Source organism: Papaver somniferum, chromosome 5 (assembly GCF_003573695.1).
Source record: "Papaver somniferum cultivar HN1 chromosome 5, ASM357369v1, whole genome shotgun sequence".
NCBI classification, from domain to species: Eukaryota; Viridiplantae; Streptophyta; class Magnoliopsida; order Ranunculales; family Papaveraceae; genus Papaver; species Papaver somniferum.
In genome coordinates, this window is record NC_039362.1 from 143,340,156 (window position 1) to 143,412,244 (window position 72,089).

Here is a 72,089-nt window from a genome sequence, read left to right on the forward strand (position 1 = left end):
GAGATAGGAACGCTTGCGAGTTCGACTGAGCATTGCTCTAACACTCTTTGTAGAGCTTATGTTATTAAAACAAGAGAAAGTGTCTGTGGTTATTAAAATATGTCGGTTCATAGTGTATGGCTTAATATTGTACAACACAAAGAAGAAATGCGTGTGTATGTTACCCAGAATCGGAATCAATTATCTTATTCGGTTTCCGGTCCTAACAGTTTCAAATACGGTTTCTAAAATTAATGGACCCGATAAAAACATTAAAATCTCGTCGGGTCCGGATATTTATTGGGTCTTGTAACAACTATTTTCGTCACGTTGGCTTGAAACTAATAATTTTCGTCACGTTGGCTTGAAACTAATACGTCACGTTGGCTTGAAACTAATAATTTTCGTCACGTTGGCTTGTAACAACTATTTTCGTCACGTTGTCTTGAAACTAATAATTTTTTGTATAAAGTCAACATCAAGTCTATGTAAATATCCTAATCAAGATTAAATCTAAGAAAAAAAATGAAAAGTAAAAAAAGAATCTAAGCAGAACTTGACGAAATCTTTACATTTGAAGTAAAATTAATAAACAAAGAGACAAATATTCGGGTAGGATACCCATGAATAATACCCGTCAGGACCTGAAAGATTATGGGTTCCTAACGGAACCCGTCGGGTAGGGATATTTCTAATACGTGTAATTTTAGGACCCAAAAGCTTATCGGTTCCTAATGGTTTTACCCGTCGGATAGCGATGTTGCTAAAGGGTCCAATTTTAAGATCCGAAAATAGACCCCATTCATCCGAGTCCAATTCAGTTCTGGGTAATTGGATGTTCATGTGAGTCTATAAGAGTGTATCTCTTTTCCTTTGTCTGATTTGGAAAAATAAAGTTATTCCTTCTTATCTTCTTTCTCTAAGAGTTGTCTCCGTGCTAATTTGTATCGTATATTGTTACAATTGGTACTAGAGTACTCGATCTGAGTGTTCCTATGTAAAAATGGTTAATCAAAAGGATTTCGACGACCTAAGCAAAATGGTTAATACTCTATCAGAACGTCGGGATGATAACTTCAAATATTTGAACAAGAGGTTAGATGAAGCTCATAACACACTCTCCATATTTTTCGCTAGCACGGTTGGGAAGTTTGTTGGATTCGAAAATGAGAATGTATTCGGGTAAACAGAAACCAAGTGGTGGGGCTCTTGAAACCCCAACTGGATCTCAAAATCAATCATCAAATGGGGGTCATTCACCAGAAGGTAATCAATTTTCTCATCCTCATAAACCCAAGGTTGAATCTTTTAGATTCGATAAGAATAATCCCAGATCTTGGATTAGCAAATATATAAAAAAACGATACATATGATGGATGAGGAGATGGAAGTGATGACGACTTATCTATACTTAGATAGTAAGGATGATGTGTGGTATCAAGACTACCAGAAGGATAGAGAAGTAGTATTAGGGAGGAATTTTGTGTAGACATAAACTCCATATTTCAAGAATTAAAACATGGTGATGTTGTGTGTGAGTTTAATAATCTAAGTCAAGAGATGTAAACATCATATTTCCCAGAGGGTAATAACAAAATATCAATAAACATCAAGGAATCAGGCTCAACTAAAATAGTATATGTTGAAAGAGATGTAAAACTAACTACTTAAGACTTGAGCAACCACATCATTCATACCAATATCGATATGAGTTTACTCCTTGTAACTCTTAAGTTAGTTACCAGGATAAAAGATATACCGTTAGGTAAAAAAATGAGACACAGTCTCACTAGATGTATCACAGGATGATTCATAAAGGTTTGTTATGTGATTGTTTCTTATTTTTCTCTCATTTCTTCTAGTTCGTTTCCTCATAGAAGATTCTGGTCTTATTTCCTTTGTTAAAAGGAAATTTGATGAGCTCTCCCATTTCAATGACACTTGAACGCTCCTCACATAAATAGTTTTCCAAGGAAGAAAGTCTACGACCTCTTGAAATCCATTTCAAGAAATGAGAGTTACTAGGGACCCAAATCTTAGAGGTGAAACTTCCGGACATGCCTTCTTTATCAATTGGAAGTCTGATAATATGAGTGTTGTTGGACAATACAGAGTGCGGGTATATGGACTTATGTAAATCTCGAGATGATATTGTTTGAGGACAAAAACTGATTCTTCTGGTTTTGGTAAATTTGGGTGTATTGATGAGAAACGAATTCAAATCCTAAAAAAATGTACTGCGCAGGAGTACTTTTAGATTCGAGAGATAAATCTGTAAAACTCTGGCCTAAACCAAGAAATGGCCGTTCCAGATTCAATTCGGTCATAAAGTGAAGGAGAAGGGTTGATCTAAGAGAGGGAAGCGAAGAAGGTGTTGAGACCAGAATGTTGAATTACGAAGGTGTGTTTGTTTTATGACTTGTATCAGAATGTGGAACTGGCTTGCAGAATGTAAGCAATCAATTCTTGGTGTTTTCTGGATACTTGTGTTGATAACACTTGTGTTTTGTCGAAATAGGTTGAAATCCTATTTATACAAGTCATGTTCGAGCACACCCTGATCTCGCAGGAAGTTGAGGTGATTAAGCAGTGGAGAAGTGGAGTTGTGTAAAAAGTGGTGATCACCACGTTTCCATTATGAGGGAAAACTGGTCACGCCTTCACCCACTACCTGATTGTTGTTAACCGTCCGTTCTTCCCTGACACGTTCTCGTAATGGGCGCGTTGCACGCCGCACGCTGTAAACCGCCAGACCAATACCCCAGTGAGCATCCCCCAGTTTGTGATATGTTTGATGTCTCGAGTATTTTCGTGGAAAATATGCAACAGGCTGCTGAATGGGTCTTGTTTGCAAGACCTAGTTATTCTGACCAATCACGCGCAAGCTAGGTGGCGGGTTCATGTGTGAGTAGCTTCCAGGAGCTATCCATGTACATTAAAGATGTGGTGATCGGTCCCTATAGGAGAATGGTGGCTTGTAGCCATTTTGACATCCTATTGGTTGGACCAAATTAAATCTAAACCGTTTAAGTTGGCTAGCCAAGTTGGATGGCTGAGATGATTTGCATAAGTTTGTGCTAATTCATGAAATTTCGTAATCAGAAAATTCAGATGTGAGACCCCCACTAAAAACGTTGTAGAATTCTCATACGAACTCGGATTTTGACGATCCGCCCCCCATTCTGATCAGAAAGGAATTCCCTATCTTCTCTACGAGAGAATATTTAGGTTTTGAGCTCGGTTAGGAGGTGAAAACAGCCCGACATTAAAAACTCAGGAAGAATTCAGTCAGTTTTCAGCCATGGCCTAGCTCGCATTTTAAGCTGTATCGTTTAGCTAGTTACTACGATTGATATGATTTTTTAGTATGTTATGCTAGACATCCATAAAAAACTTTTGGCATGTAGGTCATACTAAATTTTTTTACCAAATGCTCCCAGTTGTTCGTCCAATCTTTGGGTGATCGATTGAAAACGCTGGGCGCTAGTTTGAGCAGGCTGATCGACTATGTGCAAAGGTGGGTTTCTAGTGAGCACGCTGATATCTTCGGGTCTGCCTGAAATTGAATCTAAGCCACTCGATTTGGCCGGTGAAGATGGATGGTTGTGATCGATTTGCGACTGTAGCGTGTTTCCACAGCACAACTTGGGGTTTCCAAAACAACGCGTTCACCCTATTTTGGGCGAGCGATTCAACGCACTCTTGGTTTTCCATGGGCAAGTAGATCGACCAAGGATGTAGTTGGGTCACTGGTGAACACGTCAGTACCCTTTTGATCATTCAAGGGAAGATCTAGACCGTCCAACTAGGCTAGCTAAGTTGGACAGATGTGATGAATTTGAGACCGTCATGGTCGGTCTTGGCTCGTTCGAGCTCATCAACAACGCGATCACCCTGTTTCTGGATGACGTTTGAGGGTGTTTCGGGTGAAATAAATGGATTCCGACCGGCTGAGATGTTAGTGGGCCCACCAGTGGTCACCATGATGATCGCCTAGTTTCTCTAAGAGTAAGCTAGGCTTATTGAATTGCATAGACAAATCGTGTGGCTGTGATCGTTTTTAAGACTGACATGGACAATCTAGATTTTCATTAAGGAATTTAAACGCGTCGATCGCGCTAACTTTTAATTAAAAAGTGTGTCGACACGCCGAACTATTTGTCAGATAGTGGTGTAGCCAATGTGAGTGTTTTCATGCAGGTCTCAATATTGACACTTAGGGAGGTTCATGCTACTCTGCTGCGAGTGAACATTAATCGTCATGTGATGCCAATATTGAGAGTTCGGCTGGGAACATAACATAGGAAAATACTAGGTAGGTCATGCATTAGTGAATAATGCTGGTGGAATATAAAATTCCTAGAATACTTGGGATTGTTGCTATATGCACCATTCTGAGTGAATTATATATATATATACAAATATATTGATTTGCTCAATACATCTGTGAGCGAAGAGGTTTATGCACTCACTACTTTTAAATGGATTTCGTTCCTTTGCAGGATGACAACGCATTAAATACAGGGTTTTACAATTTTTCCCCTGAACCGAAAACCACCGTCAACAGATATCTTTACATAAATCTTCAGATTCTCTGCGGAGTTAAGATCTATTGAAGTTGCCGACAGATTTTTTACTTCTTTAATTACAAAGGTAAGCTATTTTTTAAGGTTCATAATCTATTTCTTCCTACTAAAGTACTTCAATACAAGATGACCTCCTTTACCGCAGTGTGAAAAAACACGTGGATTATCAGAAAACATTATCGCTTCATGATCTCTACTCGAAGTACTTTTCGTTACTGGTTTTTTAATCAATCGTTTCTTACCAGCTTCCTTATCTAAGGTGGAATTCTTAATATCAGGAAATACCTTTGAAGATTCAAAGACAACATCAGGTTTTGAGAATTTTTCACTTATAAGAGAAGAATTATTCTTTTTAAAGAATTTAAACTATTCTCGAGCTAAGAGGAGATCAAACCCGATTTCTCTTTTTCAACATGGAGTTCACTCTTCTCTAATGAGTGAGTCTCAATTAGATGTTTCTCTCGTATCACGTCTTCCTTGACAGTATCTTCAAACTACTAACCTTTTCTCTGTACATGTTAGTTTCTTGAATGAGTCTTTTGATACCGTTATGAAATAATTAATAATGGAAAAGATATCACTATCTCTATCTAGAGACTGTTGAAGTTCATCAGTATACTGAGCCTTTTCTTTTTCAAGATTTCTGATTCTAGAAGCTTAAAAATCAATAATCTCAGCAGCCTTTTTTAAAAATCTGGTAAGCTCCAACTCAGATTCTGACAAGGAACCAATTAAGTTCTTGGGAGTTGTATCATCAGAACCCGACAACATAATCTTATCTCCTTTAGATTCGGAATAATCAACCAAGGAGTTATCCTTTGAGGTAAGTCTCAAACACTTAGCGTAATCAAAATCAATTGGAGCCATGTTGGCACGTGAATACAGATTCCTAGAGTGTTTCAAACACATACTTGTTAGGTCGTTCGTGTGTTTCCCTGCTCTGATACCAATTGAAAATGCGGGGATACCAAAATACACCACCAACTTTTTCTTAGGCACCTGTACGGACTAAACTCATATACAATTCAGAGAGTTACAACTTAATGAGTCTCAATTATGAATTATATGAAGAGTTTATATCTCCGACTCTCACAATAAATATCTATTTAGAACAAGTCCATGAACCTGATTATACCGTGAGAGTTCTTGAACGATTCCAAAGATCAACATCCAAGATCAATCAAGTCGTATCCAACAATTACGGTGGACGTATCTACCTTGATTGATTTACGTACAACCTGTGATATTTCAAACATAAAGATAAACGGGTAGCTAGCTCAGTTGGTGATCCCCGTTCCTCAAAGGTTGATGCGCTCCAGGAGATCGCAGGTTCGAGTCCCTGATGGCGCAATATTGCAGAATTTGACATGAAAGGTAGAGTTAGCTTGCTACCCCCCCTGCGACATAATAAACCTCCTTATCCGCTTCGTGTCCCTTAGTTGGTTCCTCGTGAGGCTCACTGGTAGGCTAGCACGACAGCCTGTTCAATTAATGTAGTAGTACGATGTTGGAGCTCAGTTTGTTGGGCTTCCAACTAATTTCTTGTAATACTCTTTATTAGAAAAATAAATAAATATTTGGTATTTACAAATTTAATGTAATTGTTAAGATAAAAAATATAGTGCGGGAAAAAAATGACACAGACACTAGAAATTTTGTTAACGAGGAAATTGCAAATGCAGAAAAACCCTGGGACCTTGTTCATATTTGAACACCAAACCGTATTAAGCCACTACAGACACTAGCCTGCAATCATAACTTCGGACTGGAATGTAGTTGAGACCGAGTCTACCGTAACAACGACTCAGTTACAGTCGCGGTCCTTACGCTTCTTGAATCTCGCAAGACTCCGCGCAATTGATTCCATTAGTTGGCGTCCCTTACAGCCTAAGAGTTGCTTCAACTCAATTGAAGAATTTAAACCAATCTTCCTCCCACAGATAACCTTATATGTGATTTCCTTTCTTATCAAATCTTAAGGTGAGATAGGAAATCGATTGCAAAAGAAAATGTCTAGCAAACCTCAAAATATGGTACTTACGACTCCGGAAGAGCAGCCTAGATTATTATTCACCTCACAATAATTCCTACTCTGATTTCAACAAAGAATCGTTCTCGAGGAATATACCTGTGGAATCACAAAGTCTGAGACAAAGAACTTTGCCATTTCTATCTATCTCGCCTCTTGGATCAACAAACAGTAGCAAGATCTGGATGCACGAACTATCAAGATAAAGGTAATTTGACCCGGCTTCATGAATACCTAGGTGAAGACTTTTTAGTCCCTAAACCTAAATTTTTTAAAAGGAGAGGACAACTCTAGTATACAACTAGGACACATAATAATAGTATCAAGGATTCGAAGATCCCAGTTTCTTGAGGTTCTCCTTATATAGACTTTCAGGGTCAAGATTGTTTTAGATTTAAGCTAAGGTAGCTTTGGAATCAAGCAATCAATAATCATTGTTAGATGAAAAACTTAACTTGAGATTAACATAACAGAATATACACTTTGGTTAGGATAAGGTGTAACCGTACCGTGTGCAGTGACTTATTCATGAAAGTTTAGCCGAAACTAGCCGGACGAACTGTAAGCTTAACCATTTTCATATAACACTTTAAGACTTTAATCTTGAGTCACAACCATAGGTTATAATGTGATCAGATATATCTAGATAGTGTATATATTTTTTAGAGAGTTGTTGAAATGCCGATTATCTCATAGAAATAATTCTGATGCATCTGAAAATATTCGATATGGTAAGTATATGTACCCACTATGTATACGTATTCATGTTCGTGAGTATTTTTGTCATAGTACGTGTATCGGGTTTGTCTACCCTTAAGACAAAAACGGGTTCAAGAGTCAACAGATCTTTTACAGTTTGCATATTGCGTATGCATACCATCCTGGTTCAGGAGTCACAAATCTTTTCCGTTTTGCATACTAGGTACGCGTACCATCCTGGTTCACGAATCAACACACTTTTAAAGGTGTACATACCAGGTATGCGTACCAAAAGTCGTTGCCGAAATATAGATACGCCGGTACAGTACTGGGTACATGTACTGCAGCTGCAGACCTATAACAGTTGTGCCAGTATGTGAACTTGTATGCATACTGTCATGTATCCAGATTTACAATAGTTTTTTATCTCTCTAATAATCAACTCGAAACATCCCCTAATAACATCAACGATACATATCACTGTTTTAGGCTATTTTCAAATGATTAAATCATGAATCATAATTTAGGTCACAAACAATAAATTGTTTTTAATCAAATTCATCAAGTATGAATAAATGTTCTTAAGCTTAGTCAATATATTCCGAGAATGATTGACATGATAAACTTGACTCGAGTTTCTTATGCATATAATGTCCTATTTAGTCATGCGACATTGTCATATAGATAGAAATGTGAAAACTTGAGTAATAGGTGGTTTCATCTCCACTTACCTTTTGTTGATGAAGTTCTTAAAAAGCTTCGGTTGATCTTGTCCTTCAACCGGTAGAACGCAATGATGTCTGGTGCTCAACTACATACTTCCATCCTAATCTGAGACTTGGATACATGTTGAGTCGAATTCAAGATATAGTTTTGATCAACTAAATTTGACAACAAGCTTGAGATACTGACACTTGTGAGTTTGACCGAGCAATGCTCTAATACTACTTATTTAAATCAATTTTAATTTTTTCTTAAAATCAACTTTACATCCACCAAGTCCCCGAGGATCAACTCGTACTTAACCTTTTTACAGATTCGACGTTGTATACTTGCAGTTAATACAATTGCAGGTACTGTTAAAGTCCTACCAGTACGCATACTGGGTAAATGTACCTCCCCATATTATAAAACTCATATCAAGAGGGTACACGTACCTACCTTGTAATCATAATTCATATTGTTCTGAAAACTCTCTTTAAACAATTTGAAGCATTCTCAATATCCATAGATAATAAATATCATTGGTTGCGCAATTTCCAAATGATCAATTTTAAACAAAAATTGTTCTTAACCAAGATTGTTTAGGATCTAAGAACATCAATGCTTGAATCATATTTCGAGAGATATCAAGACAAGCCTGGCTCGATATTTCTTTTTTGCAATACTATATATATCTACTAAAACCACACGACGTCTCATAAGATAAAATGGTAAATGTCATGAGTAAATAAAATGGTTCAGTTTATACATACCTCTTTTTTTGGTGAAGTTCTCACAAGTGTCTTCATTTGTTCATCCATCTTCAATCTCCGAGGGTTATTCCGTGATATTTGATACTCAAATACCATACTCTAATCCTAGCCCGATATTTGACTTTAGTAGTCTAGTAATCAAGATGTAGTTTTCTGCATCTAACATTGACAGCAAGCTTGAGATAACAAAACTTGCGAGTTCGACCTAGCAGTGTTGTAACATGAACCTTGATAGATTTGTTTTATTTACGTTGTGATAATTTTCTTCTGATATAAGGTCATTCGAACTAGTTCATGGATCAACGATTTTAGATCTTCTTTATTGAATCTAGATACGAAGATATGGCTTTTGAGAATCCATCGTTAACAGACACTGTGCCGTGCGTGATCGATCATTAGTGGATCAAGTTTTTCGTGCAGGTAATTTGAAGACTGGAGATTAAAGACTATAAGATTTTAATGTTTGTGATGACTTCGTTCATACTTGATTGACAAGGAACCGAAAAACTTGCTTATCTCATATAGACTTTTAAGCTTGTTGTATAGATCAACAATCTATCTTTGTATTAATTATCTTTGGGATCTACTTTGATAGTATTTAACTAAGATTGATTATTTTAGTAATCTTGATCTTAGTTGATCTAACCGAATAAAGGAGTTTATATTGATTAAATGGAAGAACCTTTATACTTAACGACATCTCTTGGTCATTTATTTGTCATTTACCGTTTGATCTGGAAGAACCTTTATATTGTTTAACTTGTTTGATCTGAAAGATCGATAAAACGGCTACTGAAATATATTAATCATTTACAGTTTCAGATTATGATCCAAATGAGTTGAGTTGGTGAAATCTTCATACCAGGTGAAGCAACTTATGATAGTGGTCTATATCTTGAGTTTCACATGCGTAGATTGGTTGTAGGCCCAGGGATACTAAAGAAACTGAGTAACTTGGAGTTAGATTACTTGGTTTCAACTGTATCAAGTTGTAGTAGTGGTTGTATAACATCTTAATTCTAAGAGTATTCAAAACTGGACTTGGTCCCGGGGTTTTTCCCGTTGCAGTTTTCCTTGTTAACAAAATTTTATGTGTCGTGTGATTTACTTTACTTATGCGTTTTATTACTTTGCCTTTATAATTCAACTAAATACACTTGTGCGTTAATCAAATACTTGGTTTGATCCCATAGTTTGGTTCAGTTTTGAACTTAATGCTATATACCAAGTATACATCTTGTTTAAGTAATATCCTTGACAATTCTTTTATGTATTAGATTACACAAAGTGTGTCTTGCATAGACCGAAAAGATTGTGGTATACTTGGTACCCTCATCATTTTATTAGAGGATCCCCTTGTCTCAGTTTCTAGGTTTATATGGAATAAAACAAGAAAAACCAGTTTTAGGTTTAAGTATGACATCAATGTATTGAATCTCGAATTTCGGTCGGGACCGAAACACCGGAATAACTTTATCTCAGTGAAATCTCGGAGTGACTTCTAAATAAAATTTTAAAATTTTAAACTTGTAACTATGTACACCGAGTTAGGCCGACACGATTCGAGTCAAGGTGAAAATCTGTTAAAAGCTCGGCGTGTTAGACCAAGTCAGGCCGAGAATCCCGCTAAAATCTCAAATTAGTTGTCGAGATTTCACATATTGTTTTGTGTGGATATCGAGACTGGGCATCCCGACAACGTAGTTGGGCGAGATTTGCTACTTTGGGTTAGACTAGCTAAGATTAAATTTAGTAGTCTTCAATTATTTAGAGAAGCCTCGTATATCGCAAGACTAATAGAGCAACCATATGGGCCGTGACCTCCGCCGCTGGATTTAAGAGAGGTGAGTTTTTTGAAATGCCATCATTGGTTCACATTTGATCCGTCAATTGGTTCACACTTACGTTATTTTGTTTTCTGAGCCTGACTCGACTGAATCTTAGAGTGTTTGTTTTCTCCTGACTCAACTGAATCTGACTCGTCTGGATCTGACTCAACATGTTTGTTTTTTGAGTCAGATCTGACTCATCTGACTCAAAAATATGGGTCAGTTGTCTGTTCCCATAAGTCAGGAAAATTTTATTGCTTGACTCAAATAAGTACGACTCAGGGGTTATGTCTGACTCAGATCGCAAGTCAGATCTGACTCAAAATAAAAAACAAATGATACGAGTCAGATCCAGATTATGAATTACCAAGAAACAAACACATTCTTACTCATCTAAATCCGACTCCAATGTGTTTGTTTTTGGCTCAGATCCGAGTTAAAAGATTAGATCCAAGTTAGATAGCGAGTAAGATCCAAACGGTTATCGTGCGGCTGTGCCAATCAGGGGCCGAGTTAGCCGAAAACAAACATACCGTCGGTGTTTTTGCCAGTCGGATGATCCTGCCTTTAGGTTGTCATCTCTATAGGCTCAACCCAATTTTGTCGAGTTCTCTCATTTTCCCGCCCTTATTTCATTTCCCCCTCACTAAAAACCCGAACTCCCAAAATTTGCAGAAGGGTAAAATCTCAGTCATGGATGATATTCCTCTTCCAGATGAACTCGAATGGCTGGAATCTAACAGTCTACTACCCGAAGAAGAAGAAGAAATATACGAAGAATACGAAGAAGAATTAGAGGTTGTTGTTCCTCAACAAAATCCATCGTCTTCATCTCGAGAAACTGGTATTACATCTTCATTGCAGAGCCAGATCAGCGACAATAACGAGAACAATAAGAAGAGACCATGGTCAAATTTGAAGGAAAACCCTAATAATACTAATAATAATAATGTTGATTATTTGGATGCGAAGCGGAATAAAGTCATCCCTCCTCCTCCTCCTCCCAGTAGACAAGGGGGAAAGGTTGGTGGAGGTGCTGAGATTGAGATGGAGGAGGAGGATTGGCTTCGTTATTCACCGCCTCCGCAGCCACCATCACCAGTGAAAGCGGCAGTACAGGAGAAATTTGTTTATCGATTCGCCTCAGAAATTGATGGGAATTGCATTCCGGTTACAGGACCTAGTGGGGATCGTGTTTATACCAAGATTATTTCGTACCAACAGAATGAAATGCTCAACAATGATCTCAAAAGATTAACTACCAGGACCAAAGGTAAACTACTAGGAACCTTCACCTTTATTTAGAATCTGTTCATACTTATTTTCTGTTGAAGACTAATCTCTTTTAGATATACAGCAGTAGATGTGGATTGTTCATTGACATCAGTATTTGAAATTTGTGTACCACAGGTCTAATTTCAGTCCCTGTTACTGTTCTTATGGAAAGACTGGAACAAGATGCTCTATCAAAGGTATATATCTTCCCTATTTCTGGAAATTGTTTGCGTGATGGGAAAATTTGTGTGGTTGTTGTGAATTTCTTGTTACTAGTGAAGAAGGCATCTGGGGTAAATACTATGCATACCAACACAAAATAAGAAATGTTTGCATTTTTGAAGTGATTTTGAGAAATACTATGCAAACATTTCCTGAGTAAATATGATCTGGGGTAAGGCACTGTCTTGGCATTTGTATAGGAACATGTCTACTGGTGAAGGTTCATCAATTCTTAACGAGCTTCTACTTAGTGGTTATCTTCTATCTCGTTGTTATTCCAGTTATATGTCATTCATGAAATTTTATTTCTTCCTCCTCAATTCCCAACTCTGGATATGGATGGGTACATCAACAGCTGAGTTTTGTTGAGCTTGGACCTGGTAGGCTGAGACTTTTGGTCATAGATGATCTGCTGTTAGTAGAGTAGTTTTGTTAAGACAGGAAAACACCGTAGCTAACGGTGTGTGACAGTGTACTCATAACGGGAGAAGAATTAAACATTTAATAAATGCGGAGCTTATGTATTACTGCGAGCCTAATGATGCATGCATTCCATTAATTGTGTCTCTAGTGAGTCCACTCCAACTGTAGATTCAGGCTTGTTTGTCTCATTTGTACTCGAGCTAGCCTCTTTGAGACCAATTTCCTTTTTTTGCACCAAGTCATGTTGCCCTTCATGTGAAATGAAGATATATTAACACACTCCTTGGTATATGAAAAGATTTAATTGTTAGTACTTCCTGAATAGCTGTCTAATATCTTGGATGCTTATACATATTGAGGCCTGAGAACTTTTCTTCTACTAATCACCCATGGTTAGGGGCTGTGTTGCATTGAAGGCTTTGCAGGACTCATCTGGATCATCCACTAATTTGATCGATAGCCCAAGTTCAGTGGTCACTGAACAGCTTTGGGTGAATAAATACGCTCCAAATTCATTTACAGATCTTTTGAGCGATGAACAGACAAATCGTGAGGTAGAAAAGTCATTAAATATTGCAAATGTTTAGCACAGACTCCTCATTTTTTTCATTTACTTTCCTTTTTTTGTACTTTAAAAAAATAAATAAAATCCTGGGACATTTATTCTAGTTATTACATTTTGCTTCTGTTTCAGGCTTAATTAACTTCAACAACTGATGCTAACTTCAGCTGGTTTCAGGTCCTCTTATGGTTGAAACAGTGGGATTCTTGCGTATTTGGATCTGAAATTAGGAGTACAACAGATGATGTTTTGACTGCTTTGAGACGGCATTCAACACTTGCTCACCACCAAAAGCTCTCTGGTACCAATCCAAATGGAAAGAACAGAACACCATATTCGACCAACAAATCTTACAAACGTCCAGACAGTTCGTATGGAGAAGAACAAAACATAAAAAGCATCCAAGAGTCGTGGAACAATAGGTTAACAGTTACTAGTCCGCCAGATCATAAGGTGAGTTGTATTTATGTTTCTACTTTTTTTATGTACTCTACAGTTTGTATCTGTTAACTCGTAAGTTGTAAGTTAGATGCTCAGGAGTTGAAACCTAAAGCATGTGATATTTCATACTTTCGATGATGATCTTGATAGTTCAGAGCGGTTCTCTTTCTGTTGTGATCCTTGATCTTCACAAGTCCCCGTGGTTGTATTTTGTATACTTCTTGTAGTTAATCCCCTAACAATTCGACTTCGTAGGTTTTGTTGCTCTGTGGTCCACCAGGGCTTGGAAAGACGACTCTTGCACATGTAGCTGCTAAGCATTGTGGTTACCGCGTTGTGGAGGTTTGTGCTTTCATTTTATGTTTCCAATTATGTTGTCTCTCATCTTTTTCTTGTCTACTTTGCTGGTCTCAGCATGCTCAAAAGTACTCAATGCGTTTGGTATTATATCCCTTTGCAGATAAATGCCAGTGATGATAGGTCATCATCATCGATTGAAGCGAAAATTCTTGATGTTGTGCAAATGAATTCCGTCATGGCTGATGCAAAGCCTAAGTGCCTGGTTTGTATTCTTTGAAAATGCTACCTTAAATATGTATACACGTACACACACTGACACAGTGACTTTTGGGGGCTGATAAGGAAATGTTACTTTTGGGAAAAATTTGAATGTAGCGCAATTGTAGCAGTGCTACAACCAACCATTGTTGTGATCATACGTGCAAAATGAAAAAGTAATGAGAAAATTAGATTAGTTGGATGACATTCATATTTGCTAGATGGTCGTTGACTATGTTACTACGTCGTTGATGATGTACCAGTGCTACATCCAAAATTTTCCAGCAGTGTGCTGTCACTTGGAGATAAATCATTTTTCTTAAGATTAGCTCATTTATAACTGCCAGTCCCTTAAATAGCTCATTCATCCATGATAAAAAGAGGATACATCATTCTCTTAAAGTTTTATAAGCTTATTGTAGAGGGTGTTAAATTTTTTTGGAAAATGCTGAGTTTGGATATTATGACTATCTACATAACGAGGAAAACATCTGCACCAAAATTTAGCTTTATCTTCGTGGACCATAGAAAGTGGTGCAACTGCGAAATGAGAAAGATCTTCAATAGGGCCTACACTAGAATGGTTCTGGGGTTGGTTGGAAGAGGTTTATCTCATCAAGAAATCACAATAACAAGTTTGATTTGGGATGGGTAGGGCCCCATGGAAGTTCAAAAGAGACCGTCACTAACCTATGTATATTCACTGTTGATGAGGATGTGATTTATGAGTAACACATTCTCACCGAGATCAGCCTTTGAGTTTCCATGTGGCTCCAACCAAGCCACTGTAATTTATTGAACAAGCAGATCCTGCATGTAGATAAAGAAGTTTCATAAGTATGCATCAGGGTGAGTTTGTTTTAATTTTTCTTATGTTTGCATCATCAACAGATAATTGACGAGATTGATGGAGCTCTTGGTGAAGGAAAGGGTGCTGTGGAGGTGATTATGAAAATGGTAAGCAACACATATCTTCTGCAAGTCATACAAGGATAAAATCCATCCTTTTGTCATTTACGCAATCCACTTTCCATGAACTACTACTTTTATAATGGTAGAAACTGTGCTTACATCTTTATAGAACTGGATATTATATTCAGAACAAATTATGCGATCAATCTTTTGAGTAGATCATCCAAACAAAAAAAATCTTTACAGTAGAGCTAAATCTTGAGCAGACTTCGCCAGAGCACCATCCTTGGTATCAACAGAAACAGGCCTGCTTATGTACACTCATTCATAAATCAAGAAATAAACCGATCCTGAATTGAATTTCTGTCGAATAGAGTAATTAGCATATAACAACAAAAAGAAGCCTGCTTATTTTCACTCGTTCATAAATCTTGCACCAGAATGGTGCTTGCTGTGCAACATGATCGAGATTCTTATCTTATGCTCGAGGAAGTCAACCAAACGGATGTTATATTGCGCGTTCGAGTAAATATCTAACAGATGGATCTGATGAAGAGATGTTCATGTGTATATGCTTTTAATGAATGCTGCAGCAGCACATAATACTGTAGGGATTAACGTCAAATCAGGACCATTATAGTAAAGTAGTTATATTCTATAATGTTTAACTGCACACGAAACTGTGAAATCCCTCAACTCCCCAGCTAACAATTATCACTTGACGTGAATGCAGATTGCTGCTGAAAAAAAGTACGAAGCTGGAAAAGAAAATGTTGCTCAAAAGGAGCAACATGGGAAGGTTTCATCAAAAAGAGGAAAAAAATCTGCAACATTATCAAGGCCTGTAAGACTTAGTATTGGGCAGACTTCTTTTTGTGTATTTATAAGTGTTTACCTATTTTGTTTCAGGTTATTTGGTTGTAATTTGACAAGTATTATTGTTTCAAATGAAGGTTATATGCATATGCAATGATCTTTTTGCGCCAGCACTGCGGCCACTGCGACAAGTGGCAAAGTAAGCCTCTGTTTTTACGTTACTTGGGGTTTTACCACTCCGTGAATTGCTTTCATGCTCTCTGTTTTATATTAAGTGATTACACAGGAGGGTTTTCTGAATCTTGTGATTAAAACTGCAATTATTTGTTTATGTATTGTAGGGTGCATATGTTTGTTAAGCCAACAGTCAATCGTGTGGTGAGCAGGTAAATTATGAGCTACATAGTGAACTACTTTATTAGTTTCAAATGCAATTTGTTAGTGTACAACCTATTGTTATGCATGTATTCTGCCTGTTTAAACTGCTCAATGCTGTGCTAAATGGGATTCTACTTCATCCGAATATGTATATGTGCTAGGCTAAAGTATATCTGCAATATGGAAGGATTCAGGACAAGTTCTACCGCACTTACTGCACTTGCTGCGCATACCGGTAAGTGAAAATTTCTCATTTGGGGTGTCTAGTTCAGTTACTGATTGAAAGCAGGCTTGAAAAGCTCAACTCCTCAGTCCATGATAAAAACACTTACACAGATGCAAAGATGATTGTTACGGAAAATTGAAGCAGAACTGCATACCAATAAGTAACTACCATAGACATAAGCATAGGAATTTATTAACCGAAGCAGATAAGATATCCTCCCGTACATGTAACACCAGACATCTAAATGCTTGAAGCAAGGAAACTTTGATAGACTTTTGCCTCAAAACGTCCAACTTAGATAAGGACCTGCTGTTCTCATGTGAAAACACAAAAAGAGAAGAAATAGAAAAATGTCTGTTGTTGTAATTATATTACTCAAAAACCATTTTATGTGCGCGCTCCAGTTGCTAAAAATTTGACATGATTTTGTGGCTTCTGATCCATTTTTTCAATCATCTTGCATCTTACCTTTGGACTATTTCTTTTTTCATCTAGAATGTGACATACGATCATGCCTGAATACGCTTCAATTTCTTAACAAGAAGAAAGAAATCCTTAATGCGGTAAGCTGCTGAAGATATTTCCTATTTTGAAAGAATCTTTCTTTCTTAAAAGATTAATTTTTCTCTACATCTTTTGGTATTCATTCAGGCAGATATCAGCTCGCAAGTTGGTCACAAGGACATGTCGAAAAGCGTGTTTGATGTTTGGAGAGAGGTATTGCTATGGCGGTGCTATAGCGATGTGCTTTATTAACTATAACCATTATTTTAAATCATTCTCTTGACATTTCTGTTTGTGAAGGTCTTCCACAAGAGAAAACCAAAAGGAGAACTGAAGCCCATGGCCAGTGCTGTCTCTAGTGATTTTGACTTTCTGCACTCCCTCATAACTAACTGGTAAGAGAAGAGAAAGCCAAAATTTGTTATGTGCCAAAGTTTCTGGTGATATGTCTTATGCTTATTCTCCCATATTGAATTTTGTTTTACAGTGGCGACTATGATTTGACAATGGATGGTATTCATGAGAACATTTTGCAGCTCCACTATCATGATCCCATGATGCAAAAAACAGTAAGTCTTTATCACATTTCTCTCTTACAACTGCTGACTTGCTGTTTTTACCTTGATTATTTGTTACATTTGATTCAACATTTTTGTTATGATAGCGTTAAATTGAAACATGTGCTGATTTAATCTTTTTTACTTGGAGGTCAAATGCATAAACACGCTTGGAGTTTCTGATCATTTGCATCAGTATATCATGCGAACTCAACAGATGTCACTTCTTGGTACATTCACACTTTTCATCCTATCTTTTGCTAAAGGGTTAAAATAATGCTGTTTCTGATGCCTCTTTATTTGCATCTTATCAGCTTATCAACCTTCTTCCGCGATATCTATTGGCCGTGTGATTGCCCAGATACAAAAGCCAAATATTGAATGGCCAAAGTCTTCGCAAAGGTCTCTTTTCTGAATAACGTGAACAATGCTTTTCTCAAAGACCGAATATCATACCATTGTTAGTTAAGTAAACACATGAATATTAATACAATTCGCTTGTCAGATATCGTTTGCTTATAGAAAAGAAAGACCTTTTAAAGTGCTGGTGCAGCAAAATACCGCCATCGATTTCAAGGCATTTGTCAGCTGAATCTTTTGTGGGAGATGCTGTGTCTCTGTTGTTGTATATTCTGTCCCCACCTACTTTACGACCTGTAAGTAATAGATCACAATGCATTTTTGCTCCTGTGTATGCTTTCAGCTTAGCTATTATCTTCACTTGCTTCCTATCAGGATTTGCACTTTATCAATCTGACGAGATACTACAGTTAGCATTCTCAAATGAAATGAGAGAAAACATAAGTAGACGACACTTTATCCCAACTTATACTTTGCTGGTTTATATATCTGTGGTTCTTTCCAGTTTTTTTTTTTTTTTTTTTTTAAAACAAAAACAAAACGTGTTTAAGAATATCTATGGAAGCTTCCAGAATGGACAGAAGAATAATGCATTATAGGTGTTTTTGCAACCAGTTGTTTCATCCTTTAAGCAAACTTGAGGACGGCTACTGGCAACTCAGGCACAGTGAATAAGAAGATTAATAGGCATACTATTGCCCCCCTTGTGCTTAGCCACTATACCTATCAGTTCCATTAAACCTAGAAGTGATAAACTGGAGGCTTTCAATATTAATATCTATAGGTTGATTGTTTCTCTCCACTATTCTCCAAGAGGGTAAAAAGATTTCTGAGAGTTGTTTCTTGGACCGGAATGAGAGTACCTGGGTTCTCTCAATAACTAAAAAGTGTAGCATGCCCAGCTCGCATTGTGGTTCGCTGTGGTGGAGAAACCTGGGAATCTAGTTGTAATATATGTATCTGGAACTAAGATTAAAGATTTCAGATGATTTGTACATTGCATATCTATGATTGGTCGATGAAACTCACATGGTTTGGAGAAAATGGAACACTGAGTTCGAGATCTGTTAGATTTCTGAGATCTTTTGCATTATATGAAATTAACCTATCCTACTGCAGTTATGTTTAAAAGTTTTTCAGGCTTTTCAGTTTTTACTGTTGTTTTACGTGCTAGTATGCTGCCACATATTTCAGGTTCAATATTTGGTGTTCACTGGTGTATTTATATTCCCAGGTTGCATTGCACTTGCTATCTGAAAGAGAAAAGAATGATATGTCTCAGTTAGTCAATACTATGGTGTCGTTTTCCATATCATATAAGAATATGAATCCACAAACACCAGCAAATACGCCGAGATATGGAGCAGCTTTAGATGCACCAACACTTTCGTTGGATCCCCCAATTGGAAACTTTATTAACTTCAAGGTTGGGATTTCTGTTTTGTTTCTCCTTAAGTTTGCCACCATATAGTATAAATTGTACTGTGTAGTTTCATATCCCTAAAAACAACAAATTCTGTTTGTGGTGTTTAAACAGGACTATGTATCTGACCATTTCGGACTCTCTTTAGCTGTGAAGCAGCTTTTGGTGCACGAGGTGGGTGATGTTTCTCATTTTAATATATTTTGCTCGTATTGGCTATATCGCACATCCTTCATGTAGGAGTTGGTTACAGGTCCAGCACAAAGCCAGATATTCCTCATTATCGCGTGCATACCAACATTAATCTCTCGAAGTTACAGTACTAATGTATGTCAACAAAGAAAGTAGTATCTGTGATCTATTGATGTGTGTTTGTAAGAATCGTTAGGTGAATGGGTTTTCCCTTCTCTAAATACAGCAATCTCATTATGCTTTTGTCAGCATGCCACAGTCAATGTTCAGTTGTGGTTTGTCATATGTTTTGCCTCTTTCTAATGCTACATGTTTGGTGTCCGTTTTTGTCCCCCTGCTTAAAATGTTTTGTCGCTTACTCTGCCATGTTTTGGAGTCAGGTTGCAGTTTGCTTACTACCAGTTATTGTGGCCGACATTTACCCGCTTTTGGTGCTCATTTGTTTGTTAAAAATAATTATAATAAAATAAAGAATGTTCCGTGCGTTATGGATTTTGGCCTGTTTACATGCCTTCCTTGTGATTAACAGAAGTTATTGCTATAAACTTGAATCATATTTGGTATGTTTGCGGTTAGATATAACTAGATATATTTATCACTTAATTGCAACATGCAGCACTGCTGTTAGTTTATCTGTATTTCTGATAAACATCAATAAAGACGCCAATGCTTTTGGCTTGTTGTCTACATGTCTTCTAAAGCTGCTTCCCTGAGAAGTATGCAAGCTAAAAGACACAATGATTTTTAAATATAGTTTACTCTTTTCCAGGTTGAAAAGCAAAAGATTCTATCTGGAAGTATCAACTCTAGATCTGATCATTCAAATGATGGGGAAAGTAACACCATAGAAGGTGATGGCAAAGCCTTGTCCACTAAAGTAAAAAACAAGACTTCAAATGGGGTGCAGAGCACAGAAGTTCCAAAAGGCCAGTTGACTCCAGGGCATCAATGCGATGAAGAGAATATTAACATCGCTAGAAACATGACACCATCAACATCAGGTTCCAATACAAGTGTAGCAGCTGGGAACATTGAAGTTAAGGCCTCTCTGAGTGTTGCGAAAAAGAAACATTGTGGCGCCTCTAGCTTCTTTGACAGGTTAGATCTTGTTCTCATCAATCAGAGATTCAGTTGCATTTTTATGCTGCCGTTTGTTTCAGTTCCATATCTATATCCTCTCTCTTTCTCTCATACACATTTTACTATTTTCACGAATCAGGTTGAGGAAAGGTGGCGGCAAAAATTCGGTAAATGCTGGGAATGCCTTACAGAAGTCGGCTACCATAGAGAGAGATTCCCGCCCTTTAATATTTAAGTTCAATGAGGTACGTGCTTAGTTTTTTGATAAACCAGTAGACTAATGAGTCGCATGCTTAAGCACACACTTGCATCCATTTTTGGTTGTTTTGTTTCTGAGATATGCTGCATTTTTTGTGTTGTTTGCACTGCATCCATCTAATAGAGCTGCATTTATGTATTATGGTCGCGAAAAAGATCTAGAATAGTGAAAACAGTCGTGTGAATGCTCTCACCTTGTTGAAGGTTTGAATATGCTTTGTTCGCGTAACTGCTGTCTTGGGGAATTCGAAAAATTAAAAGTGGCTTATGGAATTTAAACATAGGACAAAACATTGCGGTCATTTTTCTGGCCCGTTTTCGTGTGTAGATGAAGCCGTTACTGCACTTGTTTTGGTACAGGTTATAGAAGCATCGTTGTCTTGTAAATTACACAGAATCCCTTTGGATATAATGAGAGCCCAAAAACCTTGTACTTCGTCTTTATGAAGTTCTCGTCTTTTGGAATATTTTGTTAACATCTGCCTATAAAATGACATTGTAGCTTTATAGAATCAAAATGTTTTCATAGTGTAGCTCCTTACTTCCATATACTAACATGAAGTTGTGTTTGCTGTGACAGGGATTTACAAATGCAGTAAAAAAGCCTGTAAGAATTTCTGAATTGCTTTGAGATTATGAAACACAAGTACTTGTTCTACTGGAAGCCTTAAAAGAAATGGAATCGTCATTCCATGTAACTAAAATTCAGCAGCTGGCTGACGTGCACGGTGCTCCTATAGATTAAGGTTTCAAATGATAACTGGCCCGTGCATGTATAAGTTTCATTCTGTTTCCATGTATTTTGTCTGGCAATTGTACCATATGTTTTGATGGCTGCTAAGCCTGCTATAACGGGAAATTTCCTTTTCGCGGGACCAAAAAAAAGAGTGATACTAAGCTCAATAGTACTGATTTGATTTTTTTTTTGTAAATTACCGAGATATCCTTTGTGGGTGCCCATAGTATAAAAGTTTTGAGACTGGACAAAATCGCTTTTGCAAAACAGAAAACGTTATAAAGGAAATACCAGGACCAAAAGAAAACTAGACATATGAAAGTCCTTGATGAAGAATCATGTGGAGGTTGTTGCCAGGCTTGATAATGTCACCAGAAGAGGCAGTAGTCATGAGTACTAAAAGAAGAGTGCAATTTTTATTGCATGTATTTGTTGTACACTGCTTGTATGATTGTACTAATACATTCTTCGCAGTTTGCAGCTTTCGGATGGACAACAACCCCTGGAATTACCAGAAGCTGTTGGTTACAAAACCATAAAGTCTTACATTGGCCTCCAAGAAGAAACCGCAAACATAATTTTCCCCTTCCATCCAAGAAGCAGCCACCGGCTATCTTCATCTATAACAAAATCCTTATGGTAGTCTGATATTGCTTGCTCTTTTGCCTTCTTCATGATGTGCGTATTCAGTGGGAGTTGCATGAATCCAGCCTTTATATTCCTTGACTGCCACTGCTTATAAGTCTCTGGCCTCTCAATCCTCTCTGATCCCTCGCATGCTATGATGTTGAAAGCCTCCTTCCCAAACAAATACCTTTCAATGTTTATCCTCTCTGAATTTTCACGGGGGACAACTGTTTCAAGCACATCAAAGATGGAAGAAAAGTGAAAGAGAGCATCCCGGAACCGAGAAATAAAGAATGGGGAATTATAGGTACCATTCACAACCCCGTGGATGAAAATATTAGGATTCATCTTCCTTATCAGCTTCAGAACAGAATCCCTTGGACTGTCCATTATCACACTCTCATCAGGTAAGTTCTTACCTTGATTGATACAGTTGGCAATAAGAAGCTCACCTTTATTAATCTTGAGATCCTCCAGTCGAATGGTTTCCCATTTCTGAGCAATGCCATGGTACTCGAATGGGACATTGAGTTCTTTGGCATAATCTCTTAGACGACGACCTGTTTCTTCAACCCTTTCAGCTGGACGGAGACCAGGTAAGGGTAATTCTATCCCTGTAATCCTGAGTTTAGGAAGACCACCCTTTCTCTTCGAAAGGCGTCGGATAAGGCAGGGCCATTGGAATCCATAAAGTATGCCGAAATCTATAATGTGGAGCGAAGCAACACTTTCAGCCAGATAACCAATTGTTTGGTTAGCAAAGAAATTCGATATCGTCAGGAAGGGGAGTGCAACCATAAAGAGCTGATAAGCTTTCAGCATTTCAGGAACTGATGGCATCTCGTGCTGGAGAGTTGAGTAAATCTGGCTCCCGGATCCAGCCAAACGTGCCTCAAGACCATCAGCAAAGTAATGAGCTAACCTCTGTGAAGCATCTCCATAAGGGGAAGAATGTTGTCTAAGCTGATTCAAATGTTCGCTGGCAGTCCTATGATTACCAGCAGCAACAGCTTCGGCACATTGGATAAGTAAGGTATCCAGGTCCCTTTTGCCGGACTGTTTCTTCCCACGGGACAGTCTTCCATCATTTCGGTGCAAGTTCTTGCTTCTTTGAATTTTCAATGATTCGCGGAGAATTGAATCCGCCTTCTCCGCATTTTCATCATTACTAATCAACACCATATCAAACATTGCTTTCTGTACTGCAGCCAATTGCTTACTGCTCTTCCCTTCTAAATCTACATCTTCCCTGTGCACATTTTTCTTTTCTCTTGACCAGTATGGTGAATTCTGTAGCACATCCTTCTCCAAGTGAACGACAGAATCCCTGGCTTCACTAGCTTCTTTATTTCTTCTACCATAAAAGAATCTGTTGCGCTCTAGGTTAATAATCAGGTTATTATCATCTGGAAGAAATTTATTTGCTTCTTCGACACCTTTTCTGAACTGCCAAATGGGTTCACTGTCTGAATGCACATCTGGAACCTGAACCTTACCCACCCCCGACTCCCCTAATCCTTCTACAACAGAAATGAAATTGTTTGGTGGGTTGTTGTAAGACAATCGAGGAGCCGCCTCTCCCCGAAAAGTAAAATGACTAGGAACATTTTCGGTATTGAACAAAGATTCATAGGCATTCAGACCACCTATCCAACTAGTTTCAACTGCATTTTCACTACCATTGTAATGAGTGAAGTTCTCAATTTGACCTACAGGGTTACAATCAATGGGATACTTCTCGCCGAGGATATCATAAAAGGGTTTTTCTGCAGATTGAAGAGCTAAGTAGTCTTTCTGGGACATGAAAATTTTGTCTTCATTGTTCTCTTCCATAAGCATCTGGCTTATGTAGTTGAGAACCGCATCAGAAAAATCAAATTCCTCCTCTTGGCTTACATTTGAAGATGATGATGTATCAGTACTACTACTACCACTACTATGACCACTGGTATTAAATCTATGATGGGTTTGATCCATTAGCTTCCTTAAAACTCAATCAGATTAAACAAACTTATACTCATAGATTCATGAAAGACATAATATAAAATTCACCCATTTTTCATATACACACAACATTAACACAACATAAAGAAAATAACTTAACCGATCAATAGTTACAGTAGGTGGTGATGAAATTTGAAGATAATTAAGGAAAGAAAAGCGTACCTCCAGACTAAAAGAGAAAGCCTGATTAAGTTACTGTCCTTCAGAAGTTTTGACTTCTTTGAGAATATTTGGGAAGGAAGGAAAATCAAGCAGGCGGTGGGGTTTCGAGTTTCTTAATAATTTAGTGTCACTAAGCCCGCAGCACTAGGAGTTGTTGACAAATAAATAAATAATCGAAGGGAAGGAATATAAAACAACAATCTGTAAAAATGTACCTGCTGCACAGCCTTTATAGATCTGGAGATTAGTGATGTGATGATACTCAAAAGATTCTCTTCACCAGAAACTTTGCATCTCTTCATTCAAACTTTAAAGAAGATAAAACAAGTTTGACAAGAGGATATCATGGACTATGAGATGAGACATGACGAGCAGTCACAAATCATTTTTGGCATTTCATTCCTCCACGATACTGATATCTTCTTGGTGGAGTTGGAGTTGACTACAATGAATAAGTCTTCTGCTTCAAAAAAAAAAAAGTCTTCATTTCGCAAGTTGTGAGCACACGAACCACGAGGGTGTCCGAACTCTCACAATCAATCATTAACATCTAAAGAGATTATGATGATGGTACCCTGGTGTTGATTCATTGGCTCAAAACCTTCGGATTTATCATGACCTCATCCAACAACTCCATGCGTGGCGTTTGTGCATGGGATATAAGTATTAAGGAAAACAAAACATATAAGCAAACATGCGCGGAACTAAATGAATGTAAAGTGCTGAAATGTAAATAAGACCAAGGTTTACGTGGTTCAGCACTAAGGCCTACATCCACGGGGTTTGTTGTTTTACTATGTTCTTCACGGTTACACGAATAGTTGAATGACTTTTGGGGTTTACATGTTTCTCTCCTCTAAGGGATTAACTTACCCTTACTATTTCTCTCTCTCTCTCTCTCCTTCCCTTCCTGATATTTTCGATCCCCCTTCCATTTGGTGGAGATTGGGTATTTATAAGGTTAGAACGTGGGACCCATCTCTGAAGACCGTTGGAACCTTATCTTCTTGTGTCCTTGCGTCCATCACGCGGAGGTCTGCGTTTCCCCCTTAATCCCGCAGAGGCATCCTCGCTCGTTCCACAGGTTGGTCGACACGTACACTGCTCAGAGTGTTTAATGTGGGTAGTTGAGGGGTCTGCTCGTGTCAGACAAGTGTCTTCTGCCCCTGTCAGTCCGTGTCAGCTAACTTTCTCTCCACCGTTGATATTAGCTCCTCTTTTGGGGATGAGATAAAGTAACTCCTCGGGGTTTATTCGGTGTTTCGTGACGCATCATGTTTTGATGTTTTGGCCTGCATGCTTTCCACGTACCTTTTTATATACACGTGTCTGATAGTGAGATATATGTGTACACAATTTGCCCCTTTTCTTCGGGCTTGAATGACTAATGGGTGCCTTGAAGAAAAACTATCGTCGCATATTATTCTCACTCCTAATAACTTCTCCTAGATACTTGGGCACGTCTTTTATTCGTGCATTAACTGCTTATGTAACGGGCACGTTTCCCATTCCTCCCTTAATTTCCTTCTCTTTCTTTCGGGTATTTTAAGGATAGAAAGAAAATTTAATTTCATTCTTCCTAAACACTCTCTCAGTTTTCATTCTTCCTTTAAATTTTCTGTCTGTCTTCATTGAACCTGTGACCTTAAATTCTCTGTCAGTCTTCATTGCACCTGTGATCTTAAATTTTCTGTCAGTCTTCATTGCACCTGTGATCTTAAATTCTCTCCACCTTAGCATTAACCACGCCCGCTTCTCCTGTTTGTTTCTTCTACTGCTGTTTTTGCCGGTAAGTTTTTCTTTTCTTTATTTCCACCGTTTTATGCTGTGTTGATTTGTGAATTTTCTGCTACTGTTGTTCCTTGTTTGTGATGAAGAACTTCTTCTGATGCTTGCATACTAGTTTGCCCCTGTTCTTCATCTTAAATTAAGGAAGCCACTACTTCGAGGGTGTGAAGTGATGGTGAAATTTTGAGCATGTATCTAATTTTAGGGTTTCTACGTTATCGTGTGTGTATTGCTATGGATGTGGTTTTTTGATCTTTGGTAATGTTTTTGATTGTGTGTAACTTGTTCTTGATTTTATTCTTTTCGCAGCCATGTCTGACCGTCCGCGGCTTACTTATCAGACTCCTGATTCTGGGTATCGAGATCTCCTCCGCGTCGAGAGTCTCAAGATGATGTTCGTCGGAGTCGAGTTTCTTCTGGAGCGAAGCCTCGTCCTCTAGGGAAGAGATTCCTCCGACAATTCCGTCTGGTCTCAAGAGTCTTCGATCGCTCAGGCTCGTCCTCGTGATGATACTAGGAGTACGCAGGCTCCGCCCGCTGTTGCTTTTGACATTCCTCCTCTACGTTCGTTAGTGCCCGAGCATCATCTGCGGTCTTCTCCAACTTTTAAAGGGAAGAATACGAAGGGGTAGCTCCTAGGGCTGAATCTTCAAAGAATCCCCCCGTGAAGAGAAAAGCTTCGAAGCGTTCGTTAGTTCATCCGGCCCCGCCGAGGAGGATGAGGCTGCTCCCTTGATACGCAGTGTCTCTGTTAGTAGGAAAAAAGTAACCTTCAAGCATATCGATCTCGAAATATTCAAGGAAAAGCATGAGCTTCAAGCCTTCGGGGTTCGTTTCTATGCCCCTGAGGATGATATTACGTATGAGCTTATCTCAAGTATGAGTTCGATGAATTTCATTTGTTAACGACGGTTGGGCATTCGAAGCTGGTCTTATGCTGCCGTTGTACAAATCAGGTGATTCCTTCTACTATGACGTGCTCGCTAGTCGTGAGGGTTCTTCCACCAATAGTCAGCGTTCCGTATCCCAACTATCGGGGAATTATCTCCGCGCCCTGAAGGAATGCTATCTGCGGAGTAAGGGGGAAACGTCGATGACTTGTTACGTCCCCAATCCCATGGAGAAGGAATGGTATACTCCTGAGAATTTCAATAACTCCTTCGGTGATTACGTCAATAGTAGGAATCGCAAGCCGTGGAGTGTCAGCCTTCGGAATCTCCCTGCTCCTCGAGGCGAGATTCGTCTGTTAAATGAGGTCAGCGATGCCAAGCTGAAGTATGTTCCTGGCACGGAGGCGTCCAGTCGTCGGAAACTCTTCCCCGCGCGAGAGAGATCAAGCGCGATCATGACTACGAGTGGCACGCCACCGTTATCGAGATAGTTGGTCCGTGGGCTTACGGTTGGATTCCTGGTCCCCGCGGTTGGCGGCCTACCGAGAATAGTAAGCCGCGCGAATCTCCTCCTGTTCGCTATGGAGATTTCTGCCCCTGGCGTCTGAACTTTGCGGGCATGAATTTTCCTTATGCCCTGGACGTCGTAGAGGGAGACGAGGAGGATGGTTCCGGTGCTATACTCCCACCGAAGAATACTCAGCTGCTCAGGTACGCAGATTCTAGCTGCGCTTCTTTTTTAGAACTTCCATCAGACGGGAAAAATAATTCTTTTTGTGGTGTTGGTTTCAGGTATTGAAGAAGAAAAAGATTAGGCCGAAGCAGTCTTCTACGGTGATGGGCGAGGTTGAGGCCCAAGAAGAAGTTACTAGTCCAGTGAACGAAGAGTTTGCTGAGGACGAGATTACAGATGGGGAGGAACGTACTGGTACCTCCCCTATCAATGTCGAAGAAGAGGTCTTCGCTGGTCACGCTGGTGATGAAGGAAGGAACAAAGTGTGGTGGCTGATGACGTTGTCATCGGGGATGTTTCCGTCCCTGCTGGTGATGTCGCGGATACCCTTCCCACTTCTCAAGAATTTTCTTTTGATCGGATGTATTCCACGGGGGAGTTCTTTGACGAAGCCCTCGATTTTCCCGAGGACTTCTCTTTACTTTCCCCCAATGATGATTGGGATGTTCTTGGTGGTGATGGTAATGGGGATGCTACTGTAGAAGATGTTGGTGCGGAGGAGCCTGCTGTGCATGTAGGCGCGGAGGAGCATGCCAACATTCGTGCTGAGGGGGTCGTCAGAGAAGGAAAATCTGTCGTTGACGCGCCTGCCGATAGTCTTCCCCAGTCGCCGACGTCTGAGGGTGAGGACGCCATCATGGATTGGTTTAAGGAAAAGAATCTTCTGTTTGTCTCTCATCCCGCTCCTGTTGTTGCTGGGGAAAAGGAATCAACCGCGTATACCCGTCGCATGATGGAGATGTCTTCAAGGCGCAGGTGTCTGAAGCCTGGGGAAAAAGGTTGACTGTTCCCGAAGCTACCCTCGTGCCGGAGCCTCCTACTTCCGTTGCCGATATGATGGCCATCGCCGACGGGTATCAATATGGCTTTCCGCAGCAGCGTGTGCTGGAGGTAAATTTTCGTACATACTTCTACGTGACGATCAGACGCTTCGGTGAAATAATGTTTTGTCATCTTGATGTGTAGATGATGAGGAGCGAGCATTGTAACCACGTGCTGTATCAGTTCTTCAAAGCGAAATCTCTGAAGCTCGAGGCTAAGCTTCGTCACCGAGAAAAGGAATTATCTGCGGCTGAGGTGGAAATAGAAGAGCTGAAGAAAAGCCTTAAGGAGAAAGAAAAGCTGGGTGAAGCAGAGGCTGATCTTCGTTCAGAACTTGTTGCAGTGCGCGCTGAGTTAGAGCAAACTCGTAGCCAAGTTTCCACTTTCACAGGTTTGGTTCTTTTCCCTCGCCGTATGTCGTCATTCTTTTATCTCTTAGTTGTTCTGTCTGAGTCTCCCCACCCTATCTCCAGTGGGTGGCGTCCCCGAGCTGATATGGCTTCGAAACGAAAGAGTCGGCAAAAATCTCGTATTAGAGATTTGGTTGAGAAAATTAAGAGTGAAGCTAAGAAATGGGATGCTCGGGCTGAGGTATGGCGCGCGCGGCATGTTCAGATGGTCGACATGCAAAATCTGTACAACCATGATCGTGCTTTATTTAATGGCACACTGCTGTGGACCCGTGATAATCTGCGGGAAGCCCGTGAGCGTACTTCCTTGTTGGAATCTAGGATTCAGCTGTTGGAAGAAGAATTACAGACGGCTCGATCCATTCCTCTTTCAGGGGTCCAGGATAATATGCTCTGTCTTGCCAGAGAAAGAGATGATGCTCGTGCTGAAGTCTACGCTCTCAGCAATGCTCTTTCCGCGTCTCGTGCCGACGTAGCTCGTCATGCTGAGTCTGAGAGGAATCTTGAAGTGTGCATGTACAGACTCAGCAAAGGGGTCTCAGAGATAAATAAAGAGGTCGACCACCTTCGTCATATGGACTCGATGAAGCAGGTAGAATTAGATGCCTGTCAATTTACTCTCACCAACCTTCAACTAGACTATAAGAAATTATCCGCGGAATATGATCATCTTGATGAAGCGCGAGATGCGGTTGTTAATGAGTATGAAGAGGCTTCGGCTTGTGTCGAAGGTATAATCCCATTTCATCGAGTGTGACCTTGTTTTTTTCTACGCTAACTCCGTGGTGTTGTCTTTTTCAGAGCTCGAGGGACGCCTTCGCGTCACAAATGAAAAACTTGAAAAGGCTCAATCTTCCTTAGCGCAGCAGGAAGAACAGACCAATCACTTCAAGAATTTAGCAGCAACCCGCGAGGAGGCCGTTGGTGCTGCTTCTAGAGAAGTGAATCGGCTATCTTCGTTATTATCCCAAGCCCAACAGCGGACAACAGTTATTAAACAAGGCTCGTTGTCAATTGGCTGAGGAGACGAACAAGATGCTGGAGAGGATAGAACTTGGCCTAAGGAATGAACATGGTCTCGTGAAGAACTATCCTCGTCGTCCCGTTCCTTCTGCCTTGCCCAGCTCCTCGGGCCCCTCTTCTGGTGGGAGCGTCCCATCAAGTCTTCGGAATAATCCTGCCGATGGGGCCGCCACTAGGTAGAGATCGCAGCGTTTGTAGGATCCGCGGCATCATTATACTTTTTGTAATCATGTAACAAGGATATTTTTTGCTGATGATCCTGTAAAAGGAATATTTTTTGATTGTGTATCCTTGACTTTGGCCTTTCACTTCTTGTAATCACCCTTTATGAAATGAATCCTCTTCTTGATATACCTACAATGTTGTTTTGTTTTTATTTTAAGTATTTGAAAAATCAAAACAAAAGTTTTTAAGTGTTTTTGAGTGCGATACTGAAGGAAGGTACCTTCGTGATCGTCTTGAGACCTGTCACCCCGCGGCGTGAATCCTGGGCCAGAGGATTCCCAGACGGTGGGGGCCGGGGCAACGTTCTAGGATATGGGATTAAAATATTTACGCACCCATTCCGTCGACCCGTTGCCTTAAGATTGGTTGGGTATCTCTTTCTGCTGGGTGCCTTCCCCCTGGTCCTACACTTATGGACACTGATGGGGGAGCCCTGAGAGATTGTAGATTAACTACTTTCCCCAATATTGTAGGTAGATTCCACTGACTTGATAATTTGAAAGCTTGTTTGATTGATAAGTTGAGGTCTGCAATTCCTCTTCCAGAGATAGAAACATGTGGAGCGGTCAGGCTCCCTTCTTCTTCTGGTACACTCCAAGCAGATTCAAATCTGCGTTGCTTCTATGGGAAGTATGGTTTGAGCCATTTAGCATTCCAAGGATGCCGGAGGACCTCGCCTTTTAGATTACGAAGGTAGTAGGAACCGTTACCCGCAATGTCGTGGATCATAAAAGGTCCTCCCCATGTAGGTGCTAACTTTCCCCATTTCTTTTCTTGCTGATACCGTGGGATTGTTCTCAACACATACTGTCCCTCTACAAAATTCCGTAGCTTTACCTTTTTGTTGTACTCCCTTGCTAGTCTTCGTTGATAATTTTCCATCTTTTGCAATGCTACTTCCCTTCTTCCTTCCAAGTCGTCCAACCTTTCTAACATCATATCTGTTGTGAGGTTTTTCTCCCAAGCTTCGGTCTTCGTGGTTGGCATGAGGATTTCCGTAGGTATGACTGCTTCAGCTCCATAAGTTAGAAGAAACGGGGATTCCCCGGTAGCGGATCTTCGTGTTGTCCTGTATGCCCATAAGACATTGTGCAGTTGTTCGCACCATCTTCCCTTATGCTCGTCTAATTGTTTTTTGAGTATAAGGGCGAGGGTCTTGTTGGTAGCTTCCGCTTGTCCGTTGCTTTGAGGGTATAAGGGGGTGGACTTGTTCTTTCTTATTTTGAAAGTGTCGAAGAGCATGTCTATATTTTTCCCTGTAATTGCTTGCCGTTATCAGATACAATTTCAGCAGGTATACCAAATCTGCAAATGATGTTCTGGAATATGAAAGTGAACACATCCGCGTCTCTGATCCTGGCCAAGGCCTTAGCCTCCACCCATTTACTGAAGTAGTCCGTGGCTACTATCAAAAATCGTCTCTTCCCTGATCCTTCGATGAAAGGCCCGACGATGTCTACGCCCCATTTTGCAAATGGCCACGGGCTATCGACAGAGTTTAACATTGTTGCCGGCGCGTGGATTTTTTTCGCGAAGCGCTGACATTCTTCACATCGTCGGGACATCCTCGCGCATCTTGTATCATGTCGGCCAGTAATATCCTTGCGTTTTTGCTTGTCAGCTAGTGATCTCATGCCGCTATGATTCCCCGCGTCACCATAATGGATATCATTTAGAATTCGATGCCCCTCTTTCCGGGACAAGCAGCGTAGTAATGGTCCAAGGAAGGATTTCTATACAGGACCCCCTCCCGAAGATCATATCTTCCCACTTTGGAGAGCATCTTCCTAGCTTGTTTCCGATCCGCAGGTAAGCTTCCTTTTTCGAGAAAGGCATGTATTGTCACCCTCCAGTCATCTTCGTTGCTGAAGTCTTCGTCTTGATTTGCTCTTGACAGGATGTCTCTTCATCAAAGTCATTATGGATGTCTTCTCCTACCTGGTCTTCGATATTTTCTTCCATCACATCTTGATTGGTAGCGAAGGAGAATTGAGATGCAATCGAAGGCTCGTATACCCTTGCTATTTTAATACCTTCGGCATTTTTATCCCTCAGCATGGATGATATATATGCTAGGGCATCCGCGTGCCTGAGGTCCCTTCTGCATAAGTGCCGGAACTTAATGTTCGGGATTTGTGATGCCAATGTTTGGACCAAGGCCATGTAAGCTGAAAGGGTGTCATCGTACACATTATACTCGAGCCCTATTTGCCGTATGACAAGCTGCGAATCACTTGTCAGCCTTACATCGGTTACCCCCATCTCTATTATTATACGTAGGGCATGTACGACAGCTTCGTATTCAACAATGTTGTTGGTATGCTCTTTGAATTCCAATCTAAGTGCCTGTATAATCCTTTCTCCAGTTGGGGTGATAATGACAATACCTATTCCTGCTCCTTCCTTATTTTTAGATCCGTCGACAAAGACTTCCCATTGTCTATGACTCGCAGGTTCGAGGATATCCATTGGATCCTTGATTTCTTCCTCGGCTTCTGGTATTCCCTTAATCTCTTCGTCGTTGTCTAGGGGGAGGTCTGCTAAGAAATCTGCCAGACTTGGGACTTCTGAGAATGTTGAATTTCATGAATGATGTTGAATTGGTCCAGATGGGTGTTCCATTTGGCTATTCGGCCCACTTTTCCCGTGCTTTTGAGGACTGCTTCCAATGGTGCTTTGCATGGTACCCTGACGAGGTGAGTTAGGAAGTAGGTTCTCAGTTTTTGGGTAGCCCATACCAGTGCGAGGATGAGTTGTTCAATCTTAGTATAATTTCTTTCCGCGGAATTGAGTGTCTTGCTGACGTAATAGATAGGCTGTTCTACCTTTGTATTGGTTTTGACTAATACCGCGCTGACTGCGTCCTCCGTTGCTGCTATGTACAGTGCCAAAACTTCATCAGGGTCTGGCTTCTGCAGGATCGGGATTGAAGCTAGATGTTCTTTGATTTTTTGGAATGCTTCCTCGCATTCGCGGTCCATTCGAACCTGCTCCCTTTTTTAAGAATATTGAAGAAATGTTTGCATTTGTCCGAAGACCGTGCAATAAATCTGCCCAACGCTGCTATGGACCCATTGAGCTTCTGCACTTCCTTCAGATTCTTTGGGACGGCATCTCTACTATGGCTTGAATCTTAGCTGGGTCTACCTCGATGCCCCTTTTCGTCACCAGATACCCGAGGAACTTCCCCGAGGTGACACCGAAAGTACATTTCTCCGGATTCACTTTCATGTGATGCTGTCTCATTGCTTCGAAGATATTCCTCAGGTCCTGGTGGTGATTTTTACGCAGCTTGCTTTTGACGAGCATGTCGTCCACGTAGACTTCTAGGGTTCCTCCAATCCATGGCTTGAAGATAGCATCGACCATCCTTTGGTATGTTGCCCCTGCGTTTCGGAGCCCGAAAGGCATTCTGGTATAGCAATAAAGGCCATGTGGGGTATAGAACGCTGTGTGTGGCTGATCTTCTTCTGCCAGGGCTACTTGGTTGTAACCAGAATATCCGTCCATGAATGACAGCTCTTCGTACCTTCAACTGCTTCAACCAGTTGATCTATGCTCGGCAGGGGATAGCTGTCCTTTGGACATGCCTTGTTGAGATTAGTAAAGTCGATGCATATTCTAACCCTCTCCCTCCATTTTCTTAGGAACAATGACCATGTTGGAGATCCAGGTAGGGTACTTGACTTCCTTGATAAATCCTGCATCTAGTAGCTTCCGAAGTTCTGTTTCTACTACGCCTCATGATATTCTGGAGCCACTTTTCGTATTTTCTGCCTGAACGGGGGCGTGCCCGGTTTGATGCGTAGTTCATGTTGGATTACTTTTGGGTCAATCCCCGGCATATCTCCTAACTTCCAGGCGAACACATCCGCATATTCCTTAAGTAATTTGGTTAAGGAATGTTCTCTTCCTTCGTCCATGATGGTCCCATTTTGACCATCTTCGGGTCTTCTTCCGTTCCTATGTTGATTTCCTTTACGGGTTCTACTGGTGTGAACACAGGCTTCGGGTTTCCGAGGACTGGGGCGCTCTTTAATTGCTATTTAGCGTGTTTCTGCTCTTCGCTGGTTGTTGAGGTACTTGTTTCCGAGCCTTGGACATTACCATCTTTCGTCAAGCCTTTTCCTGTAGTTTCCTTAAGGAAGGTCTACGGCTTTCTCTTTCGCGGTTTCTTGATTTCTTACTCTTCGGATTTTTCGCTGCTCTTCTTGCTCATTGTTGATATGATCCTGAGTGGCCTGGCATCTCGCGTAGCGATTCGATCTCCCTTGATCTCCATTATTCCCTCAGGTGTTGGAAATCTGAGGTATTGGTGGTATGTTGCCGCAACTCCTTTGAGCTTGTGTACCCATTGTCGTCCAATAATGGCGTTGTAGGGGGAAGGGGTGTCCACCACACTGAATCGGGTATCCAGTTTCATGGGCCCTGCGTTAACCTGTAACACGATGTCTCCCAAGGGCTTCGTGGCTGCTCCATTGAATCCGTAGATGGTGTGATAAGAGGTCATCAACTGTTCATCATGGAGCTTCATCCGTTTGAATGCATCATAGAATAGGACATTTACAGAGCTTCCCCCGTCTATGAGGATCTTTTTGAGGTTACATCCAGCTACTGGTAATGTTAGGACCAAGGGATCGTTATGGTCTTCCATATCTTCTTCGATATCCTCGGCATCGAAGATGATAGGAGATTCCATCCATTCTTCGTGTTCGTCCACCGCTATCCCATCGACCTTATATAACTCGCAGCGGTCTTCGAATTGCTTCCGTAACCTTTTTCCAATCTGCGCTGTGAGTGAGGGTCCTGTGGCTTCGGAACACGAGATGGTGTTGATTGTTCGGTTTCTTCCGGAAGTTGGACTGGTTTGGTTCGTTTGGATCTGTCCTCGGTAACCTCCTTTCGTATGTAATGTTTGAGCTCTCCCGCATCAATTAATTTTTGGATCATTATTTTAAGGTTCTTGCATTTTTCGGTCTGGTGTCCGTTGAAACAGTGATACTCACAGTAATCTTTAGACTTCTCGGATCTCGGGGTGCTTTCCCTTAGACCATGGCCACTCTAAGTTTTCCCTCCCTTTGATCTCTCGTAGGATACGAGCATAGCTAGCGTTGAGTTTCGTGTAAACTTGATCTTCGAATTTTCGGTCTCCTGTTCTTCGTTCATCCCTCCGTTCCTTCCTATCTTCGTGAGGTCTCTCATCTGAGCAACCCCTTTTGGCCCCATTGGTTTGTTCCGCTGAATTGGTGCGGTGAGACCTCTGCGGGTATGCCCTCGGGTTTTCCCGTTGAATTTCTTCAAGTCGAGCGTGCTTCTCGATAATTATTCGGAGATCTCCTTCTGTCTTGGGCACGCTCCCGTGAATTTCAACAAATAGGGGACTCATTCGGTCTAAGCCCCATTTGTAGCAGTTGATGCTTACCACTGGGTCCACGCTCCCTATGGCTTGGCAGATCTTATGCCATCTGTTTGTGTGCTCCCTCGTGGTTTCCTTGTAGCCAATTGCTAGTGAAAAGAGCTTATCCATCCCGGTGTTTACAGTCTTGTTGTACATGTATGTTCTTAAGAATTTCTCTGCGAGTTGGTCGTATGAGTGGATGGAGTTTGGTGGCAGATTATCAAACCATGATAATGCCGATCCCTTCAAGCTTGACGGGAAGTATCTACAGAGTACGGCGTCATTCTGACCCCATCTAGCTAAGACACGGTTGTAGTACCGAACATGTGCAGCAGGGTCGCTGGATCCATCATAGCATTCGAACGTCGGGACAGGGCATTTCAGTGGAATAAGGGTGTTGACCAAGCGATGCGTTAGGGGCGTGGAGTTAGCTTCTCTCATGACCTCTTATAACCTTCCCCCACCTTGTTTATTTTTTAATTGCCTGATCTCTGCCATCATCTCATCTCGTAGTTCCTCCATTGCGCGTTGGTGCTCTAAATTCTTCAGCTCATTACCGTCTGACTCTCCATCGTCATAATCCGGGTCGGATACGCTACGTCTCCTTGTCGCGTCTTCATTAGCCGCTAGGACGACTCTACAGTCTTGGTTTGGCTCTGGTGCTTTGGAGCTTGCTTCATCAAGTTGTTGGCTGGTCTTCGTGCTTAGAGCAATCCGCTCCTTTAAATCTTGATTTTCTCTGGCCAACAGAGCTACAGCTTCTGCGTAAACCTGCTGGTTCTTCCTCAGTTCCTCAAGCTCAGCCATTAGTCGGTGTGATTGGTTGGACCCCTGATTGAGAGTCCCAGCACGAGCCGCTACAGCCGTGGTGCCTCCCTCCTCCATGGTCTGTACTAAAGGTGGCAGGGGTTCAGCTTCGGTTGCTGGTGTTTCCAAATTGGAGTGAGCGCCCCTCTGCGGTGCCAGAGCCGCCGGTATGGTTTGATTCTGATTGTTTGTTAGCGGCATTCCAAAGGTTAGAAGGTGCGCGGGTTGGAATGTTCTGGATTCATCCACCCTTTCTCTTGGTTGATTAAGTTGACTCATGGCGAAGGTATTGCTAGCCTCCGCAGCCTTCGGGACTACCGCAGCCTCCCCGTACTTTATCGTTGCTGCTCTGAGAGCCGCCGCTGCAACTGAATTAGCGTTCATGGGTGAAGTGATTTCTGCAATATCTTTCCTTCGATTGGTCATTTTAGCTTTATCTCCTTTCTGCTTGCTTCGGGTGATGATCGGGGTTGTCCTGGGTGTTTCTTTTGACAAAGCTTTGGATTTTCCTGCTTCCTGCGTCTTTTCCATCACGTGCCCTTTTGTTGATAATGAAATCTCGCGTAAACTTGTCTTCTTTACTCACAACACGTTCTCTCTGCATAAGTTATTTCAAACAACAGAAACGGGAATATCCGCGTGAAGCGGGTTAGTTGGCGAAATACAATTTTTCAAGAGGGAATTAATACCCGCAGGCTATAAAATACGGGTTAGAGTTTTATTAAAGGAGATCCTTAGTATAAAAACTACGAAAATTGTAAATCCGATGGATTAGAACAATAACCCGCTTAGAACAATAACTCTTATCGAAGACCAAAGGTGGGTTTTTGAACATAATACAATTGACGAATGATCTATACGGTCCGAGCTGATAAAATCAGAGCAATCATATGCCAAATTAAAATGAAATCACAGGACAAGATAAATCTTTTACCGGGACGAAGTCCCTGTTTCTAGCGCCAAATTGTGAGCACACGAACCACGAGGGTGTCCGAACGCTCACAATCAATCATTAACATCTAAAGAGATTATGATGATGGTACCCTGGTGTTGATTCATTGGCTCAAAACCTTCGGGTTTATCATGGCCTCATCCAACAACTCCATGCGTGGCGTTTGTGCATGGGATATAAGTATTAAGGAAAACAAAACATATAAGCAAACATGTGCGGAGCTAAATGAATGTAAAGTGCTGAAATGTAAATAAGACCAAGGTTTACGTGGTTCAGCACTAAGGCCTACATCCACGGGGTTTGTTGTTTTACTATGTTCTTCACGGTTACACGAATAGTTGAATGACTTTTGGGGTTTACATGTTTCTCTCCTCTAAGGGATTAACTTACCCTTACTATTTCTCTCTCTCTCTCTCCTTCCCTTCCTGATATTTTCGACCCCCCTTCCTCTTGGTGGAGATTGGGTATTTATAAGGTTAGAACGTGAGACCCATCTCTGAAGACCGTTGGAACCTTATCTTCTTGTGTCCTTGCGTCCATCACGCGGAGGTCTGCGTTTCCCCCTTGATCCCGCAGAGGCATCCTCGCTCGTTCCACAGGTTGGTCGACACGTACACTGCTCAGAGTGTTTAATGTGGGTAGTTGAGGGGTCTGCTCGTGTCAGACAAGTGTCTTCTGCCCCTGTCAGTCCGTGTCAGCTAACTTTCTCTCCACCGTTGATCTTAGCTCCTCTTTTGTGGATGAGATAAAGTAACTCCTCGGGGTTTATTCGGTGTTTCGTGACACATCATGTTTTGATGTTTTGGCCTGCATGCTTTTCACGTACCTTTTTATATACACGTGTCTGATAGTGAGATATATGTGTATACACAAGTAATTCTGGTCAAAGTCATTCTTGGCGTACTGAATGTTAGACACAGAAAAGTCAACATTTTGTTCAAACGAAAGATACTGGAATAAGGTTGAGAATGATTAATTGACGGAAAAGAATGCACCGAAGATGCCGTGTGAGACCAGAACGGGGCCCACGTCTGCCCTTCACGGATCTAAATGCTAAGCATGCGATGCTGAGACCGTGCGATCTCCTTTGGGACAAAACGAAGTACAAAAACTTCGGTGTTCATATCATTAAGGTTTGTGTTCATGAAAATGCAGGGGAATCATGTTGGTCGTTGCCAGGCTTCTTTGATAATGTCACCCACAAGAAGCATTTCTCAGCCAGTATTTAAAACAACGAAAAAGATTTGGTTTTGGTATTTCAGTTGGATCTGTAGAAAGGAGGAGGGGAACACATAATCTAATCCATGGGTGTCACAAGTGTTAAATAGTTGCCTGTAGAAGCTAAAGCTCTGTCTAACATGCTCCAATGAAGTTGTTCGTTCTTTCTAACGACAACTCAAGTGATTAGATTAAAAAAGAAAAAATTACTTACGAGTCAGGAGGAATAACATTTCTTGCTCAAAGTAAGGATGACATACTAAACAGCACCTAGTTTCTTGTGGATCCGTTTTACTATTATTCTAGCAAGGTAGTGATATATTTTGGTGCTTATCACCTCACTTTTTTTCTAGGGTACAACATTACATATGGGAGATTCTTAATGTTTTTTGTTTGTTTTTTGTTTTGGACTTAGTGTAGCACAGAACAAGATATAGCAAACTAGGTATTTGGGTTGTGAAGATAATTTAAGTTTCGTCAGAAACTTAGTTAAAATCTGATTCAAGGATCAAGATTCTAAAGGTTGTAAAATTGATAATTGAATTGATAATAATATTGATAATAAGATGTCTCAAAAATAAGAAGGCAAAACCTTTAAATAGATTCAAAAGAACCGACTAAACATAAAAGAAAAGGAAATCTAAACAAATTAGGAAAGAAAAAGGACTTGCAAAGCAAGTAAACCAAACATTCGTACGGGATCAATCTAAACATAGTTGATACACGTTTCAGGGATCAACTGTCATAGTTGATACACGTTTCAGGGATCAACTGTCATAGTTGATACACGCTCCAAGGGGTCAATTTTCATAATTGATATAAAGAAAGATGTACTACATCAGTCCCCCCTTCTTGAAAAAAACTCGCCCTCAGGGTAACGATTAGAAAGAACTTCATTCTCTCCATGAAATGTAAAAATTTCCTGCACATTGAAGATATTAGAGATGCTCCAATTTGATGGAAGATCAATAACATATGCATTATCATTGTTTTTCTTCAAAATCTTGAATGGTCCATATTTCTTCATCTTGGTCTTGTTGTAAGTACCAGTGAGAAATCTTTCTTTTCTGAGATGAACCATAACCAATTCTCCTTCATCAAAAGTCTTAAGTCTTCTATGTTGATTTGCATCTTCCTTGTACATGTTATTAGAATATGCAAGTTTTGACTTTACTTGTTGATGTATGAGTGAAGCTTTCTCAACAAAGTTATCTGCCTTAGCATTTGATTTACGCAGCTTGGGAAGTACAACCAAATCCAAAATATGATTAGGAACCTTAGAATAAACAATCTCAAAAGGTGTCTTACCAGTGGATCGATTGACTGAAGTGTTATAAGCAAATTCAATATTTGGAAGGAGATTATCCCATTGTTTCTCTTTTCCTCCAATAACCTTGGCTCTAATCAGATTTCCTAAAGATTTATTGACCACTTCAGTTTGTCCATCTGTTTGAGGATGAGCAGTAGTGCTATATTGAAGTTTAGTTCCCAAATGCATCCATAAATATTTCCAAAAGTAACTTAAAAACTTAGTGTCTCGGTCAGAAGTAATTGTCTTGGGAATTCCATGCAAACGTATTACTTCCTTGAAAAACAAGTAAGCAACATTGGAGGCGTCTATTGTTTTCTTGCATGCTATGAAGTGAACCATTTTTGAGTAACGATCAACAACCACCATAATTGAATCATTCCTCCTGGCAGTACATGGTAATCCAAGCACAAAGTCCATGCTAATATCCAACCAAGGTGCATCAGGAATTGGAAGTGGAGTATACAATCCTGTATTTTGAATATTCCCTTTAGATTGCTGGCAAACCATGCATTTTTTTACGTACCTCTGAACATCTCTTTTAATTGAAGGCCAAAAATATCGTTCCTCAACCAAAGCAATGGTTTTATCACGTCCAAAATGTCTTCCCAGGCCACTTCTATGTAATTCTTGGATTAAATGAAGACGTAAAGAACATTGTGGAATACATAAACGATTTCCCTTAAAAAGAAAACCATCTTGAATTAGGAAATCATCAACATTGCCTGATGAAGAACCACACTTTTCACAGAGTTTCTGAAATTCTCTGTCTTCATTATATAGATCTTTCAAGAAATCAAAAGTTAAACTTCCATGTTTGAGAGTAACAAGAAGATGAGCTCTTCTACTCAAAGCATCTGCAACTTGATTAAGTTTTCTACTCTGATGTTAATGTGTAATGATTGATAGTAGATAACCACATATCATGCATTTTATTTACCTTTGCTGAAGTTTTCAAAAACTTAAGAGCTTGATTGTCAGTATTAACAACAAACTCATTGTGAATAAGATAAGGATGCAAGTTCTTAAGGTTTTGAACAAGAGAAATTAATTCTAACTCATAAGTAGACCACTTCTTCCTTGTATCAGAATTCTTTTCACTATAGTATGCAACATGATGTCCTTCTTGAGATAATACAACACCTATATGATAGACACATTTTTGTGTTCTAAGTTGTCCTCAATTTTCTGTATTGTTGGTACTCAATTTTGTACTTATTATGGTGTTTTCTGTGTTTGTAGGTATTTTTGAGAAATAAACATTTTTGGAAATATCGGCTCGAAAAGTTGATAAAAGGCCCTCCGGAGGACATTTTCTATTCGGACCCCCATTTTGGATAAGAGGCATCCAGTTGATAAGGGGCAAACTCTTTATTGTTCACAGTTCAGCTGCTAAAAGGACCCCTAGTGTGGATAAGGGGAACCCATCCTCTTCGTTTGAAAAGTGAAAAATTGGCGGGAAACAGTTCTTTTCACCTGCATAACTTCTGAGATTTTCTGGGAACGATTATGCACGAGATTCTCGTGAATCTTTTCGTTGGTATTGGTTGGATATGACCTGTTTCGGTCAAACAGGAATCGTAGACTAATTTGAATTGATAAAAATGGAGGAGGAAAACACGTGGAGGATAAGACAGGGGTGAAGATATCTCGGGTTTACTTCTCCGTGCTATTTTGGAGATGGCGTGTGTCTGAAGCTTCTATAACACCATCTAATACGTGTATTAGTTGATTTTGGAAAGTTTTAAACACAACAGACGCGTGAAGGATCAACAAAAGGAAACAATCCCGTGAAAATACATTTTATTCATTACGGAGATATTTGGAGTTATGGTGAGGATTTTTTGTGCCTGAGAAGTATAAAAAGGTTGTTGTGGTTCATAGAAGGGCTACAGAGAGTTTGGGAGATTACAGAGCATCAAAGAGTCGAGAAAATCAAGTTGCAGAAATCACCATTTCTGCTGCTGTGAAGAACACGAAGAACTTTAGACGCACAGAGACAGTCGTTTATCAACAGTGACAACGACATAGGGGTAAGGGTCGTATGCTACAACATCAATGACAGTTTACATATATCGTTCTCTATAACAATTCGGTTTGTAACACTTATAACTGTTACAAACCCAGTTTTTAATAGTTTTTCTCCATTTCATCTTTGTAAACACCCTTTGAGCAATAAAAATGAATTTTGAGTGTGTTTCCAACATGATGATGAGCTAATTCTCCCACAACCAAGGATATGAGGAAGCTATTCACGCATGAATAATTGGTAACTATTTTATTCTCTCTAATTTATAATTTATAATTCACTCCATCACTGCTTTGCAGAGTTTTAAATTGTTTGCATGATTTTCTTAATTACTTATGATTCAATTTGATAGGTTATACTTTGTTTAGATAGGGAATACAATTAATGTTTGAGAATATGCCTGATTATTTGTGAATTAAGAAATAATGGACTTAGAAGATAATTAGAGTTTTGGATTATTTACCATAATTTATTCATGTGTGATAGTGTAATCAGTGTCTTGGTTATTTTTAATATCTTGAAATCAATTTTGCGATAAGTTTTCTATTTTCAAGTTTTATAAGTCTAAAATCTTTTGCTTTCACAAGTCTCAACGAACCTATTATTACTATAACTCAATTGAAAATCACACCAATTTTTGGCGCCGCCGACGCGGACTTGTCTTTAGGCTAGAGTTTTTAGATTTTTTTAAAGGTTTTTATTTGTTCTTCTTTACGTTTTTGGGTTTTTGTCTTTGCCTTACAGATTTTGGAATTTGGAGCGAAGGAAAATTTTGACAAAGCTTTTGGTGAATACTTAAAGATTTGGAGTAAAAGCCAAGCGAAAAGGAGCGAAAGAAAAGAAGAAGAAAAATTAATTAAAATAAAAAAAGAGAGAGAGACATTTTATTTTGTTTTTATTCTTTAGAGTTTTTTTTTTTTTTTTTAGACTTTCCTTTTCTTTTGCACTATATTTTTGGACCGTGGACTGTGGACTTTGGGACTTTACTTTTTTCAAAACCCTATGGAAGGGTAGTTTAAATATCAATTGTTTGCAGAGAAGGACGACGATTACGATATCGCCTCGGCCCCTCGGGTTCGTACATGACATAGGAGTCTTGGCCTGAGTCGACTACAACGATTCATCCCCCGTCTAGTACGGGAGGTAAGTTTGTCGAAACACTCGCGAATCCCCTGTCAACGAGTTACTGTATTCCTTCGTTTGCATATATGCCGAGGAATTGAAAACGACTGCTTTAATTTCCTAGTAAAGGACAAGGACTGGCCATACAAGATAAGGATTCGGATTTCATCACCGTTCCCTTCTTGCCCGCTTTAGGAAAACCAAACCAAACCAAACGCGAACCTAAGCCTAAAATTTGACTAGAACGAGACCTATAGGGTAACGAGCTTAATAGGAAAGTCATTAGAAAAATATTGGTTACTCTTTTAAGCATGCTTCAAAGTTCATGATGGTTTCTATGAGTTGAATACGCCGCGTTGTAACGCCGGTGAGGCCTTGGGTATCAAAGCTCCACCGAGCTTCCCTCGTCTCGATTCAACTTACTTTAACTCGGATTGATTCCAGAGGGGTTTGCTTAAATTGTAACGAATTCCCTTTCGAAGGATTGGAAGCTGGTCTAGAAACAATCTAAGTGGAGCCATCATGCTTTTTGTTTGTTAGAAATCAGTAGGTTTGTTGTGGTGGAGTCAGCCTTGTTTGTGTTTTCATAGAACTTCCCTTCCTTTTAGGATTTTTTTTTTGTTTTTCTAGTGTATGCCCGAGGTTATTAGAGAGCGGGCTTGGAAAAGAAACACTCTTAGTTCTTCTTGTGAAGGCGGGGAGCTCGAAGACTCTTCTTTTGAGAGCCCTATCTTTGGAAATTTCAGCTTTGAAAACTTGACAATTAGTGAAGGAAGTACTCCTAGTCCTTTGGTAGTGCCAGAAATGGCAACTTTGAAAGCTTTATTAAACCCAACTAGGACCTCTGTCCGTCTTGTATCAAGTTAGCTGAAACCGAGGCAAATTATGAACTCAAACCTGGGACTTTACAGATGCTCCCAATATTTTTAGGAAAAGAGAATGAGAACCCCTATTTTCATGTTAGGGAATTTGAGGAAGTTTGTAGTACTCTGAAAATTAAAAACCTTAGTGATGATGCATTGAAACTTAGGTTATTCCCCTTTCCTTAAACGATAAAGCCAAATCTTGGCTGTATAGTTTGGATTCTGAGTCAATTGAAACCTATGACCAACTTACATCTGCCTTTATATAGAAGTTTTTCCCAAGGCACAAAACATCGTCTATTAGGACACAAATCTGTACTTTTGCTCAACAAGAGGGAGAATATTTATATAGGTATTTAGAAAGGTTCAATGACTTAATATCTCAATGTCCTCATCATGGTTTAGAGAAGGTTAGGTTAGTTCAGATCCTCTACGAGGGTTTAGATTATTCAACAACAACCATGGTTGAGTCCTTATGCACAGGTGGGTTTGAGAATAAAACTGTTGATGAGGCGATGACATTTTTGAATGAAATTGCCGATAAGACCCAACAATGGGAAAATAGTAGGGAACCCCAGAAAACAATTCTTATAAGTAGAGGAAATGTCAATAGGGTCGAAGGATCTTATGAGTCGCTAAAATAGCAGCCATAGCCAAAAGGTTAGAAGCCTTAGAATTAGGTCATTCTAGTGGAAATAGTGGTAGAATAGAGCCTTTTTGGGAATGCCATACTGTTGAGGAGAAAGCCCATGCTCTTTATAACAACACTAGATTCGATAACCGTCAGAAGTTTGATCCATATTCAGAAACCTATAACCCTGACTGGAGAAACCATCCTAACCTTTCTTGGTCTAAGGGCCAGAATCAAGGTCAGTCTAGTAACTCTCAGGTTCCTCCAGGTTTTGGATATACTAAGAATCCTTCAGCTCAGGCACAGTTTCAGAACCCTTCGGATAAGAAGATCATGAGTTTAGAAGAGTCTCTTGCTTTGTTAACTCGTAACACTGTGCAATTTCATCAATCTGTTGCTCAAGATTTAAAAGAAAATAAGAGAATAGGTCAGGCTAACTCTCAGGCTATTTCCCAGTTCAAAACCCAGGTTAGTCAGATAAATAAATCTTTGAGAGAAAGAGGTAAGTTTCCTAGTCAAACTCAACCAAACCCTAGAGGAATTAATGAATTAGGTGAAAGACCATCCGATCATGTAAATGCTATTAAAACCCTTAGGAGTGGTAGAGTGATCGACAACAAGGTTTCCATTCCTGATAGTGAACATGCTGTAGTTCACCCTTCTGAACCAGAAACTGAGGAGACTGATAGAGTCTCTAAAGAGACCGATGAGGGTCATATTGAGCCCGGCTTTGTTCCTAGAGCCCCATTCCCACAGCTGCTAGTTCCAATTAAGAGGGAGTCCACCTTTAATGATATATTGGAGGTTTTTAAGAAGGTAACTATCAACCTTCCATTATTAGATGCAATTAAGCAGATTCCCGCTTATGCCAAGTTCCTTAAGGATATGTGTACGCGAAAGCGAAATCTTAGTGTCCAGAAGAAAGCCTTTCTAGCTAGTCACGTGAGTTCCATTATTCAGAATAACACTACTCCTAAGTATAAAGACCCAGGGTCCCCTACCATTTATTGCACAATAGGTAAATACCGTGTTGAGAAAGCTTTGATTGACTTAGGAGCCAGTGTGAACTTACTTCCATATCATGTGTACCTTAATCTAGGACTTGGTGAGATGAAACCTTCCCAGATGACACTTCAGTTAGCTGATAAGTCTGTTAAAATTCCTTGTGGTGTGATCGAGGATGTTCTTATAGAGGTCGACAAGTTTATATATCCTGTGGATTTTGTTATCTTAGATACCCAACCTGTCCTTGACCCAGAGAACCAGATACCGGTGATTTTAGGTCGCCCGTTTTTAGCTACATCCAATGCGATCATTAACTGTCGAAATGGTATTATGAATTTGTCTTTTGGTAATATGACTATTGAGATGAACGTTTTTAATATTAGTAAGCTACCCTCTGAACTAGATGACCCGAACATAGAAGAGGTGAACATGATAGGAACATTAGTCGAGGAATCATTACCAAACACTTTGTTAGAAGATCCATTAGAGAAATGCCTAGCTCAATTTGGGATTGATTTTGATGATGATAATGTGATTAATGAGGTGAATGCTCTGTTAGATTCAACCCCTTTGCTAGACACTAATAATGGATGGAAACCTAAGTTCGAACCACTACCAGTTTCTAAGTCTACCCTAGTTCCTTCTTTAGAAGAGCCTCCTAAGTTGGAACTTAAACCATTACCAGATACCCTGAAATATGTGTTTTTAGGCCCGTCTGAGACTTTACCTGTGATTGTAGCATCCGACTTGGATAGTGATCAGGAAAGTAGGCTAGTAACCGTCCTTCAAAACAACAAGGAAGCTTAAGGGTGGACCATAGCAGACATTAAGGGTATAAGTCCCACTGTTTGTATGCATCAGATCTATTTAGAGAGTGACACCAAACCTTCTAGGGAGATGCAACGTCAACTGAACCCTAATATGAAAGAAGTAATTCGAACCGAGGTTCTTAAGCTGTTAGATGAAGGCATTATTTACCCTATTTCAGACAGTAAGTGGGTCAGCCCCGTTCAGGTTGTTCCCAAGAAATTCGGTATTACTATAGTCCAGAATGATAACAATAAGTTAATCCCAACCTGGGTGACCACGGGTTGGCGTGTCTGTATTGACTATAGGAAATTGAACAAGGTCACTAGGAAGCACCACTTTCCCATTCCTTTCATCGACCAAATGCTAGAGATATTAGCTAGACGTAGCCATTATTGTTTTTTAGATGGATACTGCGGTTATAATCAGGTTGTCATAGCCCCAGAAGACCAAGAGAAAACCAATTTTACCTGTCCCTTTGGTACCTTTGCGTATAGACGCATGCCTTTCGGGCTATGTAATGCCCCTGCGACCTTTCTGCGTTGTATGAGCATATTTTCTGACATGGTAGAACGGTTCTTAGAGGTCTTTATGGATGATTTTTCAGTGTTTGGTTCGTCTTTCGATGAGCGCTTGCATCATTTGTCATTAGTTTTGACTAGGTGTAAGGAAAAGAATTTAGTGCTTAATTGGGAGAAATGTCACTTCATGGTTCGTTCAGAAATTTTTCTAGGGCATATCGTATCTTCGAAGGGTATAGAGGTAGGTAGAGCCAAAGTTGAACTTATTAAAACTTTACAGGTCCCAAAAACCGTAAGAGATATTAGGTCATTCTTAAGGCATGCGGGTTTTTATCGCCGATTCATTAAGGATTTTAGCTTGATTTCTATACCTCTTTACAGTTTGCTTGCAAAAGATTTTAAGTTTGTCCTTGATGATGCTTGTTTAGAGGCTTTTGAGAAGCTTAAGACTTTACTCACTACCACCCCCATAGTCCAGGCACCCAACTGGAACCTACCCTTTGAAATCATGTGTGATGCTTCAGATTATGCTATTGGTGTTGTGCTAGGAAAGCGAGAAAACAAATTACTTCATGTGATTTACTATGCTAGCAAAACTCTGAATGATGCCTACCACTACGAAGAAGAAACTATTAGCCATTGTGTTTGCCTTAGACAAGTTTAGACCCTATATCTTAGGTTCTAAGATCGTAATATATACTGATCATGATGCTTTGAAATATCTTCTGTCTAAGAAGGATACGAAACCTAGATTGATTAGGTGGATCCTTTTGTTGCAAGAGTTTTCTCCAGACATTAGAGACAAAAAGGGTGCCGAAAATGTAGTAGAAGACCACTTGTCTAGGCTAGTTGTTGATTCCCCTGATGATCCCCTTCCTATAAGGGATAGCTTTCCTGATGAACAATTGTTCTTTGTTAACCAATTAACTTGGTATGCGAATATAGTGAACTATCTTGTTACTGGTCGAATGCCCCAACATTTGGGTAAACAAGATCGTTCTAGGTTTTTAGCTGAGGTTACGCACTTCTTTTGGGATGATCCTTATTTATTTAAGTATTGTCCCGACCAGATTATTAGGAGATGTATACCTGAGAGTGACCACTCCAGTATTATTTCCTTTTGTCATGATCATGCTTGTGGGGGTCACTTTAGTGCTAAGAAAACTGTTGCTAAGATATTGCAGTGTGGATTCTATTGGCCTTCGTTGTTTAAAGACTCCCATAGGCATTGTGTTACTTGTGAGCGTTGCCAGAAATTAGGCACCATTTCTCGTAGGAACATGATGCCCTTGAACCCGATTCTAATTGTTGAGGTCTTTGATGTGTGGGGTATTGACTTTATGGGTCCGTTTCCTAATTCTTTTGGTAACCTATACATCCTTGTCGCTGTAGACTATGTCTCTAAGTGGATTGAGGCGGTTGCGTGTAAAACCAATGACCATAGGGTTGTGATTGAGTTCCTGAAAAATAATATACTTACACGTTTTGGTACACCGCGAGCTATAATTAGTGATGGAGGGTCGCACTTTTGTAATGGACCTTTTAGGCTTTTGATGAATAAATATGGTATTACACATAAGGTAGCTACCCCGTATCATCCACATACTAGTGGTCAAGTAGAGGTTTCCAATAGGGAGATAAAACGTATATCAGAGAAAACAGTTAATCCTAATCGGAAAGACTGGTCGTCTAGGCTTACTGATGCCTTATGGGTCTACCGTACTGTGTTTAAGACCCCCATTTGAATGTCACCTTATCGACTTGTGTATGGCAAGGCATGTCACTTATCTGTTAAGTTAGAACATAGAGCATATTGGGCTGTTAAGCAGCTAAATTTTTCACTCGACAAGGCAGGAGCCCATAGGAAACTCCAGCTCAATGAGTTGGAAGAAATTCGTAGAGATGCATACGATAGTTCTAAGGAGTATAAGAACAAAATGAAACTTGTGCATGATAAGAATATTTAAGAAAGTCATTTTCTCCAGGTCAAAAAGTTCTTCTGTATGATACCCGCTTGCATCTTTTCCCTGGGAAGTTACGTTCTCGGTGGACGGGTCCTTTTATTATTCACACTGTCTTTCCTCATGGAGTTGTTGAGATCGAGACACCAGATGGTAGTAGTTCTTCGAAGGTTAACGGTCAGAGATTGAAACTCTTTTTAGAGCCCTTTCCTACAGGTGATGTTGAGGAGGTCCCTCTGGAGGACCCTGTTTACCCTTAATTGACCATCGATGCGATTGTATGTTGTATATTAGTTTTTGATTCACCCAGGTACTATCTTTACGACTTCTATATTTACTGATTCCTCATGTTTCTTTACTTTTTGGTATTTCTCTTTCATTAGAAAGATTGAGGACAATGTTAGATTTAAGTTTGGGGGTGGGGAAGAAACTTTTTGTTAGCTTTTAGTTGCAATAAATAAACTCCAGAGCCTAGAAATTTATTCTTATTAAGGTTGACACTAACCAATCTAAGTGGATGGGAACATCTTGGTTGTAGAAGTTGAGGAACCAATCTGATTAGATGGAAACATCTAAAGAGTCTATTCATAAAAACACAGAGCTCAGGTGTTAGAATTAAAAAAAAAAACATGGTGTTAGAATCCTAATCTCCTCTGTTTTTATTTTCTTAAGTGATTTGGTGGGGCACACGATTCAAGTTGTTACCATTGCTAGGGTGAAATAGAGTGATTGAGATACCAAAAAAAATAAAAAAATTGAGACCAGACCATCAAACCAACCGGAATAAATTCAATAAAGTCGACCACTGGTGCCCTTGTATATGCCAGTTGTGTTGACCTAGAGTTAGTTTTATCGACCACTGGTCCCCTTATATATGCCAGTTGTGTTGATATTAGTCAGACCGGTATCTCAGTCTATTAGGATAGGTTCATCTTGGCAGAGGCCTTCAGACAGATATTAGAAACACCGTTCACTTTAAACCATCATTTTTCTCTACATCCATCTTCTTAATCTTTCCATGTGATTGGTTGACTCCGGTTATGATGTCCAGAAAATATCTGAGTAGAGCTCTGTCACTTATATATGAATTTTAGTATACTTGAGTACAAACTCGTGTGCAGTAATTGGAATTTCGCATCAGGGTACTTCTTCCTGTAGTCAATGAGAGTATGCCAACCAAGGAGATTCTTTAATGCCTTCCAAGGTTCTGCGTAGATCGCTAGGGTCTGGGGTAAAGGTTTTGTGGGTACACCTCTAGTAAACCCTCCAAAGTTTATAACTCGGTCACTAGGGTCACCTAGTGAGTTAGGATTTTACTTTCTAGATTAGATTTGCTCGAGGACTAGCAAATAATAAGTTTGGGGGTATTTGATAGTCACATTTTTGTGTCTAAGTTGTCCTCAATTTTCTGTATTGTTGGTACTCGATTTTGTACTTATTATGGTGTTTTCTGTGTTTGTAGGTATTTTTGAGAAATAAACATTTTTGGAAAAATCTGCTCGAAAAGTTGATAAAAGGCCCCCCGGAGGACATTTGTTATTCAGACCCCCATTTTGGATAAGGGGCATCCATTTGATAAGGGGTACACTCTTTATTGTTCACAGTTCAGCTGCTAAAGGGAACCCTAGTGTGGATAAGGGGCACCCATCCTCTTCGTTTGAAAAGTGAAAAATTGGCGGGAAATAGTTCTTTTCACCTGCGTAACTTCTGAGATTTTCTGGGAACGATTATGCACGAGATTCTCGTGAATCTGTTCATTGGTGTTGGTTGGATATGACCTGTTTCGGCCAAACAAGAATGGTAGACTAATATGAATTGATAAAAATGGAGGAGGAAAGCACGTGGAGGATAAAACAGGGTGAAGATATCTCGGGTTTACTATATTCTTCTCCGTGCTATTTGGGAGATGGCGTGTGTCTGAAGCTTCTATAACACCATCTAATACGTGTATTAGTTGATTTTGGAAAGTTTTAAACACAACAGACGCGTGAAGGATCAACAAAAGGAAATAATCTCGTGAAAATATATTTTATTCATTACTGAGATATTTGGAGTTATGGTGAGGATTTCTTGTGCCTGAGAAGTATAAAAAGGTTGCTGTGGTTCATAGAAGGGTTACGGAGAGTTTGGGAGATTACAGAGCATCACAGAGTCGAGAAAATCAAGTTGCAGAAATCACCATTTCTGCTGCTGTGAAGAAAACGAAGAACTTTAGACGCACAAAGACAGTCGTTTATCAACAGTGACAATGACATAGGGGTAAGGGTCGTATGCTACAACATCAGTGACAATTTACATATATCGTTCTCTGTAACAGTTCGGTTTGTAACACTTATAACTGTTACAAACCCGATTTTTAATAGTTTTTCTCCATTTCATCTTTGTAAACACCCTTTGAGCAATAAAAATGAATTTTGAGTGTGTTTCCAACATGATGATGAGCTAATTCTCCCACAACCAAGGATATGAGGAAGCTATTCACGCATGAATAATTGGTAACTATTTTATTCTCTCTAATTTATAATTTATAATTCACTCGATCACTGCTTTGCAGAGTTTTAGATTGTTTGCATGATTTTCTTAATTACTTGTGATTGAATTTGATAGGTTATACTTTGTTTAGATAATCTATGCTTAGGGAATACAATTAATGTTTGAGAATATGCCTGATTATTTGTGAATTCAGAAATAATGGACTTAGGAGATAATTAGAGTTTTGGATTATTTACCATAACTTATTCATGTGTGATAGTGTAATCAGTGTCTTGATTATTTTTAATATCTTGAAATCAATTTTGCAATAAGTTTTCTATTTTCAAGTTTTATAAGTCTAAAATCTTTTTCTTTCACAACTCTCAACGAACCTATTACTACTACAACTCAATTGAAAATACCATCACTATACCAACAATAGAAGCATCAGAATGGATCTCAAATGGTTTATCAAAATTTGGCATGGAAAGAACAGGTGCGCTACACAATTTTTCTTTAAGTAGATTAAAGCTTTTATATGCTTCTTCAGTCCATTCAAAAGTATCTTGTTTCAAACAATCTGTTAAACCAGCTGCAATAGTGCTAAAATTTCTCACAAATCTTCTATAGAAAGATGCTAGACCATGAAAAATGCGCATTTCACGTATAGATGTGGGAGTAGAACAATCAACAATTGCTTTGATCTTAGAATTATCCACAAAAATACCAATATCTGGCACAACATATCCTAAGGAAATGACCTTGTTTGTAAAGAAAGTGCACTTGTTTAAACTCACATACAAAACATTGTCTTATAGTACCTTAAATACTTGAGATAAATGTGAAATATGCTCTTCTTCATTGTTTCTAAAGTCAGTATGTCATCAAAATATACTATGACAAACTTTCCAAGAAAAGGTTGCAAAACTTGGTTCATGAGACGCATAAAATTACTAGGAGCATTATATAAACCAAAAGGCATTACCAACCATTCATATAAACCTTCCTTTGTCTTGAATGCTGTTTTCCACTCATCACTTTCACGGGTACGTATTTGATGATACCCACTATGCAAATCAAGCTTGGTAGAGACTTTAGCGCCAGAAAGCATATCAATCATGTCATTAATTCTTGGTATATGAAACCTATATGGTATAATAACTCTATTTAAAGCTCTACAGTCTATACACATACGATATCCACCATTTTTTTTGTCTACTAAAAAGGCTGGACTAGCACAAGGACTTTTGCTTAGTCTTATTAACCCTTTTGTAACAAATTATCAACCTGACCTTGTAATATCTCATGATCTTTAGGACTTAACCTATAATGAGGTTGATTAGGAATAGAAGTCCCAGGTATAAAGTCTATCTGATGTTGTAAATCTCTTAGTGGAGGTAAAGTATTAGGTAACTCAACAGGAAATAATTCACTAAAATAAGATATTAAAGGTTGTACCTTGTCTGGAATGTCCACCATTGGTTTATTAGCTTCATGAGAACTCGAAGAATGAGTTGGTTGTAAAGAATGAACAATGGTAGCAACTAATGCAGATGTCTTCTTATCTGTTGGTTCCTTGACTGAAGTAGAAGATTGTAAAGGCCATAAAACTTTAGTAAACTCTTCATGAACAAAATTGTAAATATTCTCATAGCAATTATGAACATCACGAATGTCATATTTCCATGGTCTTCTCAACAAACATTGATGATTGATTTGCTGAGTGAAAGAGCTGTTTATCCAACCAACTGAATACGGCTTTGGATGAAGAGTAACAGGTAAACCAAGTTTCTTAACCAATTTTGCAGAAACATAGTTTTATGTACTTCCACTGTCAACGATCATGTTGCAAAGCTTCTCTTCAATGAGACAATGAGATTTGAAAATACTATGTCTCTGAGTAGGACATGGTTCAATAATTAAAACTGGTCGAATTACTCCAAGAAAATATGCATCATAAGTCTCATGTTCTTGCAGATAAGTAATTTCATCATCTCCCAGTGCATACCCTTATTGTGTATCCTCAGGAATTTCATTAATATAAGCATGAAACTTGCGATAATCACTAGAAATATGGCCAGTTTGATTGCACTTGTTTCATCTATCACCTCGAAACTTTGAATAAGGATTAGACTGTTTAGTTAAGGGAGGAAATTTTTGTTGATATTTATTACCTCTAGTGGTGTGAGAAACATCGGGTTGTTGAATAGCCTGAGGTTGTTTAGCAGATGGAATATGCATCATCGGGGAAGTCTTTGCAGGTACAGATGGTTGATTGGAAAAATTTGGTGCTTATTGTTGTTGATAAGATTGACCAACACTTCTGTCTTGTGGATCAAAAAAGATAGTTGATCCTTTTGAATATGGATCAACAATTGGTCCCTTTTCACCCTGGTAACCATAATAAGAATTAGATGGTCTGGCAGTTTTATAATAATGTTGATAGCGAGCTTGTCGTGGATTTGCTTGTCTAGAAGTACTGAGGATACTCCTTTCAATTTTAATGGCTTGTTGTATGGCTTCAACCATAGTAAACACGGATTGTGTCATCCCCTGTTGAATTAAGTTGTTCAAACCATCTATAAAACGCGCAACTAACTGCTCTTCAGTCTCATTCAGTTGGTTACGTGCAACTAAACTGTAAAATTCAGCTACATATTCTTCAACCAACCTAACTCCTTGTCGATAGTTTTGAAGTTTGATAAACAGTTGCTGCATATAATCTTTAGGTAAAAACTTATCTCTTAACAGGTCTCTCATTTATTTCCAAGTACGTATAGGAGGTTTGAGATATTTTCTACGATTATCACAAAGTTTGTCCCACCAAGCTGCAGCACCACCACCTTTCAGTTTATATGCAACCAGTTTCACCTTAGAAGAATCAGGTACATCCATGAAGTTGAAAAACGACTCTACTTCATAAAACCAATCTAAAAACCCTTCTATTTGTAAACCTCCATGAAAGTTGGGTATATCAGTTTTCAATTTATATTCTGGTAAAGACCGATAAGTATTAGATTTCAATCGTCTTTCATCTCCCAGCTTTTTTCTAGTTCTGCTTCAACCTTGTCTTTATCTTCATCAATGTTTAATATCACAGTTACAGGTTTCTTATAAATCCTATTAAGAAAGCTCTCAAATTATTTTGTGAACGTAATAAACTTTGAAATTTTTTCTGGAATAGAATTATTCTGAACAAAAGGATTTTTCTTAACTTTAGTTGCTGCATCGTCTTCTTTATCCTTTGTTTTATTTTTTTTAGTTACTTCATCGTCTTCAAGCCTTGATTTTCTTTTCTTCTTCTTCCTCTTCTATATCAACAACTAACTTAGGAATATTAGAGTCATCTAAACCAGCATGCTCCCATAATTTGTTTATGCACTCTCCTTGGAATACCAACCTTTTTTCGATAGTTCCAAGCTTCTTTTCAAAACTATCTTTAAAAGTTTTGATGTTTGTTTCATTGGTATCAAGTTTGTTTTCTAGAGAGGTAATGGAAGTTGTAATCTCAGTGACGATATTCTTCGGGAGTTCTTTCATAAGAGCTTCAATATCAGCTTTTTCCATTGAAAAGAAAAGTAGGGTTTTGAAATTGTGCCGAAGCAGTTAAGGATCTGTTTCTAGATAAAAATTAAAAACGCTGTATCTGATACCAACTAGTGTAGCATAAAACATGATATAGCAAACTAGTTGCTTGGGTTGTGAAGATAATTTAAGTTTCGTCAGAAACTTAGTTAAAATCTGATTCAAGGATCAAGATTCTAAAGGTTGTAAAATTGATAATTGAATTGATAATAATATTGATAATAAGATGTCTCAAAAATAAAAAGGCAAGGCCTTTAAATAGGTTCACAAGAATCGACTAAACATAAAAGAAAAGGAAATCTAAACAAACTAGGAAAGTAAAAGGACTTGCAAAGCAAGTAAACCAAATATTCGTACGGGATCAACTGTCATAGTTGATACACGTTCCAGGGATCAACTGTCATAGTTGGTACACACTCCAAGGGGTCAACTGTCATAGTTGATACAAAGAAAGATGTACTACATCAGGACTAAAAAGGTTAAAAGAGAAAAAAAGTACAAGAAAAGAGCACACAGAAGTACAGAGAATGACTTAGAAGCCAAAGCACGAGGCAAACCTAGAAAACCAATTACACAGCCAAAACCAAACAAGCAATTAAAAAAGCCTATCCAACTATCTCTTCTTAGTTAGAGTTATTTTCCCACGACCTAAGTTTGCATTGGTAGGTTCCCAATTCCAATTAAGTCTTGCAAGTTCCTTTTCAGTTTTAATATTTTTGTGTCTCTCCACAATACCACCAAAAATAATCTTCATCTCACTCTCCTTTCCACCATTCCAATTAAGACTATGCGAAACTGCATTCATGATGCAGAAATATTTCTACAACTTCTCGAACGAAATTAAGTAAAGAATAAGGGATATAAAACCTATATAGATATGCAAGAAAAAAAAATCTGATTGAAAATGGATGCATATATACACAATATATTTCAAAACAATGAATATAAGATCTCATTTGTATTATATCAACTTGTTCATAGATCAGATATGGTATTACATGAGCCCTTTATCATTTCAAGCATTTATTTCATTATCTAGCTAAGACACACCACACAAATATGAAAAGAAAACCCTAACGACATACTCAACGAAAATATGTTTTTTCATGGACACGGCGACACAAAATAAACGACGAAAGGAAAACAAACCCAACTCGCAGTATAAATCATCTGATTCATATTGTTCATGGCTATATCGATATCCTTGACACCATTATTATAAGGAGATGCATGCTACCATTGGTGATGGAACTCCTCATCCCTCATCTGGTTATCGTTCGGGTCTCCTTCAGGATAATCCCATTTGGTCATCAGCCTCAGAAATAGAAGGTAGGCATCCATGAACCGTGGTTGGATTTGCAAGGCTTGATTCTGTGGCTGCTTCCGCCATCCTTATTTCTTGATCACCAGCACCATCAATAATAGCAGCACCACCTTGATCATGATGGTTCACGACTCCCCCATGCATAGCACCGTCAGTCACGGTACCACCATTTATACCAGACACATGATTCTCATCAAGTACACCAATTAACGTTAGTATCAACAGAATAACTAGGGCTAGGGATAACAATAGTATTACCCTCGCTACCGCTGATTGCAGTAGCTTTCTGGAGATTTAACAATTTTAGTATAACTTCTTTGTGCTTTTCATCAAGCAACCAGGCGAAATCGATTAAATCAACAGGATGAATATCAGGTTCAGGTATAGAACTCTCACCATCCAAGGCACGATTAAACATCCGACGAAGTTTCATATAATGATCTTCTAGTTGCTGATTTATGGAACGTTCTGTTGTCATCCCCATCTGGTTTTCTTCGGAACTCTCTTGATCATTGTCTAACTGATCTCTCTCTGGCAAGCCCTTGAACCTCATGAGCACACGATGTGCTTCAGGGTTCGCTGGCCATACTTTTGGTAGTGGATTGTCTGGTTCATACACAATTGCGCAAGCATCAACATCACATAAATTACTAATTTCACTGACTTTCTTCAACAAGTCCATTCTTCGTTTTTTGAAAGTTGCTCTCCTTGCAGCACTATTAGGAATATAAGCAACCTTCTTCGGCCTTGCCATGAATATATACTGATCAAGGAAAAGAATGAAAAAACTAAAAGAGAAGGAGATGAAAAACACAAAGAATTGGAAACAAGAGATGTTTATTTTGTCAGAAACACAATGGGTTTATATAGAATTTGTAGAGAATGAATGTATATTGGTAGAGCCGCGTGCTGAGGCTTGAAACAATCGTGTCTTTTGGATATTTCTTTAATTCGACAACTCACAAAATAATTAATGAAATTTATTATCATTAGAATCTTGTAATGGTCTAGTATCATCCCCCCGAAAATAGGGTCTAGTGTTGTGATATCGGTCTGAGTAGCGTAAAATGCACCTATTTTCGGATTGGAGTCATAAATGTGCAAAGCCTGACTCTCATACTAGTCACCAAGGTTACCCTACTAATAATTCAAATTAACATTGGTAATATTTCTCATTAAATTTCCTTTAAACGCATGAATATTTATGAAAATTGAAAATGCTAAAAAAATGCTAGTTGTTCTGTCTGTTTTTTGTGGACAAATACATGAATGAAAATTGTAATTAACAACGTGAGAAAATTTTAATTAAATTCTTTGTATCATCAAAAATACCCGCTCTTTTTGGAAAAAAGATACTTTCACTTTTTCATTTTAATCTAAAAACAGGTCAAATTGAAAAATTGAAAGTATCTTTTTTCCAGAAACGGAGGGAGTATTACGTTATCATTATGAGTAACCAAATAAAAAAAAATAGAAAATACAACATAAATTACGGAAAAATTCAAACGTACGTAACCAGTTGCAACTTCAAAGCACATTGATATAATGAAATTCATATATTTTGTCAAATACAAAACCTAAAAGAAATTCGAAAAAAAATGTGTGGGTGAAAATAGATGAATTGTGCATAGACTATAACTAAACTCCAACCTCGGCCAGTAAACTGCAACTATTTGATTTATATGTCGCGTCTACAACCTCCACTAACTATAATAATACGATGCAAAACTCTTCGTACAAACTTACGATGAGATGATGAATTATATAGGGACCGGTAACCGGTTGGTGGCAGATGTTAGCAGCTCTTCAGCTTTTGATTCCAAACAGTACAAACGCGAACAATACTAAGGCATGTAGGAACTAGGAAGCATTACATCCTAATACAGAAATCCCCCTACTAGGCCACTATTTTCTGGGCGAAAGAAGTCCCCCCGAAGGCCCTAATGTCTCCTTGAGAGCTTCCAAGAATAAATGGTATGATGGCGTATGAGCAAGCTATGATAACAGGTCATCCGACAGTGAGTTAAGTTTCTCACTGACTCTTCTTTGAATCCTCAAATTTAAAAGTAAACTAAAAATGTATACTGTTTAAACCTTATGCACGTTCATTTGCTCTTGTTGTTCTTTAAGTAATTGGCTTTACAAGTAAAATAGCTTAACTCACATGTTTCGGAGTTAAAACCAGTTGTTATAAAACTAAAAAGTCTTATATTGGCTTCCAAGAAGAAACGGCAAAGAGGGTTCTTCCCTTCCATCCTAGCAGCAACCACCGGCCATCTTCATCTACAACAAAATCCTTATGGTAGTCTGATATTGCTTGTTTTTTCGCCTTCTTGATGATATGCGTGTTCAGTGGGAGTTGCATCAACCCAGCCTTTGTATTCCTTAAATGCCATTTCTTACAAGTCTCTGGCCTCTCAACCCTCTCAGATCCCTCGCATGCTATAATGTTGAGAACCTCCTTCGCCAAAAAATTTCTTTCAATGAATATCCTCTCAGGATTATCACGGGGGACAATTGTGTCAAGCACATCAAACATAGAATAAAAGTGAAAGAGAGCATCCCGGAACCGTGGAACAAAGAATGGAGAATTATAGGTACCATTCAAAATCCCGTGGACGAAAACATCAGGATTCATCTTCCTTATCAGCTTCAGAACAGCGTCCCTTGGACTATTCAATATCACACTCTCATCAAGTAAGTTCTTACCTTGATACATACAGTTGGCAACAAGAAGTTCATCTGTATTGATCTTGAGATCCTCCAGTTGAATGGTTTCCCATTTCTGAGCAATGCCATGGTACTCGAATGGGACATTGAGTTCTTTGGCATAATCTCTTAAACGACGACCAGTTTCTTCAACTCTTTCAGCTGGACGGAAACCAGGTTCGGGTAATCCTATCCCCGTAATCCTGAGTTTAGGAGAACTACCCTTTCTTTTCGAAAGGCGTTGGATGAGGCAAGGCCATTGGAAACCGTAAAGGATGCCGAAATCTATAATGTGGATAGTAGTAGCATTTTCAGCCAGATAACCTATTGTTTGGTTAGCAAAGAAATTTGATATCTTCAAGAATGGAAGTGCAACCATAAAGAGCTGATAAGCTTTCAGAAAATCAACAGCTGATGCTGTCTTGCGCGGGAGAGTTGAGCAAATCTGGCTCCCAGATCCAGCCAAACGTGCCTCGAGACCATCAGCAAAGTAATGAGCTAATCTTTGTGAACCATCTCCATTAGGGGATGAATGTTGTCTAGTCTGCTTCAATAGTTCGGTAGCAGTCCTACTATCACCAGCAGCAACAGCTTGTGCACAATGAATGAGCAGGGTCTGCAAATCCACCAGCAGGTCCTTTTTGCCGGCCTGTTTCTTACCATGAGACCTTCTCCCACCATTTTGGTGCAAGTTCTTTCTTGTTTCAATGTTCAAGGATTCACGGAGAATTGAATCCGCCTTCTTCCCTTTTTCATCATCACTGATCAACACCATATCAAACATTGCTGTCTGTACTGCCGCCAACTGCTTATTACTCTTCCCTTCTAAATCTATATCTTCCCTGTGCACATTTTTCTTTCCTCTCGATGAAATCTGTTGCACATCCTTGTCCAACGGAACGACAACATCCGGAAGAAATTTACCGCAATTGAATCCATTACGCTCTACGCTATTATTATCCGGAAGAAATTTATTTGCTTCCTGGACACCTTTTCTGAACTGCCAAACGGGTTCAGTCTCTGAACGCACATCAGTAACCTGAACCTTATCCTCCCCTGATTCCACTTGTCCTTCTACAATAGAATTTAAACTGTCTGAAGGGTTGCAAGACAATTGAGGAGTCTGCGCCTCCGCCTGAAAAGTATAATCACTAGGAACACTTTCGGCATTTAACAAAGTTGCATACATACCAAGTTCATCAATCCAACTAGTTTCAACTGCATTCTTATTACCATTGTAATGAGTGAAGTTTTCATCAATTTGGACTCCTGGGTTGGAATCAGTGGGGTACTTCTCTCCGAGGATATCATAAAAGGGTTTTTCTGCAGATTGAAGAGCTAAGTAGTCTTCTTGGAACACGAGATTGTTCTCATCATTGTTCTCTTCCATAAGCATCTGGTTTATGTAGTTGAGAACCACATCCGAAAACTCAAACTCCTCCTCTTGGCTTACATTTGAAGATGATGATGTATCAGTACTACCACTGTTACTACTACTACTACTACTACTAAAAGTACAATGATTTTGATCCATGAACTTTGACTTCCTTAGAATTCAATCAGATCAAATCCTAGAACAAACTCATTCTCATAGATTGAAAAAAAATACTGAGAAATAAATTTCACTCATACTGTATTTACAATACAACACAAAAAATACTCAACTAAGTAAGCAATCTGAGGTCAAAGCTTGTGAAAACAAAAAAAACTTACAAACAGTGGTAGGCTGGTAGCAGTCTTGTAGCTAGTATTAGTACGTAGCAGCAGGGGGTATTGAAATTCGAAGATGATTTTAAGGAGAAAAGGCGTACCTCCAGACGGAAAGACAAACCTTAAAAATGACTGAAAGAGAAATCTTAAAAGGCTTAATGTGATTCAGAACTCGGAAGCTTAACTTCTCTCAGGATACGGATACGGAGGAGGAAGGAAAGCAACCATGTGGTGGTGGGGTTTTGAGCCACTACTCAATTGGAGTAGTTAAATTAATCACAAAAGTTAGATTTGTACAGGCTTTAATATCTGGAGATGGTGATACTAGTAACCAGTAACCACTAACCAGGTGTTTCTAAATTATTAAGGTTTTCTTGAAAATTATTGAAAAAAAGCAAGAAAAGAAATTTCTCTTTAAATTAAGGTGAACCCTCCGTACGTATTGTTTATAGTTGCGACGGGTCCACACTCCACCGCAGCTCCAAAAATAAATACTAAAAATAAAATAGAAACAGAAACAGTATCATACACGTCCTGAGTGCGAAGGCAAAGGCATTCCACCTCCCAGTTGAGAAGGTATTTAATTCTGGTCAAAGTCATTTTTGGCGTGCTTTCAGGGGTCGAGACAGTGCATGAATTTCTGTGTGTTCCATGTTTTGGTGTCATGTCTATATACTCCTAGGCCCTAGGCCGCTGACCAGCAGGTTCAAGTGAATTATGCTGATGATGAAAATGAGGAGAATTTGTCTCGTAGTTGGCGCTACAATTCACAGCTTTGACTTCAGTCAGGGAAAAGCGTTGCTCAACAACATTCATAGCAGCAAAAAGGTTTGGAATTTAGTAATTCTCAATCATTGCTTTGCGTGAAACTATATTCCGTGGTGGAATTAGAAATCGAGAGTGAGCTAGATGTTTAGTTTTGTATCGGCCTAAACTTTGGACGTGCAGTAGAACCTCTATAATTTAATCCGCGATAAATTAATAATCACGATAGATTAATAAGTTTTTCAATCTCAAATCGGGACCAACGTGTTAATTAATTCGCTAAATTTATAAAATAATATTTTTTTAGTTTCTTATAGGTCCCTTCGAATACATAAATTAATAACTCTCCAATTTATATAAATTTAGTTTTACATTTTTGCTAATTTGATCAAAAATGATTCATTTTTGGCTTGGTTTTTCTTAAAATTGATGTCACATTAAATTTTATCTTGGATTTTTCTTAACATTAGAAGAGTTTTTGGTGTTGTCATTTCCAGATGCAATAAAAACATATTCAATGTCTTAATTTGCAGCTTTGATAGCTTCTTTACGGGAAGGTGGCTCTATAACTACACTTTCATCTTCAACTTTCACATCATTACTTTCGTCTTTTCACATGACATTCTCAATTATTTCTTCGTTAGTCAACAAATCTGAAATAATATCCTTTTGAAGGCAGTTTAAAGAAATTCAACATCCATTCCACTGTGATAATTCAATCTACTGATTAAATTTTGGAATTTTCTAGCTCCTTTATTATCTAATGCTTTACTTGGATTCTTTGATACGGTGTCATCCATTGGACGAATCTTACAATGGCGAAAATAATTTGCAATGGAAAAAGGTATATTGGTTCATTTTGTTATTTTTAGAATTAAACAATTTTTTGATAAACTAATCAATATATAATTTAATAATTACTATTTTATGTGATTATTTATCGCGATAAATTAATAAATTTTGTCGGTCCTGGTGCTATTATTTTATAGGGGTTATACTGTAGTTTGCAAATCTAACTAAAAATAGGTAATACAAAATAAAACATTTTGATTTTTACTGGTGCCATTTTAATCTCATGCGAATAATTCCGGATAAGGAGTTCTTTTTTTTATTTGGACAATCAACAAATTTCAATTCATTCAAATCAAAATAGTGATTACATGTTCGCTTACAAGATTAACAAAAACATCAAAAAACATCAAGATAATCAAAACCCTAATACAAATAAGGATATCAACTACAAGTAGATCCCGAAGAGAAAGAGCGATAAATCGCAGAGATACCCAATTTTTGATTATGTATAAGGGAAAGATGATGGTATAATCCGGAAATAATTCCGACCATTTGATTTGATTGTATTCTTGTATGATAAGAGATGCTCCTGAAAGGAAGGAGTGTTGAATCGTTGATGTTTTTGAATCGAGAGAAGCAAGCCACGAACCAGCCATCAAAAATTGAAGAACTCATCCCACAACGACGGAGAAGGAAAATCGCCCCAAAACGGCGAAGAAACATGTCGAAAGACACAAAAAAATGATGTTGATACATCTTATTTGATAACTATTACCTAAAACTAGAAAATAAAAAGAAATCCTTGCTCAGATCTGGTCTAAAAAGACCAAATCTGAGCAAGAAAGATGAAACAACTCTTGTTTTTTTTATTTTTTTTTTCTTTTTGAGAAGGGAGGAGAAAAAAAAGAAGAAAGAGAAAAGGATTCCGGATAAGGTGTTTTCAACAAGTATTTTAACACATTTGATTTAATGTTATGTAATTACGACATATCCATGTTGGTATTTGAGGATAGAGCGTATTCAGCAAGTTTTTTCACAATTGGTTTATTATTAAGTCTCATTCCGATATTTGCGGATGATGAGTTTTCAACATGTCTCGGCGTAATTTTTTATCACTCTTAACATACTGATTATTCATATGTACATCTATATATGTTTTTGAAGATGATACCGCACTTATATAAATGTTTGTCGGCGGAAGCATTCTTTAATCATTAATGATATGTATGTACTTTTTTTTAGAACGCGCGATTGGGGATATAAAAAACAATTGAAGGATATAGATTATTTCCCCCAACCAGTAGTGTCTGTTAAGTGCTGATTTTTGGGTATGGAAATGCTAAAATACCTTTGGTTAATAAAAAAACATTATGAAAAGACCATAATACCCTTTCTACTAAAAGTCATATATCTCCCATTCTCTAAAAACAGTATCGACACTCTTAAGTTTAGGTTTTGAATTTTTTTTCCTTCCATCTTCTTCTTCATCCGTTCTTCATCGACGATTAATCGTCGATTCAAAAAAAAATTCGTCGATTAACCTACCCGAATCATAACAATGCCTCTACGAAAGAAACCAAATGTCCAATCGAAATAAAACTCGATTGCTCAACAGAAATTACAGGAAAGGCTTGCTTTGATTGCTCAAGAGCAAGAAGAAGAGGAAGCATCCAACTCGCACAATCAACCTCTCGTAAACATGGCTTCTGTGAAAAGGTAACTGATTTTGAACTACATTATGAGTGTTTAAATCGATTTATATAAATGGGTTTAGGTTAGAATCGCAAACCCTAACTCAAATAATTGAGTTTCAATGAGTACCGGAATTGAAATTTGTATGAATACCAATCCGGTACTCAATTACGAAATTCAATCTAGAATGAAGGCAGTGCCGGTATTGGGTTACGACATTGATTTTAGTATGAATACAATGCCGTTTTCAAACTCAGAGTCTCCTGAAGCTGAATGTTCTATACCGGCATTCAAATTAAGTTGAATACTATGCCGGTATTGGGTTGCAGCATTACTTTAAAATTGTTCGCGTATACCAGTAGTGCAATTTTGGTATCCAGGAACATTCTAGGAATTACCGGCATTGGTTTGAGTTAGCATTCTGTGCCGGTACATGATTACGGCATGGAGTGAATTATTAAGTGTGTGCCGGTAGTGTTCATTTTGTATCCAGGAACAATCTAAAATACTACCCGCATTGTCGATATTTATTGTACATTTCCGGAACTGTGTTCCGGCATGCGGTATTTGCTTGATGACCATGAAATTGTGTTGTCTTGTATTCATTTCGTGTGTCTTTTGATATAGGAAAAAATCCAAGGAATCTAACAAAGAAAAACTAAAGATGTTGTCATCAAGAGTAGAAGGAAGGACGGTCTTGATACTCCTCAGTCTCTGCCTCCTCGAGGGAAAGACAAAGGTCGCAAAAAGCGTTTGGGGGCTGATACAAGAGGGATAATTTGGGAGAGTGGTGGTGACCGTAGTCGACTTGTAATCCGTGAACCTACTGGAACAGTTGAGGATAATGAGCATGATGAAGAGGAAAGTGAGGAGGAAGATGATGAGGTTCATCCAAGTCAATTAGCAAGCCAAAGCGAAGTTGGTGGGCCAAGTCAATAACCGACGTAAGGCAAGGACAAAGTCAAAGTAAAAGTTAAAGGTTCACACCTTCCTCATAAGTATGACATGATACCTGACCTTGCTCGTGGTAGAATTTGGGGTGAAGCTCCGGAACTGAAAATGCTATTTGGATACAAGGACTCGTGGGCTCGAACTATCTATCAAACCTATGTAAGCATTTTTTTATCTTGTGCATATGTATTGTTGTCTATTTATGTAAAATCTCTTAATTGTATTGTAGGATCATAAGAAGGCTGTGCGTATTTGCCGAAACCAAGCCGCGGATGGTTGGAATTTATCTGAGGAATCTGAAGAGGTCCAAATAATAGTAAGGGATTCTGATCTATATGCTTTGGTTGTAAATTATGTGAATCCTGATTCCGTGACTGTCAATTTCTTCGTCTACAGGTATCATGGTGAAACTGATACCATGCACTTCCTTTTTGGGGAGATGACCTTCATCCCTGAAGATGCTTAAAACATTATAGGCTTGAATTTTATCTGCAAATCAATTGCAGAAAGAGATAAGTCTCCGGAACTAGAATGGTCGAAGTTGAATGCTCTGACTAACAAGCTGTTTGGTTGGGACTAAAAAACTTCAGTGGAGAGCTTCTATGTATCTAAGGCTAGTAGGACAAAGACATTCAAGCTGACGTTGCTTAATAAGAAGTTTGAAAAAAATAAAGGAAAGAAGTTTGGAGGATGGATAGGACCCTGCGCAAATTTGTCATACAGCCGCTGCGTACTTGTTATACATCTTGGGCACTAAGGTATTCCCTGACACTAGTGGCAACAGGGTTAGTGCAAACTACCTTCAATACTTGGATCCGTTGGAAGATGTCTAAAACTATTCTTGAGGCACCATGGTAATGGCACATTTGATGACGGAGATAAGAAGGTCCTCTATAGGTATCACTTCTTCATACTTCACAAGCATGTGACGACACGAAATCCCCAATGAAAACATGTCCGGACAAATACACACATCACCCGGTTTGCCATAGTGTATCTCCCATATCATTTGTCTCATCATATGTTTTATTTCTCATTGAGAGACGTTGAACTCTATTCCTTGGAGCAACTTAACATATGGTAAATATGAAGTCATCCTTTCCGTTGAGGTTTTCTCAAAGGCATTTTTGATCCTATCGATATCACTCTTAAAGTATTGCTCCATTGCCTCGGTGACTGTAGCCACGTTTCCTTGGACAGACCGGATCAGATCTTTAAATATCCCATGAGCGGCCTCCGCTATACTAGTTGCTTCATTCCCGTAGTGTCTATATCGGTTTGTGCATGCACGCACAAATTTTTCCTTGAACATATCCAACCATTGATTCTAACAATAGCAGACGGAAGTCGGATAAACTTCATTCCAATCGGCAATAAACTTGTCCAATATCTTTTCATACATATCCTCGGTAAGAGACCAATAAACTTTCTCCCAATCTCTTAAAAATTCCAACCACTTTTTATGATTTTCCTCATGTTCTTGTCCACTTGCTCTTTGATCTTTCTTCTCACATCTTCTTCTTCTTCGGGTGATGGTTTGTTTTTGCGAACATCTTCCTCTAGTTGAACAATCATTCTCTTTTTAATATCCTCCTTTGTGGGTTCAAACAAGGCATGACAAGTTTTTATCACATTATTACGTATATGGTATGTACATAGGAAATTTTGTGCATCCGGGTAGACATCGGATATTGCATTCATTAATGCATCATCTTGATCGGTTATGATGCCCGTCGGAAGTTGATTTTCCCGGAAGAATCTTTTTAATTGACGTAATGCCCAATGATAATTATAGTCCCTCTCGTTTTCCATTAAACACCAAGCCAATGTGAATGTTACCTTGTCCGATGTGTGCCCCACGATGTTTAATAACGACATATTGTATTTTTTTTGTCTTGTAGGTGCAATCCATCATAAGAACACCACAACATGTATGAGCCAATTGTAAAACCAAAGGATGCGAAATGAATATTTGAAGGGGCTTGTTGTCCGGCCCTCTTTTAATGATACGTGTGTAGTTTTAATCCCAAACTATCTTCTCAAATTCTTGCATAACGTTCCTCCCTTCCCATTCCACCCTTATAATACTTGATTGTGCTCTATAAATTGTACTTAGAGAAGATACGTTTGTCTTATCCTCTTCCTTGAAGCCTCTGAGAATTTGTCTCGGTTTGATAAATGCTTTGGTAAATCTCTTTACATCCTCCATTTCATGAGGTTTTAGCTTCGCAACTAGGGAGTGACTAACAAAATCTTACGGATCCCGGTGGTTATGACGGCCGAACGAAACCTCACAATCCCATTCATTGTTCTTGTCATTTAAGCAGAATACAAGCTTAAAGGGGAAATTATCCTTCCTAGTATGAGTCTTGTATACCCTATTTGTCTTCTTTGGATATACATAATCCTTTTTCTTGTGGCTATTCTTTTCTGTGTACTGCCCACTTCTCTCGCAAACTATCTCAAAACGGCTTTTTGAACCTTGGGTATTCTTCACCAACACACACATGTTCTTAAGAGCAGTCTCTTTAGACCAAGAAATTGCTTCCTTTGGATCTTTTATTCCCTACATAAGGACAACAATGGGAGATTATAAGGTTCATTACAAGCAATCCATTGGTAATATTCAAGATACTAGGTGGAAAGAAATCATTGGTAACATGCCAGAGGCATTTTATAGTATTCCGACGTATCCCGACCGAGCAGTTTTGCATTTGTTGGATCAATATATGTCACAACCTAAGGATCGAACGAAAAGAAAATAAATTAGTTCCAAAAAAGAAAAATTTAATATTATGCATACCGGCATGCTCGATCACAGTCCCGGCATAGTCGAACTGCACCGAAATCGAAGACTAATTTTGAGACGCTTTCGGCATTAACAATATATCTGAAAGCAACGCCGGAAATACTGGTTCCGGCATGCTCGTAATCTAAGTTATTACGCCGGTAGGAGGTTCCAGCGTGGCCCATACTTAATATACCATGCCGGTATTTAGCTTTGGAAAACACTCATTCCTGTATGTTTTTTTGTAGGTACCGACATGGAAACGTCAAAATTGAACAACGCCGGAAAATGTTCCGGCATGATCGTTATCTATGGTTCCACGTCGGCACACAGTTCCGGCGTGGTAGTTAATTAATTTTACGTGCCAGTATTTAGCTTCGGAAGACACTGCTTCCTGTATGTTTTTCATGCAGTACCGACATGGTAACCTTATAATTTAACCATACCGGTAGCATATTTTATATATTCCGTGGTAGGTAAAAAGTAACTTCAGTACCGGCATCGTTTTTTGGTTGCAAACTATGCCGCTTTTAGTTTCAAAATGGGGGATATCAAGGTTCCGACATGCTCGGTCAAACTCGCATGCGTTGCTATCTCAAGCATGTTTGTCGATGTTAGTGATCAAAACTATAAGTCTTGATTTCTAGTCTATTATAGCTAAGTCTCGGACTATGATAGAAAGTGTAGTTGAGCTCAAGGACTTCATGGAAGTGTATCATACAAGTAGAAGAACTACTCAAGGAACCGGTGGAATTTCTCGACAAAAAGGTATGCGAAGACTTGAACTTATATATCACTCAAAAGTCTATCTACTCTATCTCTTACTCTTTGAGACAAGAAGTCGTATGCTATATATATATATATATTTTGATTATACACATTTGGTATTTCGATCCGAGTACACCTCTCCTATCTATATCTCGAAATATGAGTTGGTAAGCTTTTCGCTTTAACCAAGTTTATCTCCACCATGTGACGAAAGTCATGATATGTTTCAATCATCTTGAAAATTTCTTTGACGAGAAATGGTGTAACGACTATATAACGTCCTCTAAGAATGTTTCAATGATTGAAATGAGAGTTTAGATTACATAACCAATGGTGGACATAAGCATTGTTGTGGAAACACATTTATGTATAAGTCATATTCCTTGAACCAAAGTTTGCGAACTTTGTTGATCAAGAGAACCGGAAGAATAACATGAGCCAAGTCCGCGAACTGCCGAAGTTCTCAAACCCAAGAATTTCTGCTGGAGTTGACAAACTACTTGCGTGAAGCTAAGTCCATGAATTCATTCCATGAACCGACGAAGTTCTCATACCCGAGAATTTCTGCTGGAGTTTGTAAACTCTGCCCGGTAACTTAAGTCCGCGAACATAGTTTGCGAACTTGAGAAGGTTATATATCTGAAGATGATTTCTGAACTTAAACTTAAAAAGACTAAGGAATGCATTATGCAAACCGTGGATATAAAAGTTCATGAACCGATTCAAGTGAATCAAATCATCTCTGCTTCAATTGTGTCTTGTGTAGTACATGATATTTCCTTGCAATTGAACAAATCTCTAACTAGTTCATCTTGAAGTCATTTGAACTAGTTATGGTGAAGAAGAATATGGTTGGTATGAAATTCTCATATGGCTAACCTTTTGGTTAACTATCGTTGAACCAACAATGTACACTTTTGGGCACGGTTAACAAACCTAGAAGCGTACATTTCATTTGTGTATAACAAGCTAAGTTTTCAATCTAACGGTTGAGAAATATTAGCTTGAATCTAAATCAGGTTTTCATCTAACGGTGGATAATGTTGTCTTTGTGACCAGGGTTTGGATTTGAAAGACTATATAAGGGGACATCTAGCAACTCTGCAAAACTAATCTACATACCTCACGCGTGATACTAGTTTGCGTGCTAGAGTCGTTTCTCCTTTAACCTTTGGTTTTCTTCTTCTAAAACCAGGGTAACGACTTAAAGACTTTATTGGGATTGTGAAGCCAGACCGATACTACTTTTATCGTAGTTGTGTGATCTGATCTTGCATCTTTTATCGTACGAGTACAATAAGATTGATTGGCTTGAGATTAATATCTCCGATAGGAAAGATATAAAAATTAGTCACAAACATCTTCGTCTCATTGTTTGTGATTTTGCAACATCTTATTTTGCTACCGTACAATTAAGATTATTGTGAGGTGATTGATTTATCTAAGATGTTCTTCGAGAATATAAGACCAGATTATCAATTGGTTCATGTTCACCTTGATTATTATCAAAAGACGGAACAAAAAATTTAGGGTTTTTCTATGGGAGACAGATTTGATCCTTTGATAAACTTGTCTGTGTGAGACAGATTTGTTTATTGTTAAAGCCTGCAATTTTGGGTCGTAGCAACTCTTAGTTGTGGGTGAGATCAGCTAAGGGAATCAAGTGCGTAGTATCCTGCTGGGATCAGAGGCGTAGGGAGTACAACTGTACCTTGGATCAGTGGGAGACTGATTGGGGTTCAACTACAGTCCAGTCTGAAGTTAGCTTGGAGTAGGCTAGTGTTTGTAGCGACTTAATACTCCGTGTGTTCAATCTGGACTAGGTCCCGGGGTTTTTCTGCATTTGCGGTTTCCTCGTTAACAAAATTTCTGGTATCTGTGTTCTTTCAGTTTCCGCATTATATTGTTTTATCTTTATAATTGAAATAATACAGGTTGTGCGTTAGATCATCAATTAGAGTAATCCAACCTTAGGTTGTTGATTCTCATTGATTGATCCTTGGATATTGGTCTTTGGTACCATCCAAGTTATTCCTTGTGTTTGATTAAAGACTCGCTGATTTCTATTAGCTCGAGTAAATCAAAACAAGAGAGAGATATTAACTCCTTGAGATACTTTTACCTAGATTGAGTCTGACTGTCTAGTTGATTCTTTAGAAAGTATTTCGGAGTTAGTCCATACAGATTGCTAAGCTAAATATTGGGTGGTGTTGTTAGACCCCCGCTTTTTCAACAAGCCATTCTTCCGGTTTCTCTTGATCATCAAAGTTCGCAAACTTTGGTTCAAGGAATAGGACTTATGCACGTATGTGCTTCCACAACAATACTTATGTCCATCATTTTGTGACTGACATACAATATTTGATCTATGTCGACGTTCATAAATGGATGGGTAACCTAGTTTGTATCAACTGACAGAGGCATTGAAAACCAGGGAAAGAAAGACTAAAACATCACCAGAAGTATCATGAGACTCCGATTATTCAGCTGCTGCTAAAGTATCACCAGAATACTGTTTTTTGACTTAAGCCCAAATACCTGCATAATAACCAATTTGATGTTTCAGTATTGAAGTCACAAACAAAGACCAAACCCTAGATTTTTTATAATCTGCAGAGACAAGTCAAAACCATGTAAAGCAAATATCAATAAACTCTGATATAAGTGGACTAAATGGAGATGTATGTAGAAGAAAATACAAACAAAATATTTAAGAGAACATCATGTAAGAGGGCAAAGAGAACTCTTTCTTCCACTACTCTACTATAAGTGAACTGAAATTGAGTTGTATGGTCGTAGGAAGCTTAAAACAAACTTTAAAGTTCCATTTCAGTTCACTTACAATATGTAGTAAGTAACTAGGAGCCTTGATAATGCAGTTAGTTACACTCCTAAAATCCAACCTCAATACCATACAATCGCACAAGAAAATACTGTCATGTTCAAAATTGTTTACCTAATCCAAAGGAATAGCTAAAATAGAAGGGTTTGGTGTAAATACAATACCAAAAAATATGATACAGGACAGTCAAGGCCAAAACGAAAAAGAAGAACAAAATGGCGCACACAAATGACTAATGTATTTAAAGATGATCTTTAGAGGAAAACAAGAAACAACACATGTGGAGGTCATCACAGATTCTTATGTTGGCTGACTTATAAACACGTATACATGGAGGCAATACAATGATAAAAGGACTTCATGCATACTTAATCGGTACTTCATAAACAAGAAAAGTAAGAGGAAAGTATAACACCTTGCATACAATTCGAACAAGGAGATTACGAAGAATCCCCATGTTTCAGAAGATGTAGAAGATCTCATTGTAGAGGGAAATGAGTAAGTCTCAATCACTTTTTGGTGCACGAATGGAAGCAGCTTTGTCAACATCCGCAATAAAACTTCAACGTTCCAGCGTTCTCTTTCACCAAAAGCGCGGAGATGTGATCCCATAGAACCTTCTACCCCTGAGAGAGGAAAAGAAAATCATTTCAGTATTAAACAATAATGATCATAAAGTTCTATGATGGTAAGGTTATCATACAAAAATCTTACCATCTTTTCAGATCGAGATCCTTCTATGTGCATTTTCAGTAAAGTGATCTCACTCTGCAGTCGTTTAGTTCCTGTCTTTGAAGCTCCAATGGCTGATTGAAATCTTGTACCTGAAAGAAGACCATAATTACATTATTTACAGTGACTGAA

The 72,089-nt window shown here is 38.9% G+C and overlaps 4 protein-coding genes across 4 annotated transcripts; 1 reads left to right on the top strand and 3 right to left on the bottom strand.

Annotated features, from left to right (window-relative positions):
* The first annotated feature begins 11,177 nt into the window (after positions 1–11,177).
* On the top strand, positions 11,178–21,652 carry LOC113283026 (chromosome transmission fidelity protein 18 homolog). Its single transcript, XM_026532162.1, has 23 exons — positions 11,178–11,870; positions 12,008–12,069; positions 12,934–13,071; positions 13,257–13,532; positions 13,776–13,862; positions 13,981–14,082; positions 14,970–15,035; positions 15,724–15,834; positions 15,944–16,005; positions 16,148–16,192; positions 16,346–16,419; positions 16,906–16,973; positions 17,062–17,127; positions 17,215–17,309; positions 17,402–17,483; positions 17,623–17,701; positions 17,786–17,873; positions 17,977–18,127; positions 19,066–19,257; positions 19,369–19,428; positions 20,216–20,544; positions 20,666–20,771; positions 21,365–21,652. Exons 1-23 carry the CDS (start codon positions 11,291–11,293, stop codon positions 21,413–21,415), a joined length of 2,970 nt encoding a protein of 989 aa, XP_026387947.1. The 5' UTR covers positions 11,178–11,290; the 3' UTR covers positions 21,416–21,652.
* Positions 21,653–21,914: 262 nt separating this feature from the next.
* On the bottom strand, positions 21,915–24,682 carry LOC113283027 (scarecrow-like protein 14). The gene is made up of 2 exons (XM_026532163.1): positions 24,529–24,682; positions 21,915–24,457 (listed from the first exon to the last, which is right to left on the bottom strand). Exon 2 carries the CDS (start codon positions 24,122–24,124, stop codon positions 22,064–22,066), a length of 2,061 nt encoding a protein of 686 aa, XP_026387948.1. The 5' UTR covers positions 24,125–24,457; positions 24,529–24,682; the 3' UTR covers positions 21,915–22,063.
* Positions 24,683–56,401: 31,719 nt separating this feature from the next.
* On the bottom strand, positions 56,402–56,962 carry LOC113279776 (agamous-like MADS-box protein AGL80). Its single transcript, XM_026528443.1, has one exon. The coding sequence runs from the start codon at positions 56,960–56,962 to the stop codon at positions 56,402–56,404; it is 561 nt and encodes a 186-aa protein (XP_026384228.1).
* Positions 56,963–57,863: 901 nt separating this feature from the next.
* LOC113283028 (scarecrow-like protein 9) lies at positions 57,864–60,813 on the bottom strand. The gene has a single exon (XM_026532164.1). It carries the CDS (start codon positions 60,449–60,451, stop codon positions 58,415–58,417), a length of 2,037 nt encoding a protein of 678 aa, XP_026387949.1. The 5' UTR covers positions 60,452–60,813; the 3' UTR covers positions 57,864–58,414.
* Positions 60,814–72,089: the final 11,276 nt, after the last annotated feature.

Excerpts from the sequence above, each read along its gene's own strand:
- LOC113279776 (XM_026528443.1), bottom strand. The coding sequence starts at position 56,962 with ATGGCAAGGCCGAAGAAGGTTGCTTATATTCCTAATAGTGCTGCAAGG.
- LOC113283028 (XM_026532164.1), bottom strand. The coding sequence starts at position 60,451 with ATGGATCAAAATCATTGTACTTTTAGTAGTAGTAGTAGTAGTAGTAAC.
- LOC113283026 (XM_026532162.1), top strand. The coding sequence starts at position 11,291 with ATGGATGATATTCCTCTTCCAGATGAACTCGAATGGCTGGAATCTAAC. Across the intron at positions 17,128-17,214 it reads TGTTTGATGTTTGGAGAGAG|GTCTTCCACAAGAGAAAACC; the intron begins GTATTGCTATGG and ends CTGTTTGTGAAG. Across the intron at positions 20,772-21,364 it reads TAATATTTAAGTTCAATGAG|GGATTTACAAATGCAGTAAA; the intron begins GTACGTGCTTAG and ends TTGCTGTGACAG.
- LOC113283027 (XM_026532163.1), bottom strand. The coding sequence starts at position 24,124 with ATGGATCAAACCCATCATAGATTTAATACCAGTGGTCATAGTAGTGGT.